Source organism: Papaver somniferum, chromosome 2 (assembly GCF_003573695.1).
Source record: "Papaver somniferum cultivar HN1 chromosome 2, ASM357369v1, whole genome shotgun sequence".
Classification (NCBI taxonomy): Eukaryota; Viridiplantae; Streptophyta; class Magnoliopsida; order Ranunculales; family Papaveraceae; genus Papaver; species Papaver somniferum.
The window spans coordinates 70,395,133-70,466,108 of NC_039359.1; the positions used below are offsets into that span (position 1 = coordinate 70,395,133).

The 70,976-nt window shown below is 37.1% G+C and overlaps 4 protein-coding genes across 6 annotated transcripts; 3 read left to right on the top strand and 1 right to left on the bottom strand.

Moving 5' to 3' along the window:
- Positions 1–24,535: 24,535 nt before the first annotated feature.
- On the top strand, positions 24,536–31,196 carry LOC113347975 (cyclin-D-binding Myb-like transcription factor 1). Of its 3 annotated transcripts, XM_026591666.1 has the most exons (11): positions 24,536–24,845; positions 25,468–26,353; positions 27,028–27,222; positions 27,320–27,526; positions 27,800–27,911; positions 28,089–28,201; positions 28,553–28,650; positions 28,769–28,845; positions 29,177–29,251; positions 29,771–29,833; positions 30,121–31,196. In XM_026591666.1, exons 4-11 carry the CDS (start codon positions 27,472–27,474, stop codon positions 30,281–30,283), a joined length of 756 nt encoding a protein of 251 aa, XP_026447451.1. In that variant the 5' UTR covers positions 24,536–24,845; positions 25,468–26,353; positions 27,028–27,222; positions 27,320–27,471; the 3' UTR covers positions 30,284–31,196. The 3 variants fall into 3 exon arrangements, with proteins under 3 accessions (XP_026447451.1, XP_026447450.1, XP_026447449.1); XM_026591665.1 differs by lacking the exon at positions 27,028–27,222; XM_026591664.1 differs by lacking the exon at positions 27,028–27,222 and having other exon boundaries at positions 27,385–27,526.
- On the top strand, positions 25,724–26,365 carry LOC113351342. Its single transcript, XM_026595345.1, has one exon. It carries the CDS (start codon positions 25,724–25,726, stop codon positions 26,363–26,365), a length of 642 nt encoding a protein of 213 aa, XP_026451130.1.
- Positions 31,197–35,411: 4,215 nt separating the features above from the next.
- LOC113351343 lies at positions 35,412–46,110 on the top strand. Its single transcript, XM_026595346.1, has 5 exons — positions 35,412–35,684; positions 35,790–36,047; positions 36,209–36,392; positions 36,476–36,948; positions 45,958–46,110. The coding sequence occupies exons 1-5, from the start codon at positions 35,412–35,414 to the stop codon at positions 46,108–46,110; spliced, it is 1,341 nt and encodes a 446-aa protein (XP_026451131.1).
- Positions 46,111–53,707: 7,597 nt separating this feature from the next.
- On the bottom strand, positions 53,708–54,771 carry LOC113351345. Its single transcript, XM_026595347.1, has 2 exons — positions 54,501–54,771; positions 53,708–54,252 (listed from the first exon to the last, which is right to left on the bottom strand). The coding sequence occupies exons 1-2, from the start codon at positions 54,769–54,771 to the stop codon at positions 53,708–53,710; spliced, it is 816 nt and encodes a 271-aa protein (XP_026451132.1).
- Between the last annotated feature and the right edge of the window lie 16,205 nt (positions 54,772–70,976).

Here is a 70,976-nt window from a genome sequence, read left to right on the forward strand (position 1 = left end):
GATTCATTAACATATTGAACCCAAAGCTCAAGCTATACAACTTCATTCAACTTGAAATTAGTTTTTTCAAACCCCAACAACAGTTCTTGAATTTCCATTCACAATTGCCAATTTCATCAATATCAGTTCATACATACACATTGTTCAATCCAATCCAAGCTCATGCTAAAACATGTAACTTATTCAAGACTACAACATTTCAGTTCTGCACATTCTCATCTCAACAGTTACCACAATCCGCACCAGCACCAAACTCAGCATCATCATTTCAATTATTAATTTCATTAGCAACCTCATTAACTCAAAACTGGAATGAATAACTAAACTATATTTTCTGAGATCAAACAATTACCTCAATTTGGTTTCACCAAACAATTGAATCAATTCTTCTTTTCCTTGATTCCACCCAACAAATCTTCTCTACTAATCCAATTCAGCTTCAAAAAAAAACAGGAACCCTAATTCCCAAATCTGCTAAGAACCTAATTCCTGATTCTACAACAAAACCACTTCACCTCATCAATTAAACAATAACCCCTTCGTACTTTATCCTTCAACAACACTCTATCACCACCAATTCGAACCTTAATTCAATTTCCAAATATGCTAATCTTCACGATCTTCCCTAAATTCCGAAATCAACAGCTAACTATTCTCACTTGTTTTAAACAAACAAAACCCATCATTAATTAATCGAATTCATGCTCAAAGTCACTTAATTCTTCAATCAATTCCTTACTCAGAACCCTAATCTTCTTATCATAATTTACAACATCATCTTCTTCTTCTCGGGTTCAGCCAACTACGATATTATCACCACAAACAAGTCCTGATGTCATGCTAATTATCTCGACCTCACGGCTTCAGAGACTCAGAATAATTCCTCAAAAGTGAAGAACAAGGGAAGAAGAAGAAAGAGAAAGAAGACGAAGAGGGTAGAAGAACGAAGAAGTAAAGAAAGAAAATAGAGTTTATCTTCTCGATCGGTTTTGATAAGGCCAAGGATGAATGATAAAGTCACTCATCCAAATAATATGGGGAGACCAAGTCGGTTTACTAAGATAAATGATAATCCTACCCTTCGTATTAATATGATGATATCTTCTTCGTCTGGTGTCCGAATGACACACTCGAGCAGTCCATCTCGCATAACTTTTCGAGTTCCATATGACGATACTAGTTTCGTTTCTAGATCGTTGTTAGATTAATTCTTATTAATTAACGTTCGTGTTAAACTAGTCGAGTTATTATCAGCTAATTCGTCTCTTGACTGGTCTAATAGCGTTGACGAGCTTGAGGGTATTTACATTCTCCCCACTTTATACATTTTCGTCCTCGAAAATCAAACCATCCTTCTGGTCTTCAGAAACTCCTCACCTTATAGAATAATCCCATCTCTTATCTAAGCGCATATAACATGAAGCAAAACACAAACCTATATGGCTTTCTACAACTAAAGTTTGTGGCTCTAGGTTCAACTATGCTGATTTAAATTCTATCAAATAGGGAAGTCTAAGTTTCTTACGCTAATTTCTATTTTATCAAATATCTGACTCTAACTTCAAGGAAGGATCCTACGATTCTTCCTAAGTGAACTTACATCTATTGGTTTTCCTAATTAAATTTACAGCATACTTCTACGATCGGTCATCTCTGAATGCAGTTGCCCTGTCAAGGTTGGCCACGCCTAACAATGCTTTCCTACGAATAGAGAAAACACAACCTTCACTATTCCCCGGTGCTGGATTAACTAAATACAATCTTATTACGATTAACTAAGTATTAATTTATTATGATTAATTGGTCTGTAAACTTTTATCGTAACTGTTGTAAGTCTGATAAATTTATTTCGTAAAACATATAAATAGTTTACATCCTTTTAAGAAATCTAATCATCAAAATTTATTTTACTTTATTTTTATTTTTATTATTATTTATTTATTTTATCAATAAAAGTAATCCAACTTTGATTCACATCAATTTATAATATATGATATTTTTACTTTACTGTAATGCCGTATATAAATTTCCCAAATATTATTTACAATAAATTTGCTACTTAATTACTCAAATACAATTATCAACTGCGTTATTATTCTCATTATTATTAAATCGCTAGTCCAGTTGGTACACTAAGTCTTAATCTTCTAAATATAATTCTACATTCATGTAAAGGTTGATATAACAGATTTTATTCATTCATATTGAATCCATATACTATATCTTGTTAAATTTTGGCGTTGGTAATTTAATATGATCTACATTTGAGTCTGCATAAAATTATAATATATCTTAATGGTCTTTATATTTTGCTATTAGTGTAAAGTATCATATTAATATATGAATTTATTTTCTTTGAATTATAATCTTGCACTAAACATCTGAATACTATTATTATTACTTCAAATATATTTGTTTCATTTTAAAGATTTACAGGATCGACTAAAGATAATTCGCTACAAGATTACTAATTTAAGTCTTTCTATTTATGCATTATATCCGCACCTTCTTAAGTCTAATGCCTAATAAGTATTATATTAACTATCTAGTTTAACCGCAAAACATATAATTTGTAATTAGTTTACTTTACATAACTTAACCATAGACATCCGTACCTATTTAATCACAATTTATTATTTTTATCGTTATATATCCTTATTGAAATTTTAGTTAAATTAAGTTTAATATGTTACTAATTGATAAATGTTATTCATTATTTTATTACAACTATTATTACTATTATTTTCAATTATATTTACTATTATAATATGTTTATAATTAACACTAATGGTCAAACTACTCTTACAAATACTATTAAGTCCTAACAAAAATTACTAACATTTATGTGATTATAAATTGTTGACACTACGTATAAGTAAAGGTACTCAATAAATTTCTATTTGATTTTCAAGATCTATCAATAATACTACGCTATTTTTTAATATTATTAAATTTTCTACGTGTTCAGACTTTTTGGTCAATTATTCTCAAATCCTTATGAGCTAAAGTTATTGATGTACCCTACAATTTTTACCATATATATACAACAAAGCAAATATCCTAGTTTTTAATGATTAAGATTTATCTCACAACCCAACCCAGTTCTAAACTAATATATTTCACTAACTGGCACTAGCTATTTCTAATGTTTCCCATATAAGATCTAATAGTGAGCTCTGATACCAACCTGTAGCGCCCCCAAAGCTAGCAGCTGACTAATCCAAGAGATTAACTAAATATAGAGGCACTAAAAATCTAACTCATTTACTTAAACATTTAATTAAGAAATCTGCTACAAAACTTAATCCAAAACTAGCCCCGCTCAGAATTACATATACATGAACTCCTCTCAAATGATACATATACAATAATCATTTGGTTTACAAATAGAATATACAACATAACAAACAATACATGGGATACAAAACACAGACAATGCATGAGTTTGTTAAACATAAACTTTTGTAAAAGAAACAAACAATGGTTTCAAAAGAGTTAAAGAATTCCCACCTCTTTTAATGACAAGCCACGTCTACCTCGAGATCCTTGATACACTGGTTCATCCTTTGAATCGATCGTTGTTAATTGACTAACTGCTAATCATACAAGCACTCTAAGAGTTTAGCCAAAAGGCTCACACAAGAATCATGCAATTCTATCTAATGGTTTAATCCCATTATGACTTTACACCTTTTCATTCTCTATCTTTAGTATAGCCAAGGTTTACTAATTGAATTTGGTTGTTTCTATAGTCCATTTGCTAAGTATAATGAGTATCTACAACTTTGTACAAGAAGCTAAAGGCTAATTCGGACCCACAAGAGGTCCAAAAAGTCTAATTAAGAAAACTGGCCCTAAGCCCAGTCCACTACTCTGGCATATTAATCTAAGGCCTGGTCCAAATGGGTCTATTAACGGTAACTGACGGTCAATGGGTCAACTAACATTCAATGTCAGGTCAAAGACCAGGGTCAACGGTCAAGTGGCCAACGATTTGGTCACACGAGTCAACTCAGGTTTAACACAGTGAGTCAACACGATTCAACTCAGTCAGATACTGAGTTGGACGAGTCAGCTAGACTGACTAGGATGACTAATAGCCTAATCCTATTGTAGTTACAAGAATACAACCAATCTCTATTAATAATATCAAATCTTAACTATTTATAAAAACAGAATTCCAGAAATCAATACACAACTGTAATTTAAGCTTTACCTGCCAAAAGCAGTAACAAGCAACACTCAGATCATCTCCACTCAAACACATTGAGCTTCACCTTTAAATGCGCATTCAATTCTCAACAGAAGCAACCAATTCATTTTCTCAAACTCATCAAAGATACTTCAAACTGTACCCATCTGCAAGCCTTCTTCATATCAGTAAACTCCCATTACTACTTTCACACCATATAACTTACACAAACATTAGTACTACCACCAATTTATAGTTCACAAGCCTCATATAATTCTTTCATCTATACACTACAATTTGTTTCAACGACACTTGTAGCTTCAGATCATTACTTCCATTACCAAAAATCAAGCATCACTTTTTCCTTGCCATATCACCCACATCACCCAACCATTCTATGCAATCAATAAAGTCGAACACTGGAACCCTTGTATATGCCAGTTGTGTTGACCTAGAGTTAGGATTATCGACCACTGGTACCCTTTTATATGCCAGTGTGCTGATATTAGTCAGACCGGTATCTTAGTCCATTAGGATAGGTTCATTTTGGCGGAGGCCTTCAGACAGATATGAGAAACATCGTTCACCTAGTAAACATCAAAACCATCTATGTTTTTCTATATTCATCTTCTTGATCTATCCATGTGATTAGTTTTGACTCCGGATATTGATGTCCATAGTGCGACTATCTGAGTAGAGCTCTGTCACTTCATATGAATTTTAGTATGCTTGAGTGCAAACTCGTGTACAACAATTGGAATTTCGCATCAGGGTACTTCCTCTTGTAGTCAATAAGTAGGCCAACCAAGGAGATTCTTTAGTGCCTTCCAAGGTTCTGCATAGATAGATAGGGTCTGGAGTAAAGTTTTTGTGGGTATACCTCTGGTAAACCCTCCGGAGACAACACTCCGCCGCTAGGGACACCTAGCGGTTTAACGGCTTGCTGCACGTGCTAAGTGTAGTCATTTTTATTTTGTAGTTTTGATTTGCTCGAGGACTAGCAAATAATAAGTTTGGGGGTGTTGATAGACGCATTTATATGTCTAATATGTCTCAATTGTATGTATTGTTAGTGCTCGATTTTGTATTTATTTTGTTATTTTATGTCTTTGTAGGTATTTATAGAGAAATAAGCTCTTGCAGCAAAAATTGGCTCGAAAAGTGGTGTTTTACACCCCAGGATAAAGTACTAAAGGCACCCCAGAAATGCACCGGAAGCACCCCAAAAATGTGTCGGAGAAACCCTAGAAAAATTACTATTTACGCCCAAAAATTACTATTTGCACCCCATAAGGCAAGTGCTAAAGGGAAACCCGTACAGGATTAGGGGGAGGACATCTTCTTCTCAAATTCAAAACCAATTTTGCGGGAAAACATTTCACTTCACTGGAAGAATTTCGATCGAATGTTTGGAGGAGTTTTTGTGTGATTCAATGCTGAAACTTCATGGGTAGTTGTGATATGTCCTAACAGAGCTAGTATGGGTGTTTGTTTCGATCAAATCTGGCTGGATAACTTGGTTTAATCCAAACAGGGAGTTGAAGGAAAAACATGAGCTTGCACGAGTTGTGAGGAATTTAAACGTGTACTACACGTGTTTGGAAGAGTTGATCGATATTATGGAGCGTGAAGAAGGTATAGAAGGAAAGGAATACAGCTGCAGACGCGTAGGAAAAGGATTTTTGGAAACAATATATTTTCGAGAATAAAAGAAATAATGGGATTAAATAAAGAGATTTTGGGAGATTCAAAGTCGCAATGATGTATAAATAGGTTCCTAGGATCACATAGAAGGGGAGGGGAGAGTTTGGGGTCGAGAGGAGAGCTCAGGAAGCATGAATCAAGAGTTTTCAGAACTCTGTTGCTGCTGCTCGTGAAGAATAGGGAAACAACGACGATTTCTTCATCCGTCGTAACGGTTTCTTCAAATGCTTGTCACAGTTTCTTCAACTAGTTTGCAACATTTATCTTCATTGTAACAGTTTCTTCATCCTCTTCTGCGACATTTATCTTCATATTTGTAACGGTTATCTTCATCATAACTGTGGAGAGCTGAAACAGTCGGTCTGCAACGCGCATGTGCTGTTGCAGATTTCCTGTTTCACTATTTTCTCTTCTTGTAAACACTTTTTGAGCCATGAATACATATTTTGAGTGTGTTTCCAACATGATGAGCTAAACCCAATCTTCCGGGGCGATGGAGGAAGCCATTCTTTCAAAAGTTATGTGGTAAAATTTATTTGAATTTATTTATGCAATTCTTTTATGATTATTTGCATCGAATGAAAATTGAGTAATGATTTTTATTAATTAGTTTTGTTTTCTCTTGATGAAGTATGCTTAGTTTAGGGCTTTTGATACTTCATTCTTGCGATTAACAATTGATGTTTTGAAAATCTAATTTAGGCAATGATTAGAATCACAATTTCTTTTGATTGGAGTTATATTGTCTAGAATTGCATGATAAAAAATAACATTAAATTACATGAATTTTGGTGAATGGTGAAATCTTGAACCCCGGTCTCTCTAATATAATCAGTTTTAATTTGCTTTATTTTCTTTAGTTTTAAAATTTAAATCTAAAGCACATCCTTCACAAGTCTTGAACGAACTCTATTATTTATTACTACAACAACTTTGAAATTACATCAAATTTTTGGCGCCGCCGACGCGGACTTGTCTTTAGGCTAGAGTTTTTAGATTTTTTTTTTTAGGTTTTTATTTTTATTTGTTCTTCTTTACGTTTTTGGGTTTTTGTCTTTTTCTTTCAGATTTTGGAATTTGGAGCAAAAGAAAATTTTGCCAAAGGTTTTGGTGAATACTTAAAGACTGGAGTAAAAGGCAAAGCAAAAGGAGCGAAAGAAGAAAAAAAAAATTTATAAAAAAAGAGAGACATTTTTATTTTTGTAGATTTTTTAGACTTTCTTTTTCTTTTGCACTTTATATTTTTGGACTTTAAACTTTAAATTTTGGGACATTATTTTTTAAATCCTACGGAAGGGTGGTTTATATATAAATTGTTTGCAGAGAAGGACGGTGATTACGATATCACCTCGGCCCCTCGGGTTCGTACAAGACATAGGAGTCGTGGCCCGAGTCGACTACAAAGGTTCATCCCCCGTCTGGTACGGGAGGTAAGTTTTTCGAAACACTCGTGAATCCCTTGTCAGCGAGTTACTGTCTTCCTTCGTATGCATATATGTTGAGGACTTGAAAACGACTACTTTAATTTCATAGTAAAGGGAAAGGACTGGCCATACAAGATAAGGGTTCGGATTTCATCACCGTTCTCTTCTTGCCCACCTTAGGAAAACGACACCAAACGCGAACCTAAGCCTAAAAGTCTAATTAAGAAAACTGGCCATAAGCCCAATCCACTACTCTGGCCCATTAATCTAAGGCTTGGTCCAAATGGGTCTATTAACGGTAACTGACGGTCAATGGGTCAACTAACATTCAATGTCAGGTCAAAGTCCAGGGTCAACGGTCAAGTGGCCAACGATTTGGTCACACGAGTCAACTCAGGTTTAACACAGTGAGTCAACACGATTCAACTCAGTCAGATACTGAGTCGGACGAGTCAGCTAGACTGACTAGGATGACTAATAGCCTAATCCTATTGTAGTTACAAGAATACAACCAATCTCTATTCATAAGATCAAATCATAACTATTTATAAAAACAGAATTCCAGAATTCAATACACAACTGTAATTTAAGCTTTACCTGCCAAAAGAAGTAACAAGCAACACTCAGATCATCTCCACTCAAACACATTGAACTTCACCTTTAACTGTGCATTCAATTCTCAACAGACGCAACCAATTCATTTTCTCAAACTCATCAGAGATACTTCAAACTATATCCATCTTCAATCCTTCTTCATATCAGTAAACTCCCATTACTACTTCCACACCATATAACTTACACAAACATTAGTATTACCACCAATTTATAGTTCACAAGCCTCACATAATTCTTTCATCTATACACTACAATTTGTTTCAACGACACTTGTAGCTTCAGATCATTACTTCCATTACCAAAAATAAAGCATCACTTCTTCCTTGCCATATCACCCACATCACCCAACCATTCTCTTCAATCACTCATTATAACAACACCAGACACCTTTAACCTCTAAACTCCATCAGATTCATTAACATATTGAACCCAAAGCTCAAGCCATACAACTTCATTCAACTTGAAATTAGTATTTTCAAACCCCAACAACAGTTCTTGAATTTCCAATTACAATTACCAATTTCATCAATATCAGTTCATACATACACATTATTCAATCCAATCCAAGCTCATGCTAAATCATGTAACTTATTCAAGACTAGAACATTTCAATTCTGCACATTCTCATCTCAACAGTTACCAGAATCCGCACCAACACCAAACTCAGCATCATCATTTCAATTCTAAATTTCAAGCAACCTCATTAACTCAAAACTGGAATGAATAACTAAACTATATTTACTGAGATCAAACAATTACCTCAATTTGGTTTCACCAAACAATTGAATCAATTCTTCTTTGCCCTGATTCCACCCAACAAATCTTCTCTACTAATCCAGTTCAGCTTCAAAAAAAACACAGGAACCCTAATTCCCAAATCTGCTAAGAACCTAATTCCTGATTCTACAACAAAACCACTTCACCTCATCAATTAAACAATCATCCCTTCGTCCATTATCCTTCAACAAGACTCTATCACCACCAACTCGAACCTTAATTCAATTTCCAAATACCCTAATCTTCACGATCTTCCCTAAATTCCGAAATCAACAGCTAACTATTCTCACTTGTTTTAAACAAACAAAACCCATTATTAATTAATCGAATTCATGCTCAAAGTCACTTAATTCTTCAATCAATTCTTTACTCAGAACCCTAATCTTCTTCTCATAATTTACAACATCATCTTCTTCTCGGTTTCAGACAACTACAATATTATCACCACAAACAAGTCCTGATGTCATGCTAATTCTCTCGACCTCACGGCTTCAGAGACTCGGAATAATTCCTTAGAGGTGAAGAACAGGGGTAGAAAAAGAAAGAGAAAGAAGTTGAAGAGGGTAGAAGAATGAAGAAGGAAAGAAAATAGAGTTTATCTTCTCGATCGGTTTTGATAAGGACAAGGACGAATGATAAAGTCACTCATCCAAATGATATGGGGAGACCAGGTCGGTTTAGTAAGATAAATGATAATCCTACCCTTCGTATTAATATGATGATATCTTCTTCGTCTGGTGTCCGAATGACACACTCGAGCAGTCCATCTTGCATAACTTTTCAAGTTTCATCTAACGGTACTAGTTTCGTTTCTAGATCGTTGTTAGATTAATTCTTATTAATTAACGTTTCTGTTAAACTAATCGAGTTATTATCAGCTAATTCGTCTCTTGAGTGGTCTAATAGCGTTGACGATCTTTAGGGTCTTTACAAATAGTGTTGATTGGATTAATATTAAATGATTACTTCGGTAATTTAACATAAGATAGATCTAAGGACCTGAAGAAGGAATTTATGTTAAGATAAACAGAAGAGCCTTTGTCCAACTCATATCACTTGGTTGAAGAGAGTTGATACCAAACAGATTTGTTGTTCCTTTTATGTTTGGAATACGGACCAAAGGAATTGTTCCAAGTACGTGACTTATTTATAAGTTGGAGGCGTGGGAATACAGATGGAACTAGGTGAACTATAGGTTTAGTTGCTTGGTCTCAACTATACGAATTTAGGTGTAATTTTGTGTAGCGGCTTAATCCTGAGAGTATTCAATTCTGGATAAGGTCCCGGGATTTTTCTGCATTTGCGGTTTCCTCGTTAACAAAATCTTGTTGTGTCATTTACTTTATATTTCCGCATTATAATTGTTTTATTATAATTAAATTAAATCGCACAAACGTTAATTCTTATTTACTTGATAAGTGAATCCTATTGTGTTTGGTTAAGTCTGAACCTTTTTATCAAGTAACATACTTCGTTGTTGTATTGTATTGATCTCGTATCCATAGACGATCACACGAAGTGTTAACCGATTAGTTGTATTGTCTCGATTCAGTCCATAGACAATCACTTTCGGATAAAGGACTTATAGGCAGGAATATTTTTAGCTTGAGGTATATTTGGGTACCCTCGCCTTTTCAATTGGTATCAGAGCAGGAAAACACGAAAAGATCTAACAATCTATGTTTGGTGCGATCCAACCTATAAGAAAATGAATCTAATGAGAGATTCAGTTAACGTATGCCAATATAATGAGAATAAGATCTCAAGGAAAACCAATGGAAATTGGCCTCGAAAGTCTTTTCGTAAATCAAAGAAAAAGTCTTTGACTATTGACTTGATTGGGAGTCAGGTTACTGATCACAAAAGAATGAGTTCGAAACTCAAGAGAAATGTTTGTGATTCTACTGCAATTTCTAGTAAAAAATCTTCTGAAAAGAGATTCGATTCACTAAACTTCCCAAGTCCTGAATTTCGAAAGATGTTGGAAATATTTTTCAAACATGTTGAAAAATATTCAGAAAAGGGAAAGATCATTGACAGTCTAGATGATGCCACAACTAAATGTAATAATATGTGAAGGAAAGCGAGAAACACTCAGTGTTCAAAATAATCTGGTAGATTATATGGAACAAAAACTAGCCTTGTGCAAGGAAGTTCATCATCAGACTACAGAGTGTGAAATTCTTACTCACTCGCTGGAGCATTCACAGATAATGAATAAGGTCATTATTGACAAACTTCTTATTGTAACATGTCAAGAGGTATATCTAAACAAATGTTTAGAAAAGGACTTCCAACAAGGAAAGAATACCTTAAGAGGGCGTATAGAATGTCTTGAACAGGAGACATTAGCATATTGTCGACTGGCAGATCTAGATCAGACGGGTTCAAGTTCAATGAACATACCATCCTTGGCACAAGATGTAATTAAGGATATTGCGTCTCGCAATTTCCTAACCAAGAGGATGGGATCAAAACCCGAGAAAAGGGACACAATAATGCTCCTAAGAAAATGGAGGAAGAATCTCCTTTAAAGGTATTTGATGAGGAAGTTCCTCACCCTAATGCTTAATCGCATTATGATGTGCATCCTTATGTTGCCCAATCTTCGAATATAAGGAAGCACATATACCTGGGAAATCAGAATCCTATGAACATCTCTTATTCAATATAGAGAGAATACACAATCTACCTTAAGTATACTTTAATCATTCTTATGTGTAGAAAGGTTGTCTTACAGCAACTTGTGTAAATAGGATTTGAGTGGTTATTTTGAAGTATCTCTTGATACCGATTTTGGAGATAACCTCTTTGGAGAATATTGTGTTTCTGTAACACATTAGATGCGAAAATCTTTTCAAATCTTGTCAGAATTATTTATTTAAGGCTGATATCTATTTTTGGAATGTGCTAAAGGTATTTCAAGTATTTGTACTCAACGTGTCTGAGAACTTATACAAAAGGATGTATTCTCAAACCAGATCTCAAGCACAACTTCTAAAAGCCTTGAGTGGAATGACTTCTAAGGAAAGTGTTCATCTTGATAATACCTTCAAGAAATATGGTTGTGAAAATATCAATGATGAAAAGTAAGATGTGACTCATCTCCTTGTCCAAAACAGTTTGGATGCTAAGATTGATATTATCAATCTACGACAAGTTCTCCTCAGTACCATCGAAACTCATCATAGACATGCTGCATTACTAAGAACTGTTATCCGTAACCAAAGGAAACTGATTAAACTTGGAATCGGTAATAGGGAGTATGCTCGGAATACTAATCGAAAGGTTAATGCTTTAGCCTGTGAACATAACCAAGGTATTTTGTGCAGAATCTGAGATATCAGTCGAGATGTTGTTGATGAAGATCCTGAAAAATTTGAGTAAATTGAAGATGATCTTTGAAAACACCTATATGAAGGTTAATAAAGATTAAGTTATTTGTTGTTTTACTTAATCTAGAAAAATAGACATCAATTTTTGATTTATTTCAATGATTGTATTGGTCTATTATGAATAAAATTATTTGATTTATAATTTTTCTTGTGATAACTTTCGGTTTACATAGCATGCACTTGAATGCTTTTATCTTATTTCTATGTATGTTTATGGGATGTTTGATTTCGGTTTTACTACCTTAATATTCGATCTCATATATTGTGAACCCTTGTGGTTTGGGTGACTTTTTGGTTTACCAGGATTAACTTCTAGCCCATGCTGGCTTTATCGAAGAATCATGAGGGGTTCTGGTAGAAAAAATATGTGAAAAAGTCACAATATGTTGAATCGGTTTTGGTTTAGCATAAAAGCATATTGATAGGCGAATTTATGTGCCTAAATTTTCCTCAATGTTTCGTATTGTTGGTACTCGTTTTCGTCCTTATTATGGTGTTTTGTGTATTTTTAGGTATTTTTGGAAAATAAATATTGTTGGAAAAATCGGCTCGAAAAATCACTCGGAACACCCCCGGAGGACACTTGCTATACGGAGCCCAGATTTGGTTAAGGGGCACCTCAATTACTAAGGGGCACCCCAAAAAGGAAGCTGTTATTCGCACCCCACAACTGGTTAGGGGGGCATCATCTTCTTCTTTTGAAACTTAAAAATTGGCGGGAAAAATGTGGCAGCTCTCTGAGAATTTTCTATCGAAATTTGAAGATGTTATAGTGTGATTCAATGGCTAAAACTTCACGGGAACACTTGACTGAGATATACATGCATGGTATGGTCTTCAAAATCATCCGGATTTGGTTGGATAATCGGCAGTGAATAAAACAGGGTTGCTCGGGTTTTGGGTTCTCCATCACGAGTTCTGTGTAGTTGGCGTGTGGATTGATAGAGTTTTACTTCTGGTGGAACGTGAAAACAATGCCCTGAGAGTATATCGACACCAGCAGGCGTGTGAAGAGGCGAGAAAGGAAAGAAAATTTCCTTTATTATTTTTTCTTTACTGTCGAGATATGGGAAGATTTTTCTGGAGTAATGAGCGAAGATTCTTAGTCCAAAGGTGTATAAATAGGCTACTGGGGTCGAGCAGAAAGGGGGATGGATAGTTAGGGGGACTTTAGAAGACAACAGAGGTGAGAAATAAAAGTTGCAGAGAACTCCATTGTTTCTGCTGGTGAAGAACACACGAAGAACAACGACCCACGGAGAACCGTCGTTCATGCTACAGTGGAGCGGCAGACTTATTTGCACAGTAACAGTGACACTAGGGCAGACTTATCTGCAACAGTGACAGCTACACAAACCTTATATCGTTCTTTGTAACAGTTTGGTTTGTAACAGAAATAATTGTTACAAACCCGGTTTAAGCATTATTTCTCCCATTTTCTTCATTTGTAAACCCCTTGAGCAATAAAAATAATTTTTGAGCGTGTTTCCAACATGATGATGAGCTAATTCTCCCACAACCAAGGCAGTGAGGAAGTTATTTACGCATGAATAATTAGTAATCATTTATTTCCTCTAATTTATAATTTATAATTCACTCAATCACTGCTTTTGCAGAGTTTTTAATTGTTTGCAAAAAATTTCTTCATTAGTTGTGATTCAATTAGATAGGTTATGCTTTGTTTAGATAATCTATGCTTAGGGATACAATTAATTTTCGAGAATTTTCCAGATTATTTGTGCATTAATAAATAAGAGTCTTAAAATATAATTAGAGTTTTGGATTGTTTACCATAATTTATTCATGTATAATAGTGAAATCAGTGTCTTGGTTGTTTTCTAATATCTTGAAGTCAATTTTGTAATAAGTTTTCTTTGTTTTTAAACTTTTATTAAGTCTAAAATTCATTGCCTTCACAAGTCTTAAAACAACCCTTTTATCACTATCTACAACAACTTTGAAAACACATCACATATGTGTTTCGACGGCTTTCAACTTTTGCTTGCAATTGTTAAAACCGATTTTCAACCTTTTTCTGGTAAAGATTGGTTGTTGTTATTCTTTTGTTTTTTCATAAGGATGACAACATGATGATATTTCGATATCATTTCTCCCTGGACGAAGATGCAATCATATTGGAGAAGTGGATGCAAAATTTGAGGTAACAATCTTGTTAGTTGACTGTTTTCCTATTTAAGAAAAGCCTGAGTTTATATCATATATATTTATTTCTTTTGCTTAACAAAAATTCGGTTCAATTGATGTTTATTCCATGATGTGTGTGATTCAATTGGTTCTGGTTAAGAAAAACTATTGTTATCTTGCTTTATTGTGTGGTATCAATTGTTTAGGCTTACAAAATTTCGGTGCAATTGCAGTGTTTTAAATGCTTATGTTGTTTCAATTGCTTCCGGTTGAGGTGAATAATTATGCAAGTTGATTTATTTTGTTTGTATGAATTATTTATGGTTTAACGAAATAAAAGGATTACGGGATGAGTTTTTTAGTCCAATTCGATTCCGGATAAGAGAAACTAAATTAATTCTGATCTAAGTTAGACTTATCGAAGTGAGGTTTCGGTTATTCAAGTCTAATCGAATGACTTAACAAGAAATCCTAGTTAACTAACCTAGTACTTGTCTTGTTTAAAATTGAAAGGTCTATGTTTATGGATAATTAGAACCTGATGAGAAAAATAGAGTTATCTTTATTTTGGTCTTATCGAATTAAGCGGTTGTTTTTGAACAATCGGTTTAGCAAAGGAACTAAGATGCTTAGTTGATTTTTGTTTTTCTAAACTAAATTGGAAAAAAAAATTCGGACAATTGTTTCCTTGGTAATATATCAAAATAAAACTACTTGTAGTTTCGGTTTTGATATTTGTTATCAGAATATGATGTGTGGAACCCTCGTGTCTAACTCTACAAGTTGCAAGTCTATTTTTAGATTTGTAAGATTCTTTTCGTGTTGTCCTTTATTTTTTCTTTTCTTTGTCATTTTGTGACAAAAGGGGGATAAATATATGGAGTAAACAAGTGATACTGGCATTGATTTTATATTGATTGGTATCGCTAAGGAAAAGAACATTGGTGCTTAAACGTTTTATCTAAACGAAAGAGTGAAAGCACAGACTAAAGAGGAGTAACATGTCATATGAATTGGTATAACAAAGACGTGCGGATTGAATATCTACCTATCTTCCTTAGGGGGAGTATTAGCTTTGTTATTATAATGTCAACAACGGCATTTTCAAGGATTGAATGTAAGCAGTTTGCGGCGCTGTTCAATCGAGAATCAAGCATATGTGTAATGAATTCTTGTAATTTGTTTATCCATATGATGTAAGAGTTTTGTCACTAAAATTGACAAAGGGGGAGATTGTTAGAGCATAGCTCGGTTGAAACCACCAAGCATTGGTATGTCAAGTTTGGTTTTCATATTTTAGTGAATCAAAACTCATGTTAAGAGTCTCTTGATTATGTACTAGAGTCAACTTCGTATAGGTTAACTTAAAAGTATTAGGATTTGAGACATTACATGTATTGCAAAGACTTGAAGATGTGAAGAAGCAAGGAGATACAACGACAACAATCATCCTTCCACTTGAGGTTAGTGATATTTGACTTGAAAAAAAAACTCTTTCATTCTCTAACGTATCTTTCAAGTCGTGCATATTGAAAAAAAACTGCGAAGCATATTTGAACTCTAGATAGACATAGTATTAAGGAATACAATACGAGGTTTATTGCTTAACCATTAAACTTTGTAGATAAGGCATCTCCATAATCATTTGAATGCCATTGTGATTATGTATGGGTATGAGGTGAGGATTTCATTCTATGGAACAATGTTTTACATGTGTTCTAAGGAAGTAAGTTCATAAACTTGTTTGTGAATCGAAAAGAAAATTGCCAGGCGTTATTGGTTTTGTTATTCATTGCATATCTTATGAACAACCAATATGTGTGATTGAGTATAACCGTTCACGACTTGTTTGTGTTCTTGGTAGAACTATTCACAAAGGCCTGACTTATGTATTGGTATGACTTTTATTAGTGAAACCGATCTTAAGTAATCACCTTAGATGGTATGATCGGGTTTGTGATTTTATGTCTGACCAAATATGGGAAAGGGGAACCAATACTAGTAAGAGGTATAGTACATCACAAAGGGGAACCGATCCTTGTATGAGGTGCAGCAAGGTTTATAGCAGAGAGGGGAACCGATCCTATGAACATGTGCAACACGTTTTTAGGCAAAGGGGAACCGATCCTATGGACATGTGTAACACATATAAGTTAGATACCATATATATGTGGGGAACTGATCCTAGTACCTAGTCAACCGAATTTTGGAAAGCTAGTGTGACTATGCACGGTACTCACATGGAAGGTATAACCGAAACTTGATTTGGTAGAACCGTGAAACCCATGATTGTGATTGAATGTTATTTGATCAATCGCATAGTTCTTGAAAGTCATATGAACCAATTCTAAACTTGTTTGCAAGTGTGGAAAATCGGTTTCAAGGTTGTAAGTGTGAAAGAAAATTTACAAAGTAAGGATGTCGATATACTTTGAACACGTGATGTGAATATTTATTTCTTTAATTGTTCAAAGTTATTCCTTAATAGCTAAGGGAAGAGAATCCCAGGATCGAAACATAAATAAGTTAAGAATCTTTTAATTAAGGTTATTAATTTCATTTTTTAGGGAAATAAGAATTAGTAATGTGCATTTACTAATTAGAGATTTTTCGAGAGATTTCGATCATTATTTTTGGATAGAGCATTTCCAGGAATTATGAAAACTGAATTTGTGCTTTAATGAATATCTTGAGAATATTTTCGGTTTTGGAAATTCCTTGGTGTCCAAACTTCCTTGTCTATAAATACTTGAAATTTTCCTTTCTAGCAAACTAATCCTTCGTAACAACAAGCTTCCTCTTTGTTGTGTTGTTACTGGTGTAGCCTCCTATTCGGAGAGGAGAGTAACCTAATTAGGAGAAATCTCTTACGACCGCTCAGTTTAAAGTCTTCTTTGGGATTGAGAAGCTCTAGAGTGTACCGTTGGTAGGAAACTAGATAATTGCGGTTTATATTTTGTTTTCATTGAGTTGATTGATGGTGGTTGAACTTTGATTGCACTTAGTTTGTTTATGCTTGAGAATCTTCTCTTCTGATATAAGATTCACTCAAACTAGTTCAGAGTTTCGACAGGGATCTTTAGACTGTTGTTAGTTTTAAAGACGATCTTGTGATAATCCATTGTTAACAGACTCCGTTCTGTGCGTGATTGATCACAAGAGATTCAAGTGATTGTGAGGTTATTATTCAATATCTAAGAAGATTTGAAGACGAATAATATATTGAAGATTTCTGATTTGTGGGTTCATAATCTTTAGTGTGCACAATACTTGTTTCGGTAAAAGAGGATCCAATTAATAATCGGTTTATCCTTGTGATAGATTGGATTTATTAATTGAGTAGATCGGCATCAACACAATTCTTTGGATTAATAGTGTTGATTGGGTTAATCTTAAACGATTACTTCGGTAATTGAACATACGATAGATCTAAGGACCTGATGAAGGAGTTTATGTTAAGATGAATAGAAGAGCCTTTGTCCGACTCATATCACTTGGTTGAAGAGAGTTGATACCAAACATATTTGTTGTTCCTTTACTGTTTGGAATACGAACCAAAGGAATTGTTCCAAGTACGTGACTTATTTATAAGTTGGAGGCGTGGGAATACAGACGGAACTAGGTGAACTATAGGTTTAGTTGCTTGGTTTCAACTATACGAAGTTAGGTGTAATTTTGTGTAGTGGCTTATTCCGGAGAGTATTCAATTATGTACAAGGTCCCGGGGTTTTTCTGCATTTGCGGTTTCCTCGTTAACAAAATCTTGCTGTGTCATTTACTTTATATTTCCGCATTATAATTGTTTTATTATAACTAAAGTAAATCGCACAAAAGTTAATTCCTATTTACTTGATAAGTGAATCCTATTTTGTTTGGTTAAGTCCGAACCTTTTTATCAAGTAACATACTTCGTTGTTGTATTTTCTCAATCTCGTATCCATAGACGATCACACGAAGTGTGAACCTCGTGGGACCATATGTACTGCTGGTGGGCTAGATTTAGCTTGGAAAACCAGTATAAAACTAGAAATACAACATTTTCCAACCATCATATAAATGCTCTAATAACCACTCAAGATAATAACACTTGGTTGTTCACTGGCTATTATGGTAGTCCTTAACACCTACGATAATATTAATTCATGGAAAATGATTGAAAAGACTGCTATGAATCATAATGTACCTTGGATAATTGTGTGGGATTTCAACTTTGTCTTACATGATCATGAAAAATATAGTACTCACCCCATTGACCACACTGAAGCTGAGATTTTTAACAGTAAAATTGATGATTTATCCTTAACTGACCTAAGATACACTGTTTGTCCTTTCACTTGGACAAATAGAAGAACTGGAAATTCCCTAAATGAACAGAGATTAGATATAGGCTTAGTTAATGATAGGTGGATTACTTTACATCCCAACAACACAATATCCAATTTACTAGCCATTGGTTTTGATCACAACCCTATCCTTATTAACACTAACCCCAAATGGAAGCCTGGCTTTATTCCCTTCAAATTATTTGGTCCTTGGTTGGATCATAAAGATTGCAAAGCAATCATTGGTGAATGTTAAAGCCAGCATCATTCATGGTCATCTGCTTTTATAATAGTTAGAAAGCTTAAGGAAATCAATCTAAAGTTGAAGATCTTGAACAAGGAGGTCTATGGTAACATAAAAACAAAATTGGAAAATAGCAAAGCTAAGCTTGATTGAATCACCAACAATGTTTTTTGATAACACTAGAGGTCATGCTATCATAGAGGCAAAGGACAACATCAAACATTGGTACAACATTCAAGAGAGTTTCTGGAAGACTAAGAGCAGAAATCAAAGTATTAAACTGGGGGATAGAAATACCAAATTCTTACATGATTCTTCTAGGAAAATGATGAGAAGAAATAAGATTGATGTCATTCAAAATGCCAAAGATGATTGGTTAATTGACAACTTTGCTATCACAGCCTGCTTCACAGATCATTTCAAGAACATGGCCACTGCTGAATCTATCAATCTAAACCCTGATATCATCAGAGAATTTTGGAAAATAGCAAAGCTAAGATTGATAGAACATCTTATATCCATTTCTTTCAAGCAATATGGGCCATTATTGGTAATGATCTTGTTAACATGGTTCAAAATTTCTTCAACTCTAGTTTCATTTTGTCTGAAATGAACTCTACCTTCATCTCTCTTATACCCAAAACTAAATCCCAAACTAGCCTGTCCCCTTCAGACCTATATCCCTCTGTAATACCACCTATAAAATTATCTCAAAACTTATTTCCAAAATACTTAGGCCTCTTCTACCCAAACTTATATCCCTATTTCAAGATGTTGTTATTCACGGAAGACAAATATCAGATAATGTTTCCATAGCTCATGAGATAATCGATCATATGAACACTAGATATGGAAAAAAGGGTGACAAAGGTTTAATGGGAATAAAGATTGATATGACCAAAGCTTTTCACAGAGTAAATTGGAAATCCCTTTTAGCCATTATGAGTAAAATGGGTTTCAGTGACAAGTAGTGCCAGCTTATCCATCAACGCATTTCAACTACAAACATGGTAGTTCTAGTTAATGGTTATCCTGGTGAATTCTTTAAACCCACTAGAGGTCTTAGGAAGGGAGATCCTCTATCTCCTTATCTCTTTCTCTTCTGTATCGAATCTCTTTCTAGAAACTTAATGCAAGCAGAACATGATGGTCTTTCCGTGGTATTAATGTTTGTAATGATGCTCCTTCTATCAATCATCTTATATTTGCTGATGACTGCCTAGTCTTATGCAAAGCCAACATGCAGGAGTGCACCTACTTAATCCACATCTTCAACTGCTTCAGTACTTCTTCGGGCCAAATGATAAATTTTTCCAATTCTAGTATTTTCTTCAGCAAAAACACTAATCCTGCTATTGTTAACAACATTTATTCTAAAGATAATTATTTGGGCTCTCCTTTATTCACCAACGGGAGCAAAATCCAAGCTTTAAAACCTTGCATTGACAAGATCAAATTCAGACTGTCTGGATGGAAAAGTGAAAATCTTTCTCCTAATGGCAGAGTTACTATGACATCCAGTGTAACCTCCACCTCTATCATCTATTAAATGAATTGCTTCAAGATTCCTAAGAAAATTTGTCAGGAGATTGACAAAATTCAAAGAAATTTCCTATGGAAAAAAGATTCTGAAAAACCTAAAGGTTTGTTCTACATTTCATGGAGCAGTGTCTGTAAACCTAAGGAGCTGGGTGGTCTTGGGTTTAGAAATATGGAAATTTTTAATAATTCCATGATAACTAAAATTGCTTGGAGGTTGGTAGATGAACCTGATTCCTTATGGACTACTATGACAGGGATGCAAGTGGCGCATAATGATTACGCGTTACAGAGTTGCAGGCCAAGTCAGTAGAGGCGTAATAGCACAATGCAAAGACATAATAGCGGTATGCTGTATAGACTGTCAAGTGCTAAGAATGGCATAACCCTGTAGGGACGATTAAGTGCAAGAGTAGCACCACATTGTAAAGACATTTGGCTAAGTAATGGAGCTTATTGGCCGACACAATGAAGCTTCATTGAGGGAAAGGCAAGACAAAGCCAAAGTTGCAAGATGCAACATGCGATGTGGTATGTGGCATGTTGGCATGTCCGTTGAATTGAGTATGCCCAAACTCAAGGATGATGCAAGCAGATAGAATAGACTAAGAATTATTCTATGCATTAGTTCCAAGTAGGGACAAGGCTTGGAAAAGTGCAAACAAGTTAGTAATGCAAGTTGGCGAAGTGAAGCATATGGCGCCATGAGTAACTAGAGTGAGCTTAAGGAATTGGCATTGATGATGGAAGCATAGGAATGGTACGTGCATTAGCTTAGAGAAAGAAGTTGGAAGTGCCAAGATGGATGAGCATGGAATCAAGGAAAAGTCCAGTAATGCGCAAACAGTAGTGCAATGCAGCTCAAGTGACGGTTAGGAGTTGGTTACGAGCTTCACAAGCATGCCAAACATGCGAGACAAAGAATAAAGGTTATAAAGGGAGTTTATAATAGTGAGAGAAGGTTGCCAACTGCTTAGGAACAGGTGTTGGATGATTGGCGCGAGTTTGAGAAGAACTGGCCAGTCAGCACAATTAGTGGCGGTTATGCAAATGCTCCATGAGACAGATGGATATCCCTAGCGTGTACAACGGTTGTGCGTGGTTTTTTACAAGTAAAGTTGTTGTATAAATAGTCCTAAGCTATGGAAATATAGGAAGGCTTACATAGGCGAGTGTGAGACTCAAATTGAGAGGTGTTTTTGTAAGGTTAAGGCTTGGTTCAAGGTGAACAAGTCTGTGCAAGTCCCCAAGTGGGAAAGTTTTGTATTTCTTCCCTTTGATGTAATCAAAATGAGATGATTGTGTCATGTTCTAAGTGTTCTTGGTTGGATAATTGTTGTTAGTAAAGTATGGCATGAATTATGGGGTGCATTTTGATGAGTTTAAGTAAAGATAAAGAAGGTTAAAGACTTCCGCTGATAAACTGAAGAGTTGGATTTTTGCATATGTGCAAACTTATAAGGCTGAAGTGCAGGTGGGTGAAGCTTTATTCACAGAACCACTGTGCTGCCGGGTTACACTTCCGCATAAAAATATCTAGGGGTGTTTGAAGGTGTGACAGTACGGGTATCAGAGTTGTGTTTAGTACACAGTTCAAGTGTATTTGTTGGATAATACGCTGGTATTTCTTTCTCTCTTAAGATATTTTCCTGTGAGCAAGTGATTGTTGCATTGTATTCAGAAAGTTTGCATTAGATATGAGTTCTAATGGCATGGTGATCGACGAAGAACTACCGGGTATGTTTGATCAACTAGAGGAATATGGTGATCTTGGAAGTATGACCATTGATTTGGGTTCGGATGGTATTGATATTCCTCTTGTTTCTGAAGATAATGGCAGGCTAGAATTACTTGAAGGAAGTGAAAAAGCGGGGGTATAACAACCACACCCAATATTTCACTTAGAAATCCGTATGGATTAAATCCAATATACTTTCAAGAGAATCAACTAGACTCAATCTTAATAAAGTATATCAAAGAGTTATATATCTCTTTCTCGATTCACTTCTTATTCAAGCAAATAGAAATCTGCGAGTCTAATTGAATACAAGAGAAATCACTTGAACGGTACCAAAGACCAATGTTCAAGTATCAATCAATGTAAATCAACAACCAAAGGTTGGATATTCTAATTGATTGATTCAAACGCATAACCTGTGATATTTCAATTATATAACAAAATATAATGCGGAAAAGAAATAACACATACACCAGAAGTTTTGTTAACGAGGAAACCGCAAATGCAGAAAAACCCCGGGACCTAGTCCAGATTAAACACACACTGTATTAAGCCGCTACAGACACTAGCCTACTACAAACTAACTTCGCTCTGGACTGTAGTTGAACCCAAATCAATCTCACACTGATCCAAGGTACAATTATGCTCGACCAAAGTCGAAGACTTTAATAAACAAATATGTATCACACAGAAAAGTCTACGGTAATAGATAAATCTGTCTCCCACAGAAATATCTACGAGTTTTGTTCCGTATTTTGATAAATCAAGATGAACATGAACCAATTGATAAACCAGACTTATATTCCCGAAGAACAACTCAGTATTATCAATCACCTCACAATAATCTTAATCGACGCGGCGAAAGAAGATATTGTGGAATCACAAACGATGAGACGAAGATGTTTGTGATTACTTTTATATCTTGCCTATCGAAGATATCAATCTCAAGCTAATCTTTACGATTGTACTCAACACGATAGAATCAGCAAGATCAGATCACACAACTACAAGAAAGTAGTATCGGTCTGGCTTCACAATCCCAATGAAGTCTTCAATTCGTTAACCTACAGGGTCTCTGTAGAAACCTAAGGTTAAAGGAGAATCGACTCTATCTTATACAACTAGTATCACACATGAGGTGTGGGGATTAGGTTTTCCATTTTCTAGAGTTCTCCCTTATATAGTCTTTCAAATCAGGGTTTGCAATCAATGTTAGCTTAGTAACAAAGCATTCAATATTCATCGTTAGATGAAAACCTGATTAGATTCAAGCTAATATCTTTCAACCGTTAGATCGAAAACTTAGCTTGTTACACACAAATGAAATGCACGTTTTAGGTTTTTGTAACCGTACCCAAACATGTACATTTGTTGGTCCAACAGTAGTTAACCAAATGGTTAGCCATATGAGCACTTTCATATCAACCATGTTCTTCTTCACCATAACTAGTTCAAATGACTCAAATGAACTAGTTAGAGAGTTGTTAATTGCTTAGATCTTATAGAAGTATATAAGACACAATCGAAGCAAAAACGATTTGATTCCCTCGAATCGTTTCATGAACTTTATAGCCACGGTTTGCAAACTTGCATTCCTTAATTAACATAAGTATAAGTTCACGAATAATCGTTTTTAGAAATAACCAACTTAAATACGCGGACTGAGTTCGCGGACTTAAGTACCCGAAATAAAATGTTCTGAAAAGTGTTGTTGCAACGTGCCTTCCAGATTAGTGATTAGTATTAGTTTAACACAAAGTTAAAGAAAACCATAAATTTATAGAAACTAGTAGGGGAAGAAGAATGATAATCTCTTCCAGTCGTGATCGTCGACATCATTGTATTTCCACCAGACGATCAATGGAGTCGATCGTTGTCATCGAGCGATTCGTGTTGATAACGTGTTGCAATTTCGTGTAGCTAATTCAATTATTATGCTACTAATCAACTAATAATGGACAAGCACACTTCCATTAGAAATGGGCTAAATTTAATTAATATAGGTTTGGTAAAAATCTGAGTATACATAGAACTAGTATATGGATAGGAAAATGGAAGTTCTTTCATATATTACTTTCAATACTTGTTACAGGGAGGAACAGTGCTATGTCCTTTTATAGTACTCGATCAAAAATTAATAACACGTTTGGATACATGTCCAGAAGTAATTTTTTGATTTTAGAAGTTAAAAAACAAGAAGTTGGTTTGGGTGCAGAATTTCAGAATGACTTCCAGAAACAGAAAAGTCGACTTTTTATGGAGCAAAAATCTGGATTTCTGATTTCTGCTTCTAGAAAAGCATTTCTGACTTTTACATCGGCATCCAACCAGGCTATAAGTCGGTACAAGAAAGTTTAGGAAGCTGAACACATGGCCGTGTATAGTCATGATTATCTCCAAAGGATGTTTGTCCTAATTTTGATCAAGTCAAACGGTGGGTCAGCCACCTGCTATAATGCACCCCCTGTTTTCGACGGTGAGGAAGGGCGCCACGGCCGCCACCTTCTTTCCCACATTTGTCCTAAATGTTTTCTATTTTGTCCGTATAAACTATAGAGGTGGCAGTAGAATAAAATGTTAAGGGCCGCCTCATAAATTCCTCCTTTCTTCTTTTTACTCCGCCAGTTCTCATAAACCCTAGATAAAAACTTTCTGAAATTGGAATCCACCAAAGAAGAAGAAGATAGGAATCGTCTCAATCTTATCACCTGATTTTATCCCCAATTGTGCCTGTTATCGTCTTCTTTGAGGTTTGTATTCTTATTTCTGTAAAGCCCTAATTTATCTTTTCTTATTTGATGCTTGCAGTAATAAATATAGTTTAGGGTAAACAATCTAAGTAATCTGAATGCTTACTGTTAAAATGATCATCCAACATATAGAAATAGTGGGTCTAATTTCAGTTTTTAAATTTTGACCGATTTTACTGAATTACTGATAAACCAAAAATGGCGGATATATACATTTTTTGCCAAAATTATTGTTGAAATCGCAGAAAAAATGTAGACGTATACTAAGAAAATGATAACATGCCACACGGGTTTGTGTTTGTAGATTTATTTGGTGTGACTTTCACTTGAGGTTGCGACATTTTGCTTGCTCTTGTAAGATCACTGTGAAGTGTTTTGTGTTTGCATCTTTTATTTAGATCATACTGCAATTTCTATACATGCATTATGATTTGTGAACGTACTTGCTTCACACTGTCTAGTGAAGTATATCTTGAGCTTTGCTTTTGGGTTAATGTTATGTGTTTAGCGCTATGATTTATACATTTGTAAGTGTTTGTTTGTTTTGCCACACAGTGAGTGTTGGCATTGTGTTTCACTTGTGTTCGCTGTTTCACTGAGGTTTTTACTTTTTTGTTGGCAGGTTTATCTGTTTATATTACATTAAGTCTTTGGTTCCTCTTGGAATGGATGAAGAGATCATACTGCAAAAGAGCGAAAAGAAAAAGCACAAGAGAAACAAGGAGAGGCTTTGAGCACTTCCAAAGTACCGAAAGAGAAGAAGCACAAGAAAAGCAAGGACAACGAGTCTATTAGTTCTTCAGAAGTACCTACAGAGAAGAAGAAGCACAAGAAAAGCAAGGAAAAAGAGGCTTTAAGTTCCTCAGAAGTACCTATAGATGTGGGGGGTGAAAAAAAATGTCAAGGGGTCTGGGGACAAAGAAGGTATTCCTGATGACGGGAGAGAAGAAAGTGGTAAACGCAAAAAGAATAAAGGCAAGGAAAAGGTTACGGAGTACAGTGATGTGGAGTCTGCAACTGATCAAGCGGCTTTTAAAGGGAAGGATGACATTGATGTGAGTGGTGAAGTGGAGAAGGATAAGGGTAAAAAAAATAAAAGAAAGAATACAAATGGAGGTGATTCCATGGAAAGCTACATTGAGAAGCCTGGTGGTGAAGCTCAATCTGGTTCTAGTTCTTCTAAGAAGAGGAACCGAGAGGAGGAAGTTCTAGATGTAGCGATTGGGGAGGAGAAGACCAAAATGGATGTAAATTTTGAATATACGAAAGCGAATGTTGGAGATGTTGAAACAGAGAACAGTCTTGGAAGCATGAATGAACATTTGAGGAACTCGTATGCTAAAAAATCATCCAAAAGAGTAAAATTTGCTAGTCATGTAGAAGTCTTCCCCTCATCTGATGACCAAGATGATCGGGAGGAAAACCTAGGAAATAAGTTGGTTCAAGGTAAGAGGTTCACGAGGAAAGAAGATCAAATAATCAAAGATGCTGTTCACGAGTATATAGAGGTATACTTATGATATTAATAGAATTAGTCTCTTATTAAAATTTGCGGTTTTGTCATATAATAATAGAGTGGAAATTCTTTCAAAGTTCTGTGTGCGCTTGTTGTGGACCTGTGGTGATGCACGTCAAACACATATTGCCTTAGTAGCACTCATTGTGGCACACACATACACAACAAAAGTGGAACATGTACCTGTTATGTTTATGCACTTTCACAATTACATATGGTCATGAACATTAAACTACTGTAGAGGAAGTGCTTTTTGTGTTAAGCGTAGCTTCATGCCTGGAAACGTCATATGTCTATTTTGTCTGACCAACTATTTTGATCATCGAATACGCTTGGTAATCATGCTATTAGTCAAAGTTCTAATATTTATTTTAAATGAACATGCTGTGTCTATAAGACAAGTGACACATGTATACATTGCTTGGTTAAATGGTAATCATGCTATCAGTGAAAACTTTAATATTCTTCTCCTGTTTCTTATTTAATATTCAAGTTAATAACAAATGGCATGCTCTGAAGTATCATAAATTTGGCGAAGGATTCGTGGACCTTAGGAAATAAGAAACCTAGGAAATTTGAGTTAAAATATCTCAGGGTTTATGTATCACCTATTGTTAATATCTCTTACTCTACTATTTGAGATTTTCAATGTATCTTGGTATGTAGTGATGCAACTTGGTTTAGAGTTGGAGGATTTGAAGTTATGTTCTCATTGGTAACATGTTCTAGAGGCACGTGGTAGAGAAACACACCCAGGGAGCATGACTGTGGCCCCCAGAATATAATGTCTGCCAATCCCACCTCCAATCTGCAGCATCTAGACACCAAATTTCCATGTTCATTACTTCTACTCGATTAATAGTAATTATTTTTTGCCGTTTAGTCTTCCCTTCCTTAAGGAGGCACGCCTAAATCATTGAAGTGAGTGCAGTACATGATAATTTTTCCCTTTTCGTAGTTGTCAACTACAACATCCGCTAAGAAGTTTGCTGGCGTGCTTTCATCCCTTGCTATATGTTACAGATTTCTTATTGATGGTAGAGCACCACATTAATAGCCATAATCCGTTAATGTTCTTCGGCACATGAGTTGGGTGAGGAAGGCTTGGATATGATTCTGAACTGCAGGAAGCATCCAAATATAAGAACATGTTGGAGGGAAATAGGTGAGTATTACTCTTTCCATATATATGTTTTTGGTTTAGTAATATCATACACAGATGGCATTCTCTTAATTATACCCGTAATGCGTTTCTCGATTTCATTAGAATTTATAATAGGTTCAAAAAAGGTGTGATGAGCCAATGATTCCACTTTCTGGGTTTAAAATTTTGTGACAATAAAAGCATGTTCGTATTCACTATGAGTTAATGATGTGCACCTTGTGTTGCCTGTTCCACAGAAATTATATGTTTTAAAGAGGTATTTGAAACTTTCAGGGGCTGCCTTACCGTATAGGCCTTACAATGCAGTGTATCAGAGAGGACATATTTTGTTCGAGAGGTCAGAGTCACGAAATTGGACTGAGGATGAGAAAGCAGTTGTCTTAAAGTATGTTTCATAATGTTCGCTGTTTGTTGTTTTCTCCACTTACAGTACAGTATGTTTATGTCAATCAATCAAAGTTTCTATTTCTCGCTTGTCCTAATTTATGAATTATAAGTTTCTATATCTTCTATTGTGATACTTTTGGCGCGTTCTAAGGATATGCCAAATCTTAAACCCTAGGTTTTATGAAAAGCATGGACCAGATTGGAAAAGCTTGGCCCAGATCCTTGGAAAAAATCGACATCATGTGAGGGAAACATGGCGTCACACATCTCGCACTGGTCTTAAGAAGGGTGAATTGCTTTCGTTTTTTCCTTATTCTTTTCTTTTGTCAGCTTACTTGTGGTATATTTTTATAAATCTGTTTTTAGATTATATTTGTCTACCCTGATAGCCTTAAAATTTTAAAATAAGAACGTGTGTCATCGAGTTTTGAGTTTGTGAAACATAGATTAGGGTATATTTCTATTGACTGCAAACCCAAACAGTATGCAGTCGCTCCATTTTTAATTGTGATTTTTTAACTTTTGGGGTGAATTAACTAAGATATACAAGCTCATTACCCTTTTAGGTGAAAGTTGAAACTTTGGTTATCAAGAATTAACTTAAATAATGATCGCCTTTTTCTCTTTCAACCAAAACAGGTAACTGGACTCAGAAGGAGTATCAGTCTTTGTTTCATTTAGTAAACAAGGATTTGAGAATGCGTATGTATGAGGAAAAACCATCGAAGCATGGCATGGTTAGTATGAGATGAGTTGGTAAGCTTAAGTAGTAATTGAATTGCCATTCATCTAATTATTAATTTTTAACAATGGCACATATTTTCTGTTCTTAAGTTTCTTAACTTTTTTGCGCAGATACGTGACAATATCAGTTGGCAAGCGATTAGTGACCGTTTGACTACTCGAACAGAAATGAGATGCTGTAAGAAATGGTACGTATCAACAATGTTATTATCTCAGCTTTGATTTCAATATTTCATAGTGTAACTTCTGGAAGATGGTCATCATTGTTTGTGAACTGGTTACACTACCGGTGTTCTGAATCAAAGTTGAAGATCACCATTCAGGATGGAAGCAGTCTAAATTATGATAGATTCATGAGACTATTTAAATTTTATATGTAGACTTTGCTTGTCAGGATGGTTAATGCAGATTTATGTGTAGTATCTCTTAACCGATCTTAATTTTTGTTTGAACTGCATAGTACTCAATACTCTGGTTTGTGAATGATCTCTTGTTTCTTGATGTCATTCTCCTTTTCAGGTATGACCAATTATCATCATCTATGGTAAAAGAAGGTAAATGGGCCAACACAGACGATTACCGATTGCTGGATGAGTAAGGAACTTGTCTTTTGGCTTTCTAATGTAGTTGCAGTAAAATATATGGTTTCATGGTATCTATTTCCGAAACTAATTATGTAACCTGTCATACTTTGAAAAACACAATTTTTAAGCGGAAAAAAGAAAAATCGGCTCCTACCTTTTTAAAACTACGAAATCAATCAATCAATATACTAGAAGTAAAGGAGGTTCATAGTTCCATGAGTAGTGATATGTAATGTACATTTTTTCATATCTAGTGATCTTGTTGAAGGACAAAGGAGCTCGAAGTGCATGAGTAGTTATTATGGTGGCTTACTTGCAATCATTTTATAAAATAGTTAGCAGTCTATTAGTTAGTCCCATTTGGTCTAATAATTAATAATGTCTGGAGTTACAATTCGGACTTTGTCCCCTCAATTCAGGTGCTTGCTTTCATTCTTTCAATGAAATGATACTGACTAATTCTATGGGCAGTAATAATGTGGCTGGCAAAACTTAAGTCTAATCAAGTTACTGATATTTACAATTGCAGACTTCTTAGGCTGGATGCTTGCTGTGTTGAAGATGTTGACTGGGATAATCTTCTTGAGCATAGGTAAGCAACTGAACTGAAGCAGATGCGTCAAGCACTTTATTGTCATACTTCGTTTCATATTCAATTTGTATGATTTTTTGAAACCACTTACGCTGTTAAATTGTTCTGAGTTTGTAAAAATGAAATAAATAAATAATAATAATGATACCGGTATTCTAACAAATAGCTGCATTTCACCTTTCAATTTGGAGTCAATACCTTGTTTGAAAAATCCACACCTCGTATAAAAACCTAACCATTTGTGAAGAACTTATCTCTTCTGATCCTGTTTGTTGTGTTGGTTGCAGGTCTGGATATATTTCTCTGAAACGTTGGAGACAGATGGTAAACCACATTGGTATACATGGACTACAATCCTTTGCAGACCAAGTAGAAGTGCTCTCCAAGCGCTATTGTCCTGAGCTACTTGAAGTCAGGGAAGCTCTTGACAGCAGACCTGTGGTTGATTGATGTGTGGATGTGGAACCGTGGGCTCAACAGAGAGGATGGCAGGAAGGTCAAGCCCATAACAAAAAGACTACTCTTCAGACTAAATTGGTGCTTGTAAGTATGCATTTGATTCTCATAGTTCCCGATGTTTGGAAGTAGTTATGTACTTCAGGCACCCTACTCCCCGCACTTGCATATGTAATTATATGGAAGAGGGGCATGGCCCTGGTTACCCAAAATCTGTCATTGAATTCAATGGCTAGGAAGGAGTGTGTATCATACAATGAATCTTCGCTTAACCCTCATAATAGATGGTATGGGAAAGCTTCCACCGCCACGCCCTTGCAGCACCACTTGTAACCTAGACGCCAATGTTCAGATCTCTGTAAGGAGAGGTCAGGCACTGTGGAATTATAAACTATAGCAATCTTGGTGATAGTTGCATCCAATTTAAGTTATTTAACACTAACCAGATATTGTGTTTATCTTGATGGGCCTGGGGTACACCCCCACCCCCAGGCTCAGTCAGGGATACTGTCTGTACAGGTTTTAAAGTAACCCTCATAACATACTTTCTTCTTTTCATTCCTTCTTCAGTTGGCAATGTTGGTTTAAGTTCTAAGACTGCGTTATTAAAGATGTCGGCATATCTACCTAACAAAATAGCTAGATGGGAAGTTTTTGTTAGTCGAATTTTTGCGTTGGCTGTGTCCCATCCCATGTGCAGGTTGTAGCATCAACCAACTAGGAGATTGATTTTTACATTCTTGAGTACCCAAATTTGCCTCCTTTTACGGCTCTCTGAGAATGTGTTTGAATTTGTCCGAAGAAGATTAGTACTTGGTACCTTAGTTATATGTTTGGGCCAATTTTTTTCTTCATATAACCAGATTTATCCGGGTAATCAGGCACTGTTAATAAAACTAGGAGATAATAGTACATTCATCACTTTTCTCTTTTTTCTATTTCTAGTTTTCTCTTTTTTCTGTATAGTTAACATCTTACGATGATTCAATACACACTGTCCACAAAATCCTTAAACATGTTGGCCTTGGCCTTCCAGATAGCCTCTTTTCTGTCAGAATCTTTTTCATTGGAATGTTCTTCGTCAGAATCTTCTTCATTTGAATGATTAAAATCAAGAGTAGGTACATGTATCCAGAGATTGTTCCATCTTTTAGACAACACAGTAGTCGAAACAGCACATTCGGTCAGCACATTCGGTTGGAAGAAAAAGAGAGTATGTGCTGAATTAAGCAATCTGGTAAATCTCTAATCCTATCTTTTCCACCCAAATCCAAGTTCTCGTTTCTAAGAAGTAAACAAGATTAATTTATTGTTAGAATTTAGCAAATCAATCAATCATCTTCAAAGTTATTAGAAACTTTTAAATACCCAGAAAAATTCAAGAAAATATAAAGGCATTCTTTCTCACTTTTCGGATCAAGGGAGTGGTTAACTTGCATTCTGTAGATACCAAAGATACGATTCGCCACATGGGCGTAGGAGAAGACACGAGTCATTCAAGGGAATCCTGCCGAAAGATCTTACACTATTTTCCGAAAATCCTCGTCAGTGACATGTCAAATCTAGTCAGGACCGTCATTATTGAATGATTGACGAAATGAAAAACCATGCGCGAGATATCATATTAAGGCGAGGAAACTCACTTGAAGAGTCTAAGTTGCGAAGGATCAATTGGAGTACCCGACAAGATACCAATCACGAAGTACAGGTTGGCGAAATAAGGTTACTTGACTGAAAAGATAATTGACGAAGTCAGTAGATTATGGAGCAAGACAAGAGACAGCTGTCCCGACAAACCTCCAAAGTTGTCAGCGAAAGAAAGGGGAAAACTTTATGGAAAATGATCTGGGCGAAGTATAAAGCACCTCCACGAAATGCAGACCAGGTAAAATGAGATGTACACCATTAGGGTCGATTAGTCTATAAATAGGGGTCTTTGGGTAATGTATAGGGGGCAGATTCTTGGGGAGGAGAGAGCTTTGCTTAGAGTGAGAGATTAGGGTTTCCTTGTATTTGAGAACTTGTATTTTTTGCTACTTGGAGTGGTTAATCAATAAAGAATTTCTTATCCAAAAAATTTATCATGTCTTAGATCCGTTTCTTTTCTTACTTGGGTGTGCTACTGGATTTCCAGTAGTTACATTTTGGCGTCCAGAAACAGGGACTTAGATCGGGGATTTATCCTCATCTAAGAGTTTGAGAAAGGTTGAAGTTGTTTTAAGATTAGGGTTTTGTAGCTTAAACGATTCATTTGTAGTTAAGACTAGAAATCTAGGAGAGGGAGTAATCCTTGGGTGTTGCATCGGAAGATTGAAGGAAAGAAATTAGTCGGAAGATATCGAACCAAGGATTAATTGATGGCAAGGACACCAAATCGGGCGAGACACGTGGTAGCAACGAGGAGGAGCAAGCGGCTGGAGGCACGGAGAGAAGAAATGAAAGTAAAGGCATCGGTTATAGATGGAGACACCATAAGCCGGCGGAAAGGCGAGGCGGAGGAAGATACTGAACTTATGGAGGAACCTGTCCAAATTAGGAAAGCTAGGGCTATCACGAAAAGGATAACAACCCGGAAGAAAAGGGGAAGGGATGTTAAGGAGATCATGACGTTGGAAGAACCTAATGAGGAACCTCATCGGGAGAAAAGGCGAGTAAGGTACAAATCGGAGAAGAAAGTGGGAACGGTAAAGCAAGGAGGTTAGGTGACGCGACAGAATTACAGACGCAACAACGAGGTGAAGATGGGAAACTTGCGAGAAGAAGATCCAAGTTCAGAAGCGATAATGGCTTCGTCTTAAATGAAGATTTCACAACGAGGAAACGATCCATGGGAAGATTACGAGGAAGATGGGAAAAGTGCAGAAAGAATAACGCATAAAAGGAAGCTGCGGGAAGGATATGATCGAGAAAGAGACCTGAGGAGATTACTGCTGGAGGCGAGGTGTGAAAATCAAAAGCTAAAATACGAAGAGGAAAGGAGGCGCGAGGACGAGAATAAACGTAATAAGAGTGAAGGGTGCATTTGCGAAGTAAGAGGAAGAACTTTAGATCAGGAGATCTTACGGGAGCTGCGGGGTATGAGAATAGAGATGGGGAGCTCACAAAGGGATAAGAAAACGCAATGGACGAGGGAAGACGTGTCAACTGCACTGGCTCATGCAGAATTAGAAACAACACCAGATGGAGAACTGAAGTGGGATGATCAAAACCCAAGGCAAGGGGAGTCACAACAAAGAAAACAAAGGCCACGAGGTAATAAGGCAAGATGTTGTGAGGCGAAGAATATGAAGGCAACGAAGCAAGGATCGAACGCGTTAGCGTGGACTGAGTTGAAACTCCCAGGACTCAATACAACTGTAGAAAGGATATGGGAGGAAGTCATATTGACTGAAGAAATCCCAGCCCCCTTAAACCTGGGGAAGGAACCACAACCGGGGAAAAGGAATCATGAGTTTTTCTGATATCATCGCTTTTACGGGCACCATACGAACAATTGTAGGAATGTCCGAAGGATCATACTTCGCCTCATTGAACAAGGAAAGCTCGCGCACTACGTGGAGGATCAGAGGCTGCCATCACCTCCACAACATGACTACCATAAGAGCCAGTCAGAGGGGCATCAGATCGAAATAAACAAGGAAACGTGGAGGTCCGGATGTAATTTCATAGTGCATTCGAAGGAAGACATCCAAAATTTCCACGACAATGTGCTCTCAAGAGTGTACAAAAGGGACTACGGAGGAAATGAGTTAATCCCTGTGGTGAAGAGGAACCTCTGGAAGAATGGCCAAAAAGGGACATATCGTTCGCAGCGCAAGATGCACCAGAGGATGGGTCGTACACGAACTCATTGGACATCACCTTGGCTATTGGCGAATACTCACGGGGAAAAGAGGATCGAAGCGGTAAGGGAAAGATCTGGGCTATGTACAAGGTCTTAGTGGACATGGGAAGCTCGGTGGACGTCATTTACTATCGTGCATTTAAAGCTTTGGGATATGAAGATTCTGACATGATTCCTTCGGCGTACAATCTATACGGATTCAATGGGGTGGCAACAAAACCAAAGGGCGAAATATGCGTGAAGATCTTTGCGGGTGAGCTAGAGACGGAAGTTACTGTCTGTGTGGTGGACGTGGAGTCGCCATATAATGCCCTCATGGGCAGGCCGTGGATTCATGGAATAAAAGGGGTTGCATCGACTTACCACCAGGCGGTACTATTCCCAATACCGGGTGGAATTGGCGAGATAAAAGGAAATTGGGGAGACGCGAAGGACTGCGGTGAAAAGGATATTGAAAACTACGGAGAGAGACTGAAAAGGAGGAAGGAAATAAGGAAGAGCACATTGGAGTCAAAGAAGGAAAAGGAACTAATGGTGTTCATGACCAAGGCAAAGGAAGGATGGGCGATACCCAGTGAAATACCCGAAAAGGAGGGTGACCCGATACCAAAATTGAAGGAACCAAACGCGCTAAATGAGCCAATCATGCATTTCGCAGCTGTAGAACCAACGAAGGATATAAACTTGGGTACTGACGAATAGCCGAAAATAGTGAAGATCGGGACGAAGATGGAAGCCGATGAAGAATTGAGGTTGATCCAGTTGCTACGTGACAAACGCGAAGTATTTGCGTGGGGCATGGACGAAATGCCGGGAATTGACCCACGAGTAGCATGTTACAAGTTGGCTCTGGATCCAACGATTAAACCAGTAAGACAGCGAATAAGGAAGATTGCAACCACCTATCATGAGCAAATTGAAAAGGAACTTCACAAGATGATGGATGCAGGTATTATAAGACCAGCAAAATATCCGCAATGGATTGCAAATATGGTAATAGTACCAAAGAAGAATAATGGGATAAGGATATGTATTGATTTTAGTGATTTAAACTCTGCCTGCCCAAAGGACAGCTTCCCTTTACCCAATATCCCACAAATGGTGGAATCGACGGCAGGATATAAAAGACTCTCCTCAATGGATGGTTACTCAGGGTACAACCAGATACCTTTAGATGAAGGAGATCAAGAACATACAACATTCTTCTCCCCAAGAGGGTTGTATTGTTACACGAGAATGCCATTCGGATTAAAGAACGCGGGAGCCACGTACCAATAAATGGTAGAGAAAAAATTTGCCAAATGGGTGCATACAACATTGGAGGTATATGTGGACGACATGCTCGTGAAAAGTAAGGACTCAGGGGATCACGTGGAAGATTTAAAGGAAATATTTGAGCAAATGAAGAAGTACGAAATGAAGATAAATCCGGCGAAATGCATTTTTGGAGTTGAGTCAGCGAAGTTCTTGGGCCATATAGTTTCGAGGAAAGGAATAGAGGTAGACCCAGCTAAAGTACAAGCCATACTAGAAATGTCGTCACCTGCCACTGTAAAAAAGACGTGCAGAAACTAAATGGGCATTTAGCAGCTTTAGGAAGGTTTATATTCGAGATCTTCGGATAAATGTAAACATTTATTTGACATTTTAAAAAAGGGTGCAAAATTTTCTTGGACACAAGAATGTGAGAAAGCGCTGCAAAACATCAAAGAGTACTGGATCAATTTGTCAATACTACAAAAGCCAGAACCAGGGGAAGAATTACTTATTTGTCTAGCAGCAACACCAAATGCCCTTAGTGCAGTACTACTTCGAACGGATGAAGGGGTGGAGAAGCCGATATTTTACGTAAGCAAAACGTTAAACTCAGCAGAAAGGAACTACCCTAAGATTGAAAAACTAATACTAGCACTGGTATACGCGTCTCGAAAGTTACGAACTTATTGCAAACTCACAAAATCAAAGTTTTAACAAGAGAACCTATATAATCAGTCTTGAAGAGCTCGAATAGGGTGGGAAGAGTCGAGAGATGGAATACCCAGATTGATTTGTTTGGGTTAAAATACGAAGTTCAGACTTCCACGAAGTCACACATCATTGTAGAATTCCTAGCTGAATTCCCGTCAGCAGAAGATGAAGGGGTAAAGGAGATGATGGATGTAGATGAAGGACGCCTGGACCCAATGGATCTACTACAAGAAATCCATCCTCGAAGATGGGAGATATTCGTTGATGGGTCTTCAAACAGCTCCGGAGGAGGTATGGGGATAGTATTCACTTCGCCGGGAGGGGTCAGAATTGTATTTTTCTTCTGCTTAGAATATAAGGAAATAATAATGAAGCCAAATATGAAGCAATAGTACAAGCTTTAAGGATTGCGATCGAAATGGGATTGGACGACGTAAGAATTACCAGCGATTCACAGCTAGTAGTTCGCCAAATTGAGTGGAGGTATAACGCGGTTTATCCGGTGATGCAAAAGTACTTACAACTCGTGAAGGAGTATTCTGCCGAGATACGAAGCATAATTTGGAGGAACATAGGCCGGGATAATAACAGACACGCAGATGCTCTTGCCTTTATAGCTTCAATGATTGAAGACCCGAAAATTGGGCATATTCGGTTCGAACGGTTAATGCATCCATCAGTAAGCAAGGAAGACAAGGAACTGAGGGTTATGATCGTTGAAGAAGGAGATATGGAGGTAGATGACAACGATTGGCGAGCCCCTATCTACAACTATTTGACGAAAGGAGATCTCCCGCGAGATAGACAAGAGGCAAATAAGATTAAGAGCAAAGACACGAATTACGAGGTACGAGAAGGGATACTGTACAGAAGGTCATATATGGGCCTTTTGATGAGATTCTTGTCGCAGAAAGAGGGAATAGAGATTATGAAATCGATTCATTATGGAGACGCTGGCAACCACATCGGGACCAGATTCTTAGCTCACAAGACAAGAATACAAGGTTACTTCTGGCCATACATGCACAAAGACGCAAAAGACATCTCCACGAGATGCGAGGCATGCCAAAGGTATGGAAAAAGGATACATGCCTCATCCACTAGCTTGAACTCTGTATTAAGTGTGTAGTCATTCGCCATGTGGGGGATAGATATCGTAGGACCGTTCGTAACGGGGACTAAGCATAGGCAATATTTAATATTGGCAACAGACTATTTCACGAAATTGGTGGAAGCTAAAGCCCTGCAACACACGAGATATGGAGATGTATACGATTTCATCCTATAGCATATTATATGTAGATTCGGGATACCGGTTCTAATTGTTTCGACAATGGAAAGCAATTTGAATGAGAGAATGTGAAAATGCTATTCAACACCTTCAAGATTCAATCAGGGAAATCGACTCTGTTATACCCGCAGAGTAACAGGCAAGTGGAGGCCTCAACGCTGAAGAAGAAGTTGGAAGGTCACCATAAAGGGTGGTGCGAGCAGATCCCAAACGTGCTATGGTCATATAGAACCACTAGGCGAGATGCCACTAGAATGTCTCCCTTTTGCTTGACATATGGAATGGAGGCAGTCTTGCCAGCCGAGGCCATTCTCCCGACAACCAGGAGAGAAGTGTGGGAAAAGAGGCTAAACTCAGATTTAATACTCGCAAAATTGCATGACCTCTAATAAAACAGAGAAACTTCGTTACAACATATGACGAACTATCACCAAAGGCTGTCAAGAGAATATAACAAGAGAGTGAAGGCACGAAGCTTCGTGCCAGGAGAGCTTGTACTGCGAGAGATTCCACCATACCAGAAGGGATCAGGAGGAAAGCTGGAACCCATGTGGGAAGGTCCATACATCGTGAAAAGGGTAGTTGGAAACGGGGCGTACGAATTGGCGGATTTCGAAGGGAAAGGCGCAGACACGGAAGGGAAGATAATATATGGCGAAATCGAAAGGCAAGATCGAAAGATGGATCACACTTGGAACCCTGTGTATATCAAGAAGTATTATCCATGAATAAAGTTGTAATGCCAAAAGAAAATTTGTAATTGAACACAGGTTATTAATAGAATTTCTTTCATGTTTGATTTACATCTGGGAGAAGTAAGACATACAACACAGGAAAGTAAGACCTCAGATTAGGAGGCAAATAAGACCCAAGAAATAAATGGTTTCTAGGGAAACTTAAACCCTTCGTCTAGGAAGGCTGAGAATCCACGGCATGCACCCTAGTTCGTATGAAAGTGCAAGAGGCAAGACCTAACGCATGTCGTGAACAACACTCAGAAAGGAAGCTAGGGGAAATGATAAGACCTATCCGCTGAGGGTCCTTTCTTATGATGGCATTCGGTAAGGAGTGCGGAGTCTGACCAAGGCGCCGACGTATTTTGTTGAGCTGCGGGTGCCTGGGACGTCTGGAGCGTTACCGGAAATGACCGTATGGAAAATCTTGGCTACAATGCACTCGATCCCAAAGAAACCTCACTTAGGGTGTGACTTCGTAACCTCAAGCCATATCGTCGAAGGGGATAAGAAGTCAGGAAAACAACTGAATGTCGTAATAACTGGATGGGAGGAGACCAACATGCATGTTAGGGTTAACCTCCTTGAATGGGCAACCAAGGGGAATATAAAGGGATGGCACCCTCCAGATTAGGGATTTGTGTGACCAAAAAAGACGGCAATGTCATGGGGCTAACATTCATGGGAATGGCTTGGCCTATCGCATTGTCGCGAAATCGGGTTCACAAAGTGTTAAGACGAAGTTGATGGATTATTATTAAAGAATAATAAGCGCCTGATACTTCGTCGAATTAAGATCCTTCAAAAAGGATGGGGAACAATAAGACCTTAACTAGGAGGCACAATAAGACCTCGTAGAGCAACAAAACTTCGCCTAAAGCAATTTACATTCGGAACAGCGAGGAAGGAACTAGTAAACAATAAAGGCAAACTTCCAAGATCAGCAAATAAAAAATAATCATGTCTTGATCAGCTAATGCTCAATAAGAACAAGAGACAAGTATATACTTTTATATTTTGTGTTCTTATTTAGCATTATCCTTGCAAGACTCGACATTTTCCAGTATATACTTGATACACAAGGCAAACGAAATAAGGACAGAAGCATTATTTACGATGATACAATGGAGGCATGAAGTAAAGGCAATTACATTATTTACAAAGAGAATATCCTGCCCCCCAAGCATTGTGTTTGCACCAAGAAATAATTCCAGGCACTAAACACGATGATTTTGGTGTTGTTGATGGAAACAGGGCTAATAACAGAAAATAGTCAAGAATGACACACAGAAATTTCACGTGGTTCGACATGGTTTTCCTACATCCACGGACGAATCCCCTAGGGGAGTGGTATTTTATTGATATTTAGAATTACAATGCTCTTTCCTTCTCTCGGCTACCCCATTCTGATTTCTTCTCCTCACTATTTATAAAGTTGAATACATAATTTCAACATAAACTTAAATGGCATTAACTGCTCATTCATGCCTCCATGTTAAATTCTGCATGAAACTGCCTGCATGCATGATGGAATCATTTCTATATGAAACTGCTGGAATTAATACTGCATGTACAATTCTGTATGAAACTACTGGAATTAACTCTGCATGCCTCCATCTTCAATTCTGCATGAAACTGCTGGAATTAATACTGCATGCCTCCATGTTAAATTCTGCATGAAAACCCATGAAACTGCTCTTTTGTTCAATTCTGCATGATGGACTGACTAGCTGACACGCATAATGGGCTGGCTGACTGGATTGACTAGATGACAGGCAGAATGGGCTGGCAGACTCTATGGAATGGCCGACAGGCAAAATGGGATGGCTGACTGGATAAAATCTGGCTGACAGCATATCTGGCAACATGGCTGGAAGCTGCATGGCAGCACCATCAGCAACACGGCCTTGACATTGGCTGATGGTTGACTTGGACCGTTGAATGGTTGTTGACTTTTACCATTGACCTTAACTATTGATCAAGTGTTGACTTTGACCATTGACCTTGACCATTGACCGGGCATTGACTTTGACCATGACCGGGTGTTGACTTTGACCATTTAACGATCATTGAATTTATGTAATACTGGGTAGGATGGTGGGCTGCTTCGGTTGACTGGTTAGCGGGAATGGATGAAGGCAAAAAGATGATTCAAGTACCAATTTGGCTCATTATGTGGCATTTTTACTTATGGTACAAACATCGCCCCCTCTTAACCTCCAACTCGTTGGGGGTTAAGAAAATTTCGTTTTCCTTAGTCAATGACAAAACTCGCCCCCAAATATGGATTATTGATGCTGAGGTGATTGGAAAACTTCCCTTATTGTTTGCGGAAATCACAATCAAGACGCCCCCAAGTGAGGCTATTGTGACTGGGAGATCGGCGGGCAACAGTTGGTCATAAATCGTTGTTGTATGCAAAAAAATGGACTGAAGGCTGAACTAGACTGCAAAAAAGAAGCGTGATGCTGGAGCGGAGTGGTGTTGAAAGTGAGTTGTAACTGTTGATGTAAAACTGGACTGTGGTAGTTGCGAGCGAGAACGTGTGACCCTTTAGTAGTGGAGATGGTAACAGACTTTGTGTGTTGTTGGACCTCCAATGGTATTGGCTGTGCTACTGGATGTGACAACGATCTTTATATGTCTTCAAAAGTTATATGAATCAGGATAGCAGCAGCGATGTCGACTAGATCACAATACTTGTTGCGGAACTGGATTGTAGTGATTGCGGTAAACTGGATTGCGAAGGCCACAAAAAACTGCCATATGCAGTAATAAGCAAAACTGGGTAGTAACACTATCGAGCAAAGCTGGTCTGCAGCAGCAGTGATCAGCTGGCCTGCAGGAGCTGCGAACAGAGCTGGACTACAGCAGCTTCGATCAGCTGGACTACAGTAGCAACGAGCAAAGCTGCACTGCAGCTGCGATCAGATGGACTGCAGGAGCTGGGAACATAACTAGAATGCAGCAGCTGCGAACATAACTGGACTGCAGCAACGACGAGCAAAGATGCACTGCAGCAGCTACGATCAGCTGGACTGCAGCAGCTTCGATCAGCTAGAATGCAGTAGCGACGAGCAAAGCTGCACTGCAGCAGCTGCGATCAGCTGGACTGCAGGAGCTGCGAACATAACTGGACTGCAGCAGCTTCGATCAGCTGGACTTCAGTAGCGACGAGCAAAGCTGCACTGCAGAAGCTGCGATCATCTGGACTGCAGGAGCTGCGAACATAGCTGGACTGCAGTAGCTTCGATCAACTGAACTGCAGCAGCGGCGAGCAAAGATGCACCGCATCAGCTGCGATCAGCTGGACTGCAGCAGCTTCGATCATCTGGAATGCAGCAGCGACAAGCAAAGCTGCACTGCAGCAGCTGCGATCAGCTGCACTGCAGCAGCTGCGATCATAACTGGACTGCAGCAGCTTCGATCAGCTGGACTGAAGTAGCGACGAGCAAAGCTGCACTACAGCAGCTGCGATCAGCTGGACTGCAGGAGATGCGAACATAACTGGACTGCAGTAGCTTCGATCAACTGAACTGCAGCGGCGGCGAGCAAAGATGCACTGCAGCAGCTGCGATCAGCTGGACTGCAGGAGATGCGAACATAACTGGACTGCAGTAGCTTCGATCAACTGAACTGCAGCAGCGGCGAGCAAAGATGCACTGCAGCAGCTGCGATCAACTGGACTGCAGGAGCTGCGAACATAGCTGGACTGCAGTAGCTTCGATCAACTGAACTGCAGCAGCGACGAGCAAAGATGTACTGCAGCAGCTGCGATCAGCTGGACTGCAGGAGGTGCGAACATAGTTGGACTGCAGTAGCTTCGATCAGCTGAACTGCAGCAGTTGCTGAGGAACTGGATTTAAACAGTTCGATAAACCTGAGTGTAACAGTTATAATTAAAACCAGACTACATCAGTTGCGTCCAACTGAGTACAGAATTGATGAGCAAAACTGGACTGCGTCAGTTGCATCCAACTGAGTACAGTAGTTGCTTTTGAACTGGACTATAGAAGTTTGATCAACTCAACTGTAGCAGTTTAATGTTACTGATTGCAATAATTGTGTCGAAATATTAGAGTGTATGTTCGCCCCCTCTTAATCCTGTAACTCGTTGGAGGATTATGAAATTTGGGTTACCTTTTGTTTCGATTCCCAAAAGCTGAATTTCAGATCGCATTTAGGTGCTACGTAGCTCGCCCCCAAGCTTATGGAGTGTTACGCAGCTCGCCCCAAAAAAGCTACTTTAGACCATGGGGTGTTACATATCTCGCCCCAAGTGATGGTCATCTACGTTGAAGTGATATGCAACTCGTCCCCAGAAGATAGTGACTATCATGCTGCTCAATGCTCGCACAAGGGTGCACTTCCTTGCTACATATTTCTCGCGCAGGGAATAGGTTAAAGTTTTTCTGCTATCTGGAATTCGTGCAGGGGGCCAATCCCACTATTCCATATCACACAGAATTGAGATGTGTGCATCTCCTCATGCCTTGGCATGTGAAAATGCTCGCCACATTGTAGGTGTCCCAGCGAACAAAAGTATGCATGAGTACATGAAATGATGCAAAAATATTTAATTGTATTCGTACCTTATGAGATGAGATATTGCTATTCTGTGTGTATGATGTAATTTGGATGTCCACTGGCTATGTTGATGTTTTCCAACGGCGATGACTAGTGTATTTGCCTTAGCGTCTCGGCTTGACTCAGTAACTAGATTTGTCTGCGGGACTGGAATACACCAGTTGAATCAAAACTGGATTGAAGACAGTTGCCATGGAACTGTATTTCAGCAGCTGTGATCAGCTGAACTGTAACAGTTATATGTAAAACTGGACTGAAGCAGTTGCTGAGAAATTGAACTACAGAAGTTCGATCATATTGGACTAAAGCAGTTGTGGGGGAAACTGTACTGAAGCAGTTTTGAGGAAAACCAGACTACAACTGTTAGATCAACTTGACTGTAGTAATTATACGAAAAAAGGACTACAGCAGTTCGATCAACTGGACTGCAGCTGTTACTGCAGAACTGGACTACAACAATTGTGATAATAACTGGACTGCAGCAGTTACGATCAACTGGACGGCAGCATTGCTGAGGATAGCTGGACTACAGCAGTTCGTATAACTGGACTGTAGCAGTTTTAACTAGCACCGAACGTGTGCGTGTTGAGGTTTATGAATCGAACCATCACTCACGATCTTTGCACACGGGCATGTTGTGGGTAGAAAGTCGACGCAATAACATTTGTGAACAGTGAATATGATATGTAGTTTTCACTTGATAGTGGTTGACGTGCCGCTAGAACCTTAAAATTATTATTTTCCAAAGATTTTTCACCTCCATGTTGTATGGAATGGAAATACGATTCCAACGAGCCAAAAATCACTCCATTCGGACTTAAACGAAGAAGTTATTGACGAAACAAGATTCCCCAAAGTGCGTGTGACGTGACTGACAGGGCACAGCTGACTGGACCGAAGATGCTGACGTGGCATCCCAACACTGACGTGGCATCTTTGCTGTCGATGTGGCATTGATGAATGGACCACATGCTGACGTGGCAGACGCTGACGGGTCCAGGAGTTGACGTGGCGGTTACTGACCGGACCTTCTTGATGACGTAGAGACTTCTCGATATACATATTTGCTGACGTGGCACCGTACTCGCTGACGTGGTAATGTGTCACCCAATCCAGCTGTCACAACATATTGAAGTGATGATGTGGCAGAATGCTTACGTGGCATTGTGCTGACTGGACATGACGTGGCAGAATGCCTATGTGGCGCTGCGCTGAATGGACCTGAACGTATGACGTGGAAATCTGTGATTAGACCATCGCTGGTGACATGGCAGACGTGCTGACGTGGCTGTTGTTCGTTGGTTTGGATGCTGACGTGGCAGTTGTCGGTTGGTCGGGATGCTGACGGGAATACTTACTCGACCATTTTGATGACATGGCAGCCACTGACAAGACAAGATTGATGACGTGGCGGATGCTGATTAGGCCGAGTTGCTTACGTGTCAGATGATGTGGGTGAACGTTCATTAACGAGAGTGAACGAAACCTTCAAAAGTGGGTGAACATCTTTAATGCGGGTGAACGGAACCTCCAAAAGTGGGTGAACATCTTTAGTGAGGGTGAACGAAACCTCCGAAAGTGGGTGAATATCTTTAATGCGGGTGAACGAAACCTCCAAAAGTGGGTGAGGAGAATAGCCGTCAGACTTGGCCGCCGACTTTTTTTTTTTTTTTTTTTGAAACTTTTCCCAACGTTTTTGTGAACTATGGTCTTTCATTTGAAAATTCTTGCAACAGTTTTTGACTGATATCTTTTGTTCGAACATTTCGCAACAGTTTTCTGAACTGTTATCTTTTCTCATCTGTTGTAAAAATCTCCTTGAACTTTTAGCAACGGTTTATTGGGTACTGTTGTTGTTTCTCTCAGACCTTCCACCACTATTTTGCTACACTTTTGTGGTATTTTCTGGAACCTTTCTCTAGGATTTTCAAGCGCCTAAAGATGTAGATAACTTGACAACCTTGCGATTATGACAGTAGTGATTTCGACATACAATAAACTCGAACATGTAGATACTGCATTATTTGGGAAGCAAGTTTTCCGAACTTCGGACTTGAACATGTTGTGGATAGAATAACCAATCAACAATTTTAGCGATCTTTGCAGAGAGTCATCTTTGGTGGCTTCCGACTGCGAAGCTGGACTGCAACAGTTGCGATCAACTGGACTGCAGCAGCTGCGATCAGCTGGACTGCAGTGATGGAAATCAAAACTGGACCCAGCCATGTTGCGGATCGAACATCCAACAATAATTTTGATGATGTTTTTACGCCATCTTCTACCGTGGACCGAACGTCCTGAGATCGGTTTCATCGGTCTTTGTAGTGGTGTAGTTTTAGTAGTTTCCGAAGGTAATAGTTTTAGCAGATCTCGAACAACGAATCTGGACTGAAGCAGTTGCGACCAACCGGACTGCATTAACTGCGATTATCTGGATTGCTGCAATTGTGATCAAAACTGAATTGCAGCAGTTACGATCAACTGGATTGCAACAGTGATTTTTCAAGATGTTTAAACTACTTTTTCACGGACACGATTTTGAAGCATTTTATACAACTTTTCTCAATGGGAAAACACGATTACTTTTCTCGTATTCCCCTTAGTCGGCGCCAGTGATTGCACCCAGAAATATTTTCAGGCACTAAACACGATGATTTTGGTGTTGTTGATGGAAACGGGGCTAATAACAGAAAATGGTCAAGAATGACAGACACAAATTTAACGTGGTTCGGCATGGCTTGCCTACATCCACGGACGAACCCCCTAGGGGAGTGGTATTTTATTGATATTTAGAATTACAATGCTCTTTCCTTCTCTCGGCTACCCCCCATTCTGATTTCTGCTCCTCACTACTTATACAGTGGAATACATAATATTAATATAAACTTAAATGGCATTAACTGATCATTCATGCCTCCAGGTTAAATTCTGCATGAAACTGCATGCATGCTGCAATCATTTCTGTATGAAACTGCTGGAATTAATACTGCATGTTCAATTCTGTATGAAACTGCTGGAATTAACTCTGCATGCCTCTATCTTCAATTCTGCATGAAGCTGCTGGAATTAATATTGCATGTCTCCATGTTAAATTCTGCATGAAACTGCTGGAATTAATACTGGATGCCTCCATGTTAAATTCTGCATGAAAACCCATGAAACTGCTCTCTTGTTCAATTCTGCATGATGGATTGACTAGCTGACACGTATAATGGGATGGCTGACTGGATTGATTGGATGACAGGCAGAATGGGCTGGCAGACTGGATAGAATGGCTGACATGCAGAATGGGATGGCAGACTGGATGGAATCTGGATGGCAGCATATCTGGCAACATGGCTGGAAGTTGTATGGCAGCACCATCGGCAACACGGCCTTGACACTGGCTGATGGTTGACTTGGACCGTTGACTGGTTGTTGACCTTTACCATTGACCTTTACCATTGACCGGGCGTTGAATTTGACCATTGATCGGGCGTTGAATTTGACCAATGGCCGATCATTGACTTTGACCATTGACCGATCATTGAATTTATGTAATACTAGGTAGGATGGTGGGCTGCTTCGGTTGACTAGTTAGTGGGCTTGGATGAGGGCCAAAAGATAATTCAAGTACCAATTTGGCCCATTATATGGCATTTTCACTTATGGTACAAACACATTGGGAGCGCCCAGTCAAAATAAAGTTAGAAAAGGTTACAACATTAGTCTCCTTCCTCGTCATCACTACCCGATTCTTGGGAACATTGGCGAAGACCAGTTCCGACATTGCCAGCCTTCTGAATTAAGGAGGTCTTGCTTTCAGAGTCATTAACTTGGAGATCTTCGTTCGTTTCTGTCTCCTCATCAGAAGAAATTGGCTCATCTACAGCAGGTTCATCATCAGAAAATACTTCGAGCACCAGAGGCACGCGAGGAATGTCGCGGGAATCACAGAACTCATTAATGAGTTTGATCTTATCATCTTGAGCATTTGCGAATTAGCTTTGCAATCTTAGATGCGTCCTTTTCCATGGTAGTGAGATCCTCGTTCAAATATCGAACACCATCTTGAAGAGTGGAAACCTTCTCAGAGAGATTGTCCTTCTCGCGAGACAGAAGAGAAATATGCTCCTTAAGCCTTGCTCGGACCCTAAAGAAGCAGGGGAAGGTACGTTACTTTTGAAAGAACTAAGGCAACATTAAATAAATTCATGAAATAAAACCTACCACGAAGCTCGCTTATCTCCTTCTCCAAGTTGGACGAGTTCCTTCTCTCATCTGCGAGTTGTCCCCTTAGTTGGGAGATTTGAACACTAGACTTCTCTAGTAGTTCGCGGGATGGGCGAAGTTCCACGAGATGAGCCATGTCCCGATTGTGCCCCTAAATTTAAGATATATCAGAAAATTCTGAAAAATATGGGAAAGAGGGGGACCTCAAGCTTAACGTTTTCAAACTCACCAAACCCATTATGGCGGCGTGCTGCTGCAAGGAGAGGTTCAAAGAAGCATTCACTATGAAGGATTGATCCTCAGCCAAGAAGGTATCAGAACTGAAAGAGGCCAAAGACTCAGCAGCAGCTGACCTTAGGGCAGGGTTCTGACGAATAGAGATGAAGATCTCCCTTAAGAAATCCATTTTAGGTACGTAACATGGATCCTCCACCTCGTAAGATTTGTTTTGGCCATTATCCATGGGCAGTTCAGCTGACGAAGTATTTGGAGCAATATGAGAAGGGAAAGGTTGCTGGTGATGAGGAAAAGAAGGCTAGGTAGGAAGGTTGGTTTGAGTCAAACTATCCAAGTCAAGAACTCGGCGACGACGATGTTGGGGCACTTGGACAGGAGGAGATAAGGAAGAATTATCCAAAAATTCACGAAGTTAAGAAAGGACGCGAGAATAAGGAAGCAAAACCAAGAAAGAAAGAGATACCTAAGCGGTAGCAGAAGGAACCACATGGCGTTTGCGTTTCCTCAGATTTGTAGAAGGGCCCACCACGGCTTGAGGCCCGCCGTCCTGCAAGGTGTAAGGTTAAAAATCAACAAGATAACGATTAACAGAGAGGTTGCGAAATGCAAACCCGCACTTGATTTGACTTTCACGTGCGATCCTTCACCAAACCAGGAGGGGGAAGCGGATACTGAAACAAAACAAGGACATTAGAAAATGACGTGAATAAAAGACGAAGAAGTCAAGTTAAAATAAAAACTAACCTCGTTGGGCATCTCTGACCGACGAAGTCTGCCCGGTTCATATGCCGTGAGATGGGCATGCTCCGGAGGACCGGTCCGAGCGTTACCATTCTCATCAAAACCCCACACCAAAGGGCCCTCATATACCAAAGGAAACATCATCCAATCCTCGTCATTAGAAAAACGAAGATATCTATTTCGCTTCGTACCGGTAGGATCAACATCCAGAAGAAGGGCCTTGGACGGGTCATCCAAAGTCTTGTGAGAAATCTTGATGCCCCATTCTTGACAGTATCTCGTGGCCATAATTCGCAGAGAAATAGTCAATATTATAATCCGCAGGGTCAAAATCTTGCACTAAGAGTGGAATCTGGGAAGGACCGCCATTAGACCTTCTAACGAACTCATTGGAAAGACGAATAGCATTTCCACACAATTGATAAACACCTCGTTGAATCTTAACTGGGATCTCGTAAAAGAGGGGGTTCTTTGGATCATACAAGGGAAAAGAAAGGCCCGCTTTCAGTTTACCGACGGTAATCATCATCTTCATAGGAGTCCAAATTCCCGTCTGACTCCATCGGTAGTTCAGCTCCATGAATTTGATAGCTGTAACCGGAGGAGAAGCAGTAGAATCAATCGTTGGGGACAGATAAAAACCCATCTTCTTGAAGTCGACTTTGAATTCCTCATATGTCCTAGATGTGGTAGGGTTAGGTATTTTCTTTGGATCCATTGAAACGGAATGAAGCAAGTCCTAAATTTACAGAAGACGATAAAAGGGAGAGAAGAAGAAAGGTTAAAAAAAATCCGAAAAGGATGAGGGTATTTATAACTGGTGAAACCAGGATATCCACGATCGAATAATACGAACCGGTAATCAGCAGTTGCATGGGAAAGAGACCACGTGGAAGAGCATAAGAGGGGAGAAATGGTGGTTATACAACTTCAGACGGTTCTTATTCCACCCTCACCTCGTTCGAGCAGAATAAGAAAAGGCAAAATGTAGATACCAAAGATACGATTCGCCAAGTGGGCGTAGGAGAAGACACGAGTCATTCAAGGGAATCCTGTCGAAAGATCTTACACTATTCCCCGAAAATCCTCGTCAGTGACATGTCAAATCAAGTCAGGATCGTCATTATTGAATGATTGACGAAATGAAAAACCATGCGCGAGATATCATATTAAGGCGAGGAAACTCACTTGAAGAGTCTAAGTTGCGAAGGATCAATTGGAGTACCCGGCAAGATACCAATCACGAATTACAGGTTGGCGAAATAAGGTTACTTGACTAAAAAGATAATTGGCGTAGTCGGTAGATTATGGAGCAAGACAAGAGACAGTTGTCCCGACAAACCTCCAAAGTTGTTAGCGAAAGAAAGGGTCGATTGGTCTATTAATAGAGATCCTTCGGCAATGTCTAGGAGGGGATTCTTGGGGAGGAGAGAGCTTTGCTTAGAGTGAGAGATTAGGGTTTCCTTATACTTGAGAAGTTGTATTTTTCGCTACTTGGAGTGGTTAATCAATAAAGAATTTCTTATCCAAAATCTTTATCATGTCTTAGATCTGTTTCTTTTCTTACTTGGGTGTGCTACTGGATTTCCAGTAATTACACACTCAACTCACTGATTCACCAATGAGTTAGACTCTAATATTTTCCGGACCAAAATATCCCTTAAGTCCACTCACTAGTTACTTTTATTGACCGACTGATTCATAATGAATTATTTTGTTTAGTAACTTAGAACCATCAACAACCAAAAACACTCTGATATTAAACCCTAAAACCCAGTATCATCAATGTTTCATTTAATGTAAAGTCATCCAAATTTTATCATTTGAATCACTTAAACTATAGGATTGCTTCAAGGAGCGCGATGGGCAGTGGAGGAAGGAATGACGGATTTCACAGTGGAAGGCGACTGCAAGAACCTGTTTGATTACTTGAATGGGAAAGTTTCCCAACTGGAATGGCATAATAAAACTATTTTGGATGAAGTTAAAAGGACTTTTAATTTGTGTAAAATTTTTTTGGGGTTTTATTTTGTTCCAAGAACTGCAAACAATATGGCGGATATTCTGGCAAAGGAAGCCAAGTCTTTTAGAGATATCCTCATTTGGAGGAAAACTCCACCTTTTTGTATCAACAATGTCCTAGAAGTAGATAAATCAAATGTTGGGGTGGCAGTTAATCCCCTGACATTAGATGGATCTACTCTTTCTGATGTAAGGGTTACTAACTCCCAAATTTAGTTGGTCTGGAATGCATGTAACTTACAAACAAAAAAAAACTATATCTTCATGACTGGTGAATATAGAGATTTAAAGGTTGGAAAGACGACACTCAACTCTTAACATTCACCTATTTTCAAACCTAAGAGAATTAAACAAAACATTTTGTTAATATATTTATGTACATGAGAATCTCGGGTACACAATCTATTACTCCGACTTGTTTTTAAGTCGGAGTATAACATGTTTCCGACTTGTTTTTAAATGTGTGAAATAAGAAAAAAATAAGTTTGTAAAACCTCGGCTCGTTTGTACGGGTGGAAGGGAAATTAAGCATTCATGTTCTCAATTCAAAACGAGAAACCCAAATTTCTCCACAAGACAGAAGGCGGTGAAATGCAACACTTCACTGCTGCCAGAGAGACGGTGGAACCTAATATTTCACTGCAATTTCATTAATGGTGAATTATAATGTTGATTATCATTTTATTTTCTTCTTCTAGTTTTGAGTGTTTAGTCTTACTAATATCACCCTCAATGTTAAGGAGGAAGATTCTTTTTTTCTTTTCCCAGTTTTGAGTGTTTAGTCTTTACTAATATCACACTTAATTTCGATGTTGGAGAGGCATAAACGCCATATTTTCAGTAAGCAGTTCTTATTGATGTTGGCAGTTCACAACAATAAATCTCGGAATAAACTTTACATCATCGTAATAATATTTTGTAGTATCCAGCTATGAGGACACATATAACTCTTGGAATAAGCTCGCAAAGTCCACATACTAGCTGCAACTATATTTTCAAAGCTTTGATGTTCAAAGTTGTTAAACTTGGTTGTTTTTTGTTGATTGTTCAATTGGTCATGTTTCTTGTCTTTGATAAGGATCATTTATGATTATGTTTGTTAAATTGTACATCAGACTATAGGGAAGTCTTTGCATAGATTGCGCCCATCTACATCTTCTGCAAAAAATAGTTACACAACAGCAAGCAATGACGTATACAAGTTTTGTTTTTGTTCGTTTGATGATTTTTAAGTTAAATCTGAAGCTAGCATCGTGAGTTCATTTGATAGATACTTCTTTTTGCCTTTTTTTTTTTTTTTTTTTTTTTTTTTTTTTTTTTTTTTTTTTTTTTTTTTTTTTTTTTTGCTGAATCACATTTTCTCATTTATTGACCAACAAAAGGACTACAAAAGTTACTATAACACTCAAAAACAAACAGCAAAAAGAAAGAAGCAAAAAAGATAACTAAAAGGTTACAATAACCAAGTATCTAATTTAAAATCCTATTTTGAAAAAAGAAAGAATCTGAATTTCATGGTCATTATTCCATCTGGCACCTTTCATTCTTGACTGTCTTCATAATTTTGTTTTTGAAACTGTGTATATGGACATTACCTCCTTCAAAGAAGATTTTGTTCCTTTGAAACCAAAGATCCTTCATAGTAGAGCAAGCAGTAGTTATCCACACTTCTTAGTGATGGGACTATGATTTTTTGCTGCAGAAAAAACATCAGAAAAGGAGAAACACTTTGAAAATTTGAAGATATTACTCAATCAGTCCCAAATCTGTGCACTGAATTCAAAATTCCACAGAGTATGTTCCATACAATCATTCTCTTCTTTGCAAACACAATATCTGGATGGCATTTGATATCCTTGTTTTCTTTTTATTTCATCATCCACATAAATTCCTTATAACAGTTTCCAAATATTACTTGCAATACTTGGATGCAAAGAATATCTCCATATATGAGAAGACCAAGCTACCTTATGTTCCTTGAATCTTAATTTCTCCACTGCCATTGGAATATTAAATTTTCCACTACTATGTAAGTTCCATAATATGGAATCAGCTCCACTGTGAATATTAGGCATGTTATCAATCTGTAAGAACTTTTGCAGTTGAGGAGGGATATTCCATTCATTATTAATAATTAAATCCTGAACTTTTAACTTCATATTATTATGAACAAAATCTGCATAACCAACCTCATGGATTAAAGGAGATGAACCATACCATGTATCAATCCACACTGAGATATCAGTTCCATTGCCAACACTCCATGTAATATCTTCTTGTAATGCAGTCCAAGCCCATTGTAATCCTGCTCTTAATGATGATAACTTCGAGAACCATATACCATATTTATTTTTGAATTTAGCAGTAAAAAAGAGATCCCATTCATCTGAAGAGGAAATCAATTTCCACATCATTTTCATAAGCAAAGCTCTGTTAATAATTTCTAGCCTTCTAATTCCCAAACCCCCTTCATCATATGATACACATACTTTCTTCCAAGATAAAATTTTATACTTTCTAGCCTCACCATCCCCTGACCATAAAAAATTTCTTATTAACTTTTCACAAATTTTGATAATGGAAGATGGCCATTTGTAAACTGCCATATTGTATAGAGGATAACTGCACAAGACTGATTTGATAAGAACAAGTCTATCATGAAATGATAATAACCTTCTTTTCCAAGATGTAAGTTTGTTTTGAAGCATTACCACTATTGACCAAACCATTTCAGTAGTTACTCTGCCTGGATCTAGCATGATACCAAGATATTTATCAGGAAAACAAGAGATATCCATACCAACCATTTTGCTAATTTGTTGCTTTCTGATTGAAGTAGTACTATCTATGAAACATTTACTCTTAGCTTTGTTGATCAACTGACCAGGGCTATTTTGATAGTTTTCAAGAAACTTAAATAGACAATCCAGATTCTTCTTAGCTCCATTACAGAACAAAAACACATCATCGGCAAAAAACAAGTCTGTTGTGTAAATTCCATTTCTGACAACCATTGGAGTTATCTGCCATGTATTTACTAAACTTGTAATATTTTTACTCAACACATCTTCCATCAAAATAAACAAAATAGGGGAAAGTGGATCACTCTGTTTAAGTCCCCTATTCATTGAGAAAAAACCACATGGTCCACCATTGACCATTACTGACAGTTTTGCAGATTTAAACATGGTTAATAACCAATCATACCAAGAAACCATATTTATGCAGAACTTTAGAAAGAAATTCCCAGCTTACAGAGTCATAAGCTTGAGAGATATCTAGTTTAAAAGCCACATTACCTCCTCTTCTTTTTTTCCTCATTTCATTCACCATCTCTGAAGCTAGAAGTACTTGCTCTTGAATGCTTCTACCTTTGACATAAGTAGCCTGTTGTGGAGAGCTTAGTTTTGCCATAAGTCTATTCATTCTGACAGAAATGAGTTTTGTGAATATTTTGAACAATACATTGCTTAATCCAATTGGCCTAAATTGACTTGCTTTTTTTTTCTCCTGCACATTTAGGGATAAGAGTTAAGAAATTTGAATTAAGACCTTTAGGAATAAATCTCCTTCTCCAACAAAATTGTATTGCTTCCTTTAAGTCCATTTGAATTATTTCCCAGCAACTTTTGTAGAAGGCTCCTGAGAAACTATCTGGACCAGGTGCACTATCTGGATCCATTTCAAAAACAATTTGCTTTATTTCTTCAATAGTTGGAGTGGAATCTAACATTGCTTGATCTTCTGTTGTAATAATAGATTGAATGACATTAAGTAAATCTTCAGATATTAACTTCTTGAGCTTCAAACTTCTGTTGAAAATATTGAACTAAAGAGTCTGCAATTTGTGATTGCTCGCAAATAATATTTCCATTGCTATCTTCTAGTTCACTGATTAAATTTTTTGCTTGTCTAATCTTCATTTTAGCATGAAAGTAACCAGTATTTGTTGATCCATCTATAATACACTTTTCCCTTGATTTAAGTCTCATAAGAGTATTAGCTTGTACTTCTCTATTAGCATGTTCATTCTGAGCTTCAACCAATTTATCCATAAGACTTTCATCAAAAGGATTTTTGTCAGATAATTTCATTGCACTTTTAACTTTATCTTCAGCTTCCTTAATCTTTGTATGAACATTAGCAAAAACACTCCAATTCCATTCACTTAAGAATTTTTTTAACTTTTTAAGTTTCTGCATGAATATGAAGGCAGGATCTCCAATTATAGGCTCTGACCAAACTTTCTTCACTTTTGACAAAAAGGATGGATGATCAATCCACATTTTCTGAAATCTCCAAGGAACATTTTTTTGTTTAGGTATACCTGCACAGCCTCCCAATAATGGTGCATAATCTAATACAATTCTCAAGCCAACTTTATACCCCCAATCTCCATACTTTTGTAACCATAAGGAATTGAAAACAACTCTATCTAGAGTGCATAAGATCCTCTTTTTTCCTTTCTGACAGTTGGACCAAGAGAATTGTTGCCTGTCTTAGGTGATGGTATTAAATTACATGCATTTAGACACTGAATAAAGTCTAACATTGAATTTATGTTTGGAGTTTTACCTCCAACTTTTTCATCAGGTGAAATAATAGCATTAAAAATACCAAGCACAATCCAAGGCTTTTGAAACTCACTAATGGTCTCCATTTCTGACCATAGAAACTTTCTTTTAATTTTTTTAACATGATCATGAACACCAGATACTAATACATCATCAATGCTAACTGTTATCATTTGGCTTGATATTGAAACAACTTTAGGAATAGCTAGAGAATTATTCCAAAATAGCCATAAGTTACCTTTTGTTGATGAAATGGAATTACGAATCACCATACTTTGCATTCCATGGAGATTTAACTTACTGCAAAATGAAGCACTACATAAAATTTTTGGTTCTGCAATCCAAATAAGAGAAAGACTAAATTGATTAAACAAATATCTTAATTTATCCTGAGTCCTAGGTCTTCTCAGATCCCGAATATTCCAATATATTATCTTCATTTAGGTGGAGGAGGATTTTTGGTGCCTCCATTACCCTGATTCTTTTTTCCTTATCGTATTTGTTGTTCTTGCAAAAAAAAATCTTGGTTTTCTCTTTCTTTTGATTCATCTTTTGTTTAAGGGTTCGTTGGGAACCTTGAAATAACAGCCATTTTATATTGGCTTATTGGCCTAGATTACTAACCTTTACTGTATTGCTGAGACAATCAAACACCGGTATGTCGAAACAAAAATAACACTATACAGGTACGCAATTTGTGCATACAATTTACCTTTTGACTAATGATTGAAATCCTTGAAAGTCGTCCCTACTTCTAAGAAAGTAAGACGGCAAAACTACCACCATGCTAAACCAGTAATCCATCATCTTAACTCCAAAAAATTATCTTTCCAAATATAGCTTGCCATGGATATCCAGCAACCTAGCTTTCATACTATCCAGAGGAAAAACGAATTCCTAAGATCTAGGATGCCAGCTTAATATTCTCGTTCATTCTGGAGAGCGAGAGACCAATGTTTCAGTACGTAAGCGAGTCCAAGAAAAAATCTTGGCAGGTTACAGATTTTGGTTTATCGATTTTAGATGATATTTTGTTCTCGTTCTAATGGCAAGTTCATACAGTAGTGAATTTCTTTATTACATACTCTATGATTTAGAACGACACAGTTAGCTAGTCAGATTGTTGATAGAAGCAAGCGAAGAAATCAGAGAAACAAAATCAAAGAAAATAGATTGGGTGAAAAAACTCGCGGTAAAAACCGAGTTCAATCATACCGAGAAAACTTCGAAAAAATATACTCCCTCCGTTTTTAAATAATAGACTGGTTTTTATAAATAGATGTTTCAAAAAAATAGGCTGGTTTCCTAACTGGTAAAGTCAAATGTTACTTTAGTTTTCTGGGACCACTTTTCTCTTAACTTCTTTTGATGACAAGTATCATGTGGACCATTTCACTTTCCACTTTCAATGATTAGTTCTTTTAATTTCCTTAATTTTCTCTAAAAACAAAACCAACTTATTAATTAGGAACGGAGGGAGCATTTTATAGGGTTTGTTCTTCGAGGCTTGAGTTAGAAGGAGAATGAAGATTTTGTTTGGGTTAAGGAATTTGTGTTTGCTGGATACTTGAGGGTAAATTTACACAAAATTGGTCAATTAATCCAACAACGATAATTCCTGGGTGAAAAAGACATGTAAAATTTGATACTGTTTAAATGAACGAGAATGTAAAAACTTTCAGGATGTAAACAGTTTCATCCTACCCATTTTAAAATACTTTTTTTTATTTTTAATTCATATCAGGATGCATCCAGTTTCATCATCGCTATTTTTTAAGTTTAAGCCATAATGAATCCAGTTTCATTCTTGCAATTTTTTGGTGTCCATTTCACCCATACTAATTTTTGCTCGTCCATTAGAACCATGTTTTAAAAATATTTGGACAAATGACCCATTTTCCGCTTCAATGGTTAATTTGGACTCAGATCCATTTGACGAGTTAACTCCAATTTTCCCACTCCCTTGGTCCAAAAGCCCCTCCCCTATAACAAAGTGTTCTTTCTTGGTTCATGATAATCTTTGGATTCCAATGGGAATTTTAATTAAAGCCAATGCTACCTCCGTTCTCTGACCTTAATCTCTAAGGCGTCTCTTTCATGATTTATAAGGGTTGATACCAACATTATTAGGGACTGATACCATCTCAAAATCTTAAACGATCATGGACGTTAGATCGACCAAATGGTATCAGTCCCAGTAATCCTGGTATCAGCCCCTATAAATCACGGTCTCGTTGATTAGAAAATCTCTCCTCTTTTATTATCTACTAGCATTTCATTGGCCCCAGACGTTTCAAAAGTGATACATTTCCTTAAATTTTGTACCGTGTAATTTATCACAAAATTGGTTAAAAAGACCAAAATGGACATTTAGCTTTTGATACTATTTAAATGGACAAAAATGTAAAAATAACCAGGATGTAAACAGTTTCATCCTACCCATTTTCAAATACTTTTTTTATTTTTAATTTACATCAGGATGCATCCAGTTTCATCCTTGCTATTTTTTAAGTTTAAGGCAGGATGAATCCAATTTCATCCTTGCTATTTTTTTGGTGTCCATTTCACCCATACTAATTTTTACTCGTCCATTTGAATTATGTTTTAAAAATATTTGGACAAATGATCCATTTTCCGTTAATTTATTTGACTTAATCTGAAATTAACAAATTTTCTAGAAAATTCGAGTGCTCAAATTACTAGGCAACTCTTTGCATACGCCACTAATTGACTATGGGTAAATTAAGCTCAACTTTTCAAAGTTGAAATTATTTTGGAAAAACAGTTGGCACGATAGAAAAGATTTTGACCTGACTGAATCCAGCCGAATGAGAATAACAATTATCGAACCCGGGAACTAAAGGATTAATCAGAGCTTACGGAACAGAAAATTAATCAGGGTGTGCATTCCTTGTCTCCCAGTATTGGCATACTGAGGTTATTGAACCTAAACCATATATGACGTCGGCGTTATCAGATCCATCCACTGCTTGAGATTAACTAACCATATATGACCGACCACAAAGCACGACTTCGGCTTTATTGGATCCACCCATGCATTGCTTCTGCTTCAATCCTTTCCATGCATTGTAATCGAGACAGTGCAACACTTCTTTTGGACGATTACGATAAAGAGAATAAATATCAACAGATCAAATCAAAGTCTGAACTCTATACAAGTTTGACACAAAGTTTTACAAAATGGAAAGATGTGGTCCTTGCGCCTCAATCTTTTGCCACTCCAAAGTAATTCTTTTTCTACCAATGTAATGTAAATTTTTTTAGGAAAAAGTCACGTAAATTTTATTAACTGTCTTTTGATTTTCCAAAATAATTTCGATTTTAAAGCCAAAGTGGTCGAACGTTCTTTTTTTCTTTGAAAAGTGGTCCAACGTTCTAAATACTGCACGAACCAAAATTGTCTTTTTAACGGAGTAATCTAAGAGTTGTCTAAGAAATTGAACACTCTGTATTCTACTTAACAAATAAAGGATTTGGAGAATTTCCTGGAAAGAGTATTGTTTTAAAATTTGGAAATTTCTTTGTGGATCAGAAGATTATTGCCATTGGTGATGACTAGACGAAGAAAGAAGCTGCTCGATACACAATTGGGGTAATTCTTTTAAGGGTCCTGGTAATTTGTATACCCTACACAGGTTAAGATTTATTAAAAAAATAATTTTTTGCATTGAAAATAAGATTTGTTTGTTTTATTGTAATGAAAGCAACAATTTTTTGTTTCATTTGTTGTTTCTAATACAAGAATAACCAATTTCTAGCAGAATAAGATAAAAAATACACAATTTCCAATGAAATAAAATAATTCTTTATTAAATCTTAACATGTTTACGGGTATCCAAGTTAATAAAAACCTTCTTTAAACAACATTTCATACATACTTATTTAGATTTTCTCAGCTATTTTTTTCTAGTTTACGTGATTGATTAGTCTGCTAAATTTTAAGTAATAAATTTATCCGTTTACTTCTTAGGAAGAAGAACAAGGATATGATTAATCAATTACCAGATTCCTTAATTTAGCATATACTCTCATTTCTTCCCGCCAAGTGTGCTGTTTCGACTACTGTGCTGTCTAAAAGATGGATGAATCTCTGGATGCATGTAACAACTTTTGATTTAAGTTTTTCAAAAGGAGAAGATTCTGATAAGAAATTTTTAAATGAAGAGGAGACCAATAGGTTTATGGATTTTGTGGACAGATTATTAATTCTACGTAACAAGTTCACTATACTTAAATTTCGTCTCCTATGTGACAATAACTACTTCGATAATAACCGGGTGATGGAATGGATTGCTACTGCCGTGAAGTGTAAGGTTGAAAAGGTCATTCTTTCCATGACATTCCCAGAGCCAGAATATATGTTTCCCAGTGGCCTCTTCACTTCTGACTCGTTGATTAAGTTGGAAATTGATGTTGAAGATTCTGATATTTGCTGCATACTATATCCTCCGCAATCAATATCTTTACCAAGACTTAAGATCCTACTGTTACCCGGTTTTACTTTTCAAGATGAGATACTGGTCCAACGACTTTTTCAAACTGCCCCCTGCTTGAAGATTTATGTTTGACCGAATGTACTTGGGATGAAATAAACCTCATAAGTATTTCAGCTCCTGCACTGAAGTCGTTTACCTAATTAGTCGTGGTTGGGCAAGTCAAATACAGTTTGTCGAGCTCAAGATTGATGCACCAAACCTAATGTACATCAAATACCGCCATCATCTACTAGTGAATTTGGTTGTGGATAACTTTCCATCTCTAGTTGATGTTGATTTATACTTTACGAATCATTTTTACCATATCTCTGATTTTGATTTGTTATCTAAGTTCATAATGTTTCTAACGTACACCGCCTCCAATTTTCCACTCTAAACACTCAGAGAGGGGTATGGTTCCTTACTATCAATGTTTATTTTCTTAATAGAAGTACCTTGGTTGCTGAATAGGGTCACTAGCTTTAATGTACCTTGGTTATTCTATTGTGTGTCTTGTTTTTAGATCTCGGTTTCGTAAATGTCCTCTCTGCAAGTGTGCCTACCTTTGAATATCTGATCCATTTGGAGATGAATTATATTCGAGCTAACACTGTGTGTACATATTTCATCATCAAACACGTGTATGTAGGAAGACACGTGGAGAGCATGCGGACCAAGTCATCAAAACATGATGACACACGCCCACAGCCAAGAAGCCCATCCCATCGACGTCGGATCTTTGCCCGAACAAATCCAAGGGCAGAAGTTAAAAGATGTACCAAAAGCATGGTGTACTGCGGAGCACCAAATAACTCCCGAAGAGTTATTTTATCTCATCCCCAAAAGAATCCAAGATCAACGGTGAAGAGAAGGTTGACTGACATGGACGTGACAAGGGCAGAAGACACTTGTCTGACACGAGCATGCGTCTCAACTACCCGCATTAAACACTCTGAGCAGTGTACGTGTCGATCAACCCGTGGAACGAACGAGGATGACTCTGCGTGATCAAGCAATGAACGAAGACCTCCGCGTGATGGACACAAAGCACAAGAAGATAAGGTTCCAACGGCCCTCAGAAACGGGTCCCACACTCTAACCCTATAAATACCCCCTCTCCACCAAGAGAGAGGGGATGGGAAGAAAGAGAAAGAGGTAGAGAGAGAGAAGTCGAGAGAGAAGAATTGTGAGTGTAAGTTTACCTTTTACAATTCGCAGACCTATGTAAACTCCAAAGTCATTCGACTACCTCTGTAATCATAAAATGTATAGTGAAAACGACAACCCCGTGGATGTAGGCCTTAGTGCTGAACCACGTAAATCCCAGTCTTATTTACATTTCAGCACTTTACATTCATTTCATACTCCACGAGTTTTACTTTTATACTTCGTTTTCTTTATCTTCCTCTATGTGAACGCCTCTGGTGATGATATTAGATGAGGTTATGATAAGCCCGAAGGTTTTGAGCCAAGGAATCAATGCAATTGTTTCATCAGTGCGAGCATGTGTATAGAATGCGAACATTGTTTGTGAACATATAGATGCCTTCGTGATTTACGTGTTCACAAACACAATGCTCAACTTTTTGCAATTCACTCCAAATTTGGAATCCCTCGTCATCGTCCAGGTATCTTATGAAAGCACATTAAACTGTATTTATTTTGCAATGGTGTCAACTCTTCATTTTAGACTTTGGATCACTTCATATTTCATTCTCTTATTGCTAATTTTTCTTTTTTTTTCATCTTCGGTTCAACTTACATCACGCGCTTTTAGGCAACAGGTTACGAGGATGCTTTCGCATCAAATTTAGTACCTCATTGTTTGCTGCTACATCTGAAGACGATCAAAGTTCAAAAGTTTGAAGGGCTACCAGAGGATCTGCAATTGGTTAAGTATTTTTTTGAGGAACGCCATAATCCTTCAAGTATTATTATTGAAAGTGGGATTACTTCAAAATCTGTTGCAGAATTGAAAAAGCAAACTCAAATCATGCAGCGGTTGCTAATGTGTCCCAGGGCTTCAAAAAGTTGTAAGGTGAAGTTTCAGTTTCCTAAGTAGTTTCCTCAGAGTTTTTTAAGGTGACTCTCAACAATGTTTTGAGGTTAGACTAGTGTAATTCATGGATCTATGATCTCAGTACAAAAGGAACTAGTACCTGCTCTTTTAGTTTTTGTTTAATGCGATTGAGATGCTTATTTTGTTAATCGTAATATAGGATGGGGGATTAATAGTCTTGAAACGATTTGGAAGTAGAATTTCCAGATAAGATTATTTTGTTTAATATGGATTGTAGATTCCCCATATAAAATCGTGCTACTTATATATATAATAAGAAAACGATAAGTTTTTTTTTTTGCCACACTAGCTCAACTCAAGAGAAAGCATATACAAAAAAAATATATGCTATCGTTTAATCTCTTTTTCCTTTTCTTCCCATTGTTGATGTTTTCATCCCCTTCAATATCTTTTTTTTTTCCCGTTGTTGATGTTTTCATCCCCTTCTTAAATTTAATCAACCATAGAGCGAAACCAAACCAAAATACTTCCAAAATCCTGAAATGTCAGACAATCTTTTTAGTATGGTTATATGGCAGTGATGGCTAACTTAAGACATTACAAGCATTTGTCTTTGACTATGGTCAACGGCTCAACACAGGAGGAGATTCCACTTCTTGTATTTGTTAGCTTTCAAACAAATATTTAAAAGATGTTCTAATTTGCGCAAATGTATTCCCATTTATTTATTTATTTATTTTTGACAAAAAAGAGAACTGAATATTATTAAAACAAAGGTCTATGATAGTAGTTACATGTTCAGATTGGCTATTATCTTGAGAGTCATACCAAATTATAACATTGTTGTTACTTATGCTATTCGACTTTTTCAGAACTAGGATCGTATTCTGAAAAACCTTCTCTTCGCGCCATCTTCTATGATATTTCTGGCTCTTCTTTCATTTCCATCCAACCCCACCAAATCCTGGTCATTTTTTCCGTCTTCATTGTCGGTGTTGACATTATTGAAACGAACCTGATTTGAATCTCCCAATCTAACCACATTTCTGCCATTATCCCCAATATCAATAGCTTTGTTAGCTATTTCAGGTCGGTCTTCTTCCAGCCGTAAGAAACAATAAGCAAAAATTGTATTTGTTTTCGATCTCTGATACAATCTAACCAAGACTTCAAATCAGTTCTTCATTTTTCGAACATCCTTATCAGACCATGACCAATCTCTCTCACAAAGGACTCTTAATCTATACATATTTGTAAGCACATAGTTAACATCTCTTGTATTATAGACTTTTACTAAAAAAGACAAAAACTACATATTGTGATTCTCAAAGTCATCATCCAACAAAAGATTATTCAATCCATTGTTTCTTCCCCATTTATAGAGTCTACAGAGGACCCCCAATTCTGCCAAATAACTGTGACATTTAGACATTTCAGCTCCACCAACCAATCCATCACAGTCATAATGGTCTTCTTGTAATCATCTTTACCTACTCCTTGTGGTGCACTGAAGCACCTCGCTCCTCTGAAACTCCCTGTCAAGTCATCATTAACACAAACAATAATATAAGATTCAGAATTAACTTTGCTATAAAAAACTAATGGTCTTCTTATAACAAATTCTCTCTTCATCCACATCCATTCAGATTTCCTATCTCTCATTTGTCTTTGTTTCCGTTATAACATGACTAATAATCTGATTTGTTGTAGACCTATAACACTGACTCGTATTCTTAAAAGCTTTCTCACACCTAGCTTTCCAAACAACCAAATGCTAATAGCACAAATGTTCACCGAGTTGACATTGTCATGATGGAAATTATTTTTGTTTTGAAACCAATTTTTTATCCAATTCTGAAAAGTATTTCTCTTGGTTTTAACCTTATTAGTGTTGTAAAGATGATCTAAGTTTTCAATATCAGAATTATCCAAATGAAAAATGTTATTTATTTTAGGTAAGATTTTGCATATTCTATCCCCCATGGATGTTGTGAAGGCATTTTCAAAGAAAAACCTTAATTCTAGGCAAAACATTCAATTTCCACATGTTATTATGGAAACTATTATTCGCCAAAACTTTATACATGGACTTAACCGAGAAGTCTGAGTTACCGGAGTAACTCCATCTCAATCTATCCTTGGAGGAAATATCAATCTTGATATTCAATTTTTTTTGGATTGTATCATTATTGAAACACAGTTTAAGCTTATTTAAGTGCCAATTCAGATTTTGGGCACTGAACAAGTCTCTAACCTTTAGAAAATTTGTAATAAAGGACAAGAACCATTGACACATCTTTTTCTTCAATGCAATTATGCTACTCAAGTTTGGATGCACTTTAACTTTACTATGCAGTTTATTCTTAATGGAATAACTACTTTTCATGATTGTCTAAGTGATTGCTTTCAAAACCCAGATAGAGGAAATTATGGAATAGACTGGAATGTGTTTTATAGCATAATTATATGGTATATTTGGAAATCAAGGTGTAACGTAGTGTTTAAAAATAGTGCAGTCACATCAAATAACATTTTAAAGTTTATCAATAGATATAGCAATGTTAACATAGCAGGATATAACATTATGCAACAACTGTATTATAATCCACACATTGATGAGACTCTTCAGATTACTTCTCAATCAATGGAAGACTATTCAGATTACTTCTATGAAACTAAATATTGCTTTTATATTAATGAATTCTACAGCAAACACTGGAATTGGTTTAACTTTGTGTCACTTTACAGGAAGAATCAAAGAAGCTATAGGTTTGCATGTAGATTGTACCACCATAGAAGAATTAGAGAAAGATGGAGCGGATGCAGCTTTCCAATGGGCGACAGAATTGAGTGGCCACGTTATCTCTTTCAGGAACAACTCTGAACCACTCTGCTGCTGCTGCTAGTAGGAATGTATGCTGAGACTAGAAAACAAAAATACTGGATTAGTGAAGATTTTGGAAACAACAAAAAGTTCCATATAAACTTTCCCGCTCATGAATTTAAATTAATCAGGAGATCCCAAATGATTTGGGCAGCTAAATTTTCTGTTTTTTGTAACAAATATGGTATCACCCATAATTGGTTAAACAACAGTTTAAGAGCTATGCTAATTTACTTAAACATTCAAACTTGGAATGAAGATGTAACACTGTACCGAAATCCCTTTATGGAACTAATGTGTAAAGACCCTCAAGCTCGTCAACGCTATTAGACTAGTCAAGAGACGTTTTAGCCGATAAATAACTCGATTAGTTTAACACGAACATTAATTAATAGAAATTAGTCTAACAATGATCTAGATATGAAATTAGTATCATTAGATAGTTCTCGAAAAGTTATACGGATTGGACTTCTCGAACGTGTTAATCGGATATCAGATGAAGAAGATATCATCAGATTGGTTTAAAGGAGCAGAGTAGTATTTGCTTTAAACCGCCTGGCTGCCCTTATCGTTTGGATAGTAGTTTTGATCGGCCTTATCCTCTACCCATATCGAAGAAAAAAACCATTCTTTTCTATTCTTCTTCACTCTTCTTTCTTCTTCTCTTTCATTCTCAACCTGTTCTTTTTCTTCTGCGAGTTTTAGAGAATCAAATGGAAGTTCTGTGATCAGCAGAAGGGGGAGAAGATCATGCAGTAGTCGGCGATGATGGTGATGGTGTCTGTGGTGGATTCAGACTCGAAGGAGGAAGATATTTAGAAGCGAGGGTTTCTACGAAAAGCTCAGAGAAGAATTAAGAGGTGGAATTAGTGTTCTAAGAGGAGAATTAAAGGATGGGTTTGCATTAATTGAAGACTTGGATTGAGATATTGATCTCAGGTGAAGTAGAAGCTCATGCAACCGTAATTAGAGTTAGGGTTTTCTTTGGGAATATCTGATGAACCTCTAATGGTGGAATTGGAATAACAGATGAGGAGATGTTGTTGTTGATGAACAAGAGATGAGTTTTGTGAAGAGATGTTGTTTTAAAGAACCAAAGAAGGTAATTTAAGAAATAAAGATTAGAGTTATCTTAACTAATTTATGTATTATGTGTTTTCTTAAGATTTGATAAGTTAAGGATGGGTTTGGGTGGATCTGTATCTTCGGTTTGAGATTTCTTGTGAATTTGAGTTACAGGAAGAAGTTATAGTTTAGGTTTGAGATGTAATAGATGTTGTTGGATTGAAAGGAGTTGAGACAGCTCATACATGGTTATGAACTGGGTCTGATACAAAAAATGATTGTGGATTGAATTGAAGTTTGTGTTTGTGTCAGTATTGGGGTTGTTATGGTTTGAATGGATCTTGCTGTTGTGTTGAGGTGCAGGGAATGATTGAAGTTCCAGAGGGTGGCTGGTCTAAATGTTGATATGGTTGTTGTCCAGATTACAGCTACAATTGAAAGGGGAACTGATGGTAAGTGGATTGAGATTCAGTTGTTGAGTTTGAAGGTTGTTCTGTTTCACAAGGAGTTGTGTTAAATTAGATGGGATGGGTATTGAAAGTATAATTGAGATGCAGTTGTTGGGATTTGATTATGTATGTGAAATGAAAATGGGTGTTTGGATTTGGATGTTGTGAAGTTATTTGACAGTGCAGTTGAGAATGAAATGTGTTTAGAATTGGAGATGAATTGTTGTTGCAGATGAAGTCTGGTAGTGCTGTGTTGAGTTGCATTTTATATTTTTGGTTGAATTAGTGATCACAGTACGTGGAGGAAGCCTGAGATGTATTTGAATAGGTGAAGTGGTAACTAGTGGTGTTTGGGAGATAGATGGTGGAATTGCATTTAAGGTTTAGATGAATGGAGTGAACTGAATTTGAAAAGTTGTTGATGTTGTTTAGAGCTGGTAATGCTTAGATTAGGTTATATGAGTTGAATTGGTGGTTTAGATGACTTGTCCTGATGAAGCTGAGGTTGATGTTAGTCTATTAGTGATTATGGAATTGTAGATTATATTCTTGTGAATCTTGGGAGCTTGAAGTTACTGCAAATTTGCAGGTAAACTTAGTTTACATTTGTAATTGAAATTCAAAGTTGTTTAAGAATGAATTTATAATTTGAAGTTTGATAGAAGTTCAAATGTTAATGAAATAGAGTTGGGACGAAGCCTTGGCAGGGAGGAATAGTTGCTTAGCTTGAGCTTAGCTTAGTGTGTTGATTCTTGTGTTACACCATTATGGTGCAGTTCAGGTTTTGACCTGTGCAGTGGCTCAGGTTTAAACCTTTGGCCTGTCTGTCTGAAGTTATTCAGTCTGACTCAGTTCTGACTGAGTTGAATCGTGTTGACTCACCGAGTTCCCTGTCTTGACCTGAGTTGACTCAGTTGACCGATTTAGACTTTAGGCTTTGACTGTTTGACCATGGACTTTGACCCGGCCTTGGACATTGCCTGTCAATTGACCATTGACCGCTAGTTCAGACCTTTAGTTACTGTTAGTTGACTTTAGTGGACTTAGGCTTAGGGAAGTTTCCTTAATTAAATGTTTTGGACCTCTTGTGGTCCGAATTAGACCTTGGTTTCTTCTACAAAGTTGTAGATATTCATAAGACTTAGCTAATGGACTATAGAACTAACCTAATTGGATTAGTAAATCCTTAGATGAGTTAAAGTAGAAAATAAATGGTGTAGAACCAGAAATGGGCTTAAAACCATTAGTTAGATTTGTATGATTCTTGTGTGAGCCTTTTGGCTAAACTCTTAGAGTGCTTGTATGATTAACAGTTAGTCTATTAACAACGATCGATTTAAAGGATGAACCAGTGGATCGTGGATATCGAGGTGGGTCTGGCTTATCATCAAAAGAGGTGGGAATATATTTGACTCTTTTGTAACTATTGTTGTTTCTTTTACAAAGTCTTTGCTTAACAAACTCATGCACTGTCTGATTGTACATTCCATGCTTTAATTAGTTTGCATTTCGATTGTTCTGTTGATTCTTGAATCTTTACACGATTTGGAAAGGACTTGTAATGTTTTTGTATGTCATTATGAATTGTTATGGAAAATGAGAATTTCCACTTGTGGTATATTGGATACACTCCTTCACATTTATATCTACATGAATTCAGCTTTTATGCTTACCATGGGTTAACAGGGGTGATACCAATAGCTATTAGGTGGGTAGCTGGTTGACACCGTATTATACATTGTTTGAAGAAGGAGTTCTTCCATATACATGTTTGTTTATTTCAGTGACTTGGTCACTATTTAATGTTTCGGAGAACATGTATTGTTTTCCAAATCTTGCTTATGATTACTTGAAAGTTAAATGTTATTTTCATTGGGCACTCCTTTTAGGGATTATGTGCTCACCCATTCCCACTTTCAGTTTCAGAGACAGATCAGAGTTGCGCAGCGAAAGCTTCGAGGAGTTGAGTCTGTTTGTTATATTATTTCGGCTATGTTTATTATGTTGCATATTATATTTGAAAACCAAATGACTATTGTATATGTATTATTTGAAAGGAGCTCCTGTATATATATTTCTGAGCAGGGCTAGTTTTGGGTTAAGTTTTGTAGCAGATTTTTTAATTCAATGCTTAAGTAAATGATTTAGATACTTAGTGCTTCTTTATTTTAGTTAATCTCTTGGATTAGTTAGCTGCTAGTTTTGGGGTGCTACATAATGGCACTTTTCTATCAATGGTACGAGGGATCCCTTTTTTTCTAAAAAAAAAGGAAAAACCTTTAGAAAATTTAGAGACACAGAGTTATTCAAAGGAACCGCAAGATCATCTTCACCTGGAATCCACCTGTGATTCCAGATGTTCATATCCTCCCCATTATTTACCTCCCAATAACAATCCTTTCTAAGATTCTGAAAGCTTTTGGAAATGCTTTTCCAAAACCAAGAGTCAGTAAGATTCCACTCGGAATTGTTATCTAATATATCACTATATATGAAGCATTTTAATTTTATAATAGTGGCCCATAAGGAGTTAGGATAAGAGATCAACCTATCCTAGTTATCGTAGATTCATTTATGAGTTTAATGTTTCTGAATCCTAACCCTCCTGATTTTTTATGTTTACAGACAGCAGGCTAGGCTTTAAGAAAAATCCCTTTGGAATTTCCTTATTTTGCCCACAAAAAAAAATTGTTGAAGAGAAAAGATTTTGTTCAGAATCTGTTGGGGAATTCTAAAACAATTTATTTGGTAAATAGGAATAGTTTCGACAATATTTTTGTACTAGAGATAAGTTAATGTTTTTTCCAAACTTTCAGTCTACTAACAATTTTATCAAGAATTGGTTCAAAGCAGGCAGTTTTTAAAGTATTGGTAAACAGCGGAGCACCCAAATACTTATCATCTAACTTGATTACCTGAACTTTTAGAATTTTAATTATTATTAATTCGTTGGAACTTATTATGCACTTTACAACTTTACCCTATCAAAATCTTTTGGAACTTATTGGTGCGATTTAATTTTTCAATATATATCTTCATCCTCAATTTTTTTTTTTACTATATGGAAACCCATGCAAAGAATTCAAACCATTTAAGGGAATCAGACAAGGGGATCCTCTTTCTCCATACATGTTTATTCTTTGTATGGAGGTTTTTTCTAGGTTTCTTAATTTGTCATCTAGAAACAGAGAAAAAGGTTTCAGGAATTAAATTAACTCATAAATCAACCGTTATTTCTCATCTCTTCTTTGCTGACGACCTTTTGTTATTTATAAAAGCTGACTTAGGAAGTTGTAAGAACTTGATGGATGCAATAAACTGCAACACCGCTACCACAGTGGGGAAGGCCGGCCAAAGAAAAAAGGAAACACTGCTGCAATTGGACTGTAAAAGAAAATTTGTGCCTAAAGTGAAAGTATCACTTTTCCTAAAACAGAGAGAGTACATCGTTTTATTAGTTGCAATGGGAAATTAGTCGATGCATAAATCAAAATATGGCTACGTAATGTATTATGCATCCTCTGTGGTAATGGCTATGAAATCAATTTTTGAAAATTGTGCCTGATATGATAAACACCTCCGAATTTTTCGTAAAAACTTTGAACTTGATATCGTTGTTTGTGTAGATCTCTTTAAAATCTTTCTAATGAAATATAATTTGTAAAATTCCAAGGCACAGATGTTTAGATATGTTATATTCTAGTTTGCTTGCCAATTATACCCCTGAAAAAATATGATACATAAGGAATTATGATACAATTTGACTGATACATGAGTTTTCAGCAATACAAGGAACCCTACCACAGCCCAATCAGTAGGAGTGGTCGCTGCGCTCATGATAGCAAGGAAAAGGCATCGGAAGGAGCTCCATATCACGGTTGAAGACAACAAAATTAGAAGCCACCTCATCAGACAACTGAAGAAGAAAGATCAAGACTCTGGAAATCCCATTTTCAATTCTATCAAAAACTTAATATGTATTTTAATTTAACTTTATGTAATCGTGCTGATAGGCCACTTAGGCGAGCTATATCTATCAGTGCTCAAAAATTCCTAAACTCTCATGAATTGGGAGAAAATTGGAATTCATTGATGCCTGAAAACTCTCTTTTGTTAAACTGTAATGCTAGGTGGGAGGATCTTCCCCGCACTTAGCTTGTTTTCTTAATCTAGTTGGGTTTTCAAAAAAAAAAAAAATAATACAATTTGACTCTTATACCTATTTACCCTTTTTTTTGGTTTATTTACGAAAGTGTCTAATACATATTTTCCCTTTCTCTTCGGTTTATTTATGAAAATGTCTAAAGGAAAAAAAGAAAATTTTAATTCAGAGGGCATTTTTGGTTATTCGGCCCAGACCATTTCCAATCTTTTTGTGTCAATTGATCACTTACATTTTACAAAAAAAATGACCATATAGAAGGTCCTCTCTCCCTCGCTTCGCTCAGTCGGTCGGCCCAACAAGTTTAGCACCTCTTCAGGATAGGTTATAGATTTCAGTAGATCAAGTCTATTTTTTAGCACGAAGGTACACAACAAACCTCAAGGTATAATTATAAAACTTTTGAATATTAAGAAAATAAATATTAAAGACACCCATCTAGGTGTTCCTCTTTTTTTCAAAACTTTTGATAACATCATAGAAAAGATGGAACAGAGAGTTAAAAATTGGCTAGCTAAAATTTCATCTCAATCTAGCAAAATTGTTTTAAACAAATTTGTTCTTTCAAGCATGCCAATCTTTAACATGGGATGTTTTGTGTTGCCTAAAAAAGTTACTGAAAGAATAAATGACATACAAAGAAATTTTGGTGGGGAAAACACACTAATCAAAAGGAATTTGCATAAAATATTTTGACTTCTTATGTAAACCCATTGATCAAGGATGTTTAGGTTTAAGAAGCTAATAAATTCAACCATGGAATGATTATCAGAATAGCTTGGAGGTTGGTGAGCAGTCCAGATAACCTTTGGGCTCAAATACTAAAGAGAAAAACGAGTGCTTTTCATTCCAAGAAGAAATCAAAAGCTTCCTGGATCTGGAAATGTATCCTGCAGGGTATTGAACACATTAAAAAATGCAGCATTTGGAAATTAGGTGATGGTTCTTCCATTAATATCTGGGAAGATAAATGGTTACCAAATAGGGAACATAATCTGGCAATGTCTACCCCTAGAAACACTAATTTAACACTTGTGTCTAATCTAATTGATCAAGACACTAAGAAGTGGAATCAATCCTTGTTATATTCCGTTTTTGACGGCTCTCTAGTCAATGAAATATTAAAATATTATATTATACACATCAAAGGATGGAAACCTGAAAAGGGATAAATTAATATGGTTACTCAGTAGAAATGGGATATTTTCTGTAAAATCTCTATATGCAAGGGTACAAAATCCTACACGCTTAGTCCTTCCTAAGACTAAACTCCTTTGGAAGAGGTTATGGAGTATGGATACTTCACAGAGAATTAAGCTTTTCATTTGGAAGTGCGTCCAAGAAACATTACCAACAAGACAAAAGCTGGGTTCTGTTTTAGATGTGGAAACACAATGTTTT

What these genes read in the sequence shown, in the direction of transcription:
- LOC113347975 (XM_026591666.1), top strand. Translation starts at nt 27,472, where the DNA reads ATGATTCTGAACTGCAGGAAGCATCCAAATATAAGAACATGTTGGAGG. An exon ending in AACATGTTGGAGGGAAATAG is followed by an intron (nt 27,527 to 27,799) that starts GTGAGTATTACT and finishes TGAAACTTTCAG; the next exon opens with GGGCTGCCTTACCGTATAGG. An exon ending in GAGAAAGCAGTTGTCTTAAA is followed by an intron (nt 27,912 to 28,088) that starts GTATGTTTCATA and finishes CTTAAACCCTAG; the next exon opens with GTTTTATGAAAAGCATGGAC.
- LOC113351342 (XM_026595345.1), top strand. Translation starts at nt 25,724, where the DNA reads ATGTGGGGGGTGAAAAAAAATGTCAAGGGGTCTGGGGACAAAGAAGGT.
- LOC113351345 (XM_026595347.1), bottom strand. Translation starts at nt 54,771, where the DNA reads ATGGTGATTCGTAATTCCATTTCATCAACAAAAGGTAACTTATGGCTA. An exon ending in ACCTGATGAAAAAGTTGGAG is followed by an intron (nt 54,253 to 54,500) that starts GTAAAACTCCAA and finishes GAGGCTGTGCAG; the next exon opens with GTATACCTAAACAAAAAAAT.
- LOC113351343 (XM_026595346.1), top strand. Translation starts at nt 35,412, where the DNA reads ATGGTAGAGAAAAAATTTGCCAAATGGGTGCATACAACATTGGAGGTA. An exon ending in AAATGTCGTCACCTGCCACT is followed by an intron (nt 35,685 to 35,789) that starts GTAAAAAAGACG and finishes ATTTTAAAAAAG; the next exon opens with GGTGCAAAATTTTCTTGGAC. An exon ending in TTCAAACAGCTCCGGAGGAG is followed by an intron (nt 36,393 to 36,475) that starts GTATGGGGATAG and finishes ATAATAATGAAG; the next exon opens with CCAAATATGAAGCAATAGTA.